General features: G+C 38.9%; 3 protein-coding genes across 8 annotated transcripts; 2 read left to right on the forward strand and 1 right to left on the reverse strand.

The window, feature by feature from the left end:
* The first annotated feature begins 752 nt into the window (after positions 1–752).
* cdhr5b (cadherin-related family member 5b) lies at positions 753–9,776 on the forward strand. 4 transcript variants are annotated; one of them, XM_060886630.1, is made up of 15 exons: positions 753–912; positions 1,502–1,671; positions 2,703–2,765; positions 2,874–2,963; positions 3,118–3,204; positions 3,353–3,454; positions 3,555–3,737; positions 4,003–4,093; positions 4,212–4,309; positions 4,839–5,045; positions 6,709–6,822; positions 6,930–6,996; positions 7,419–7,568; positions 7,975–8,150; positions 8,327–9,776. In XM_060886630.1, exons 1-15 carry the CDS (start codon positions 834–836, stop codon positions 8,816–8,818), a joined length of 2,169 nt encoding a protein of 722 aa, XP_060742613.1. In that variant the 5' UTR covers positions 753–833; the 3' UTR covers positions 8,819–9,776. The 4 variants fall into 4 exon arrangements, with proteins under 4 accessions (XP_060742613.1, XP_060742614.1, XP_060742615.1 ...); XM_060886631.1 differs by having other exon boundaries at positions 7,978–8,150; XM_060886632.1 differs by lacking the exon at positions 7,419–7,568.
* A 154-nt stretch (positions 9,777–9,930) lies between these two features.
* LOC132856826 (brain aromatase) lies at positions 9,931–15,340 on the forward strand. Of its 3 annotated transcripts, XM_060886636.1 has the most exons (10): positions 9,931–10,430; positions 10,943–11,110; positions 11,874–12,024; positions 12,131–12,285; positions 12,373–12,549; positions 12,652–12,766; positions 12,862–12,973; positions 13,699–13,861; positions 14,126–14,370; positions 14,626–15,340. In XM_060886636.1, the coding sequence occupies exons 2-10, from the start codon at positions 10,975–10,977 to the stop codon at positions 14,872–14,874; spliced, it is 1,503 nt and encodes a 500-aa protein (XP_060742619.1). In that variant the 5' UTR covers positions 9,931–10,430; positions 10,943–10,974; the 3' UTR covers positions 14,875–15,340. The 3 variants fall into 3 exon arrangements, with proteins under 3 accessions (XP_060742619.1, XP_060742618.1, XP_060742620.1); XM_060886635.1 differs by having other exon boundaries at positions 12,373–12,766; XM_060886637.1 differs by lacking the exon at positions 9,931–10,430 and having other exon boundaries at positions 11,001–11,110; positions 11,464–12,024.
* A 115-nt stretch (positions 15,341–15,455) lies between these two features.
* ap4e1 (adaptor related protein complex 4 subunit epsilon 1) lies at positions 15,456–30,526 on the reverse strand. The gene is made up of 21 exons (XM_060886629.1): positions 30,110–30,526; positions 29,920–29,991; positions 29,693–29,816; positions 29,526–29,599; positions 28,062–28,183; positions 27,815–27,974; positions 27,465–27,631; positions 26,563–26,636; positions 26,363–26,485; positions 25,381–25,490; positions 24,389–24,528; positions 23,729–23,841; positions 23,525–23,643; positions 21,502–21,798; positions 20,855–20,966; positions 20,489–20,627; positions 20,058–20,313; positions 18,445–18,996; positions 17,548–17,738; positions 16,229–16,389; positions 15,456–16,067 (listed from the first exon to the last, which is right to left on the reverse strand). Exons 1-21 carry the CDS (start codon positions 30,248–30,250, stop codon positions 15,907–15,909), a joined length of 3,408 nt encoding a protein of 1,135 aa, XP_060742612.1. The 5' UTR covers positions 30,251–30,526; the 3' UTR covers positions 15,456–15,906.
* Positions 30,527–72,089: the final 41,563 nt, after the last annotated feature.

A 72,089-nucleotide genomic window follows, 5' to 3' on the forward strand; every position in this document is an offset into this window, starting at 1 on the left:
GAAATTTATCCCTAATAAGCAAGTCAGAGGCAATGGTGGGAAGGACAAAACTCCCGTAGAACTTTAGAACCAGACTCAGAAAGGATCCTCATCTGGATAACATTTCAGGTACAACGATCTACAGTTTTCAATTAAAATAATTATGGAAATATTGCCCCTTGTATATAAAGTGTAATTGTGTAAACAGAAACTTATGAGCATATCAGTTATTTCTGAAGTGTTTTAATTTAGTCTGTTGTCTGTCTTCTTTGATGTAACTGCAGTATACTGTGTAACCCACAAATCATGGTAATCTACAATAAAATCATCCAATCTATTTGCTTATCATACATTGATACACAGAATAATTATCACAGATAATGACAAGATGAATTATTAAAGCTGAAGGCAGCCTGTAAGCACAGTTGCTGAAATATAACACAAATTGGTGGGTTCTAGCCAGTTTGTAAATATGTTATTTAATGCCTTCATCTCCCACTGAATTTGAAAAGTAGTGGATACTAGATGCGAGGATTTTCCTTCTTTATGACCATGACTAACCCCTCAGACAGTGGAAACAATAATCTAAACTGTATTACAGTAACCATGTAAACACTAAAAGCCTGAGGTAAACAACTGTGTCAGTGTCTGTAACACCATAAAAACCCTGTCCACATTGATGGGAGCTTATGTCGGGGCGAAAGTCCAATACAGTCGGCTTTTTATGACCAATAAAAAGATAGCAGATAACGTCCATCTCAAAGGTTGGGTCTGAAGCCTGCTTTCTCTCATCAGCTAACATGTTTAATGTGCTGTGTGAAAGGCAACCTGATCAAGCAGAAACCTCCTGAGCAATGGATCTAAAACATCTTATCTCACTCAAAATACTTTTCTTTCTCCTGGCAGTGCTCATCATCAACACTTCTGCTCAGAGTAAGTGTGGCTTTACAATAAGGCTTGACATTATAAATATGAAAATTGGGTTGAGGTTTTGTTGGTCTGGTTTGTTCAGACAACTAAACAACAAATTGACAACTAAGGCTCAGTCTAATGCGCACAGATAAATTAAAATAAAAGATATCCAATCAATAGATTAATCAGCAAATTGATCAGAAAATGATTTTTATAATGTAACTAAGCTTGTTTATATAGACTAGTAATAAATTAAAGGAAAACTGCTAGTTTTGTAATTCTCTGGAGGCATTTTGCTGGCTCCACTTTAAGGCCAAAATCAGTAATAAATCAGTACAAAACAATTCTGCAAAAGTATTTTAGTTCCTTATGAGAATGACAATTGAAATTTATTTCTCCCAATCATCAAAACAACCACTGCAGGAATATGTCATAAAAATAGTGCTAATCTCTTCAGTGCAGTTAAAGAGATTACTAGTATATGTACCAAGTTGAAATGAAGTTGCGCTGGTGTTTTTTTAAAATTTGTCAGATGTATGTTTATAGCAAGTTATATGTGTGTTCTATTGTATGTCAAGTTACATTGTACAGTATGTTGTGTCCTCCACAGTTTGTTCAGCCCCACCAGCAGTGGAATTTAAGGAGAACAACACTATTGGTGAAACAGTTACCACAATAAGCATTCAGGAAGGAGTCAGCCTTAATATTGCAGAAAATCCCCACAATGCCTTCGGAATAAATGGCTCTTTGCTCGTGGCAAACATAGTACTGGACTATGAGGTAATTATTCCTCTCAGAGGTGTTGATTTAGAGTGATTTTGTGTAATGTACAGCCCTTGATATCTTTCTTGCACTGGGATCTATATTATAAAAATATAAAAGCTTGTTTTAGATTTAGATAAAATTTAGATTTAGATTCAACTTTATTGAGATTACACATGTACAAGTACAAGGCATCAAAATGCAGTTTGGCAGAAGTGCAATAAGCAGCAAGTGAAAAATGTACAGTATTTACAGTATGGACAGGATAATATACAGATGAATATTCTATGGGAAAGATTTACAGGTTGAGTGCTATAGACAAAATATACAGGTGCTATTGACATAATATATAGGGGTTGTGGAGTGATCAGTGGGAGCTAGAGTTCAGCAAGGAGACAGCCCTTGGGAAAAAGCTGTTCCTCGGTTTTTGTTTTTTTGTCAGGAAGCACCTTCCAGAGGGAAGGGGAACAAACAGTCTATGGGCAGGGACAGTAAATACTACTTTGTTTTGCTGATGTTAAGGAGAAGGTTGTTGTTGGTGTACCATGCGGCCAGATACTGTACCTCTTTACTGTAGGCTGTCTCATCTTTGTTGGTGATGAACCAATCAGTGTGATATCAGCAAACCTGATTATGGAATTAGATCCATGCATAGGCCTGCAGTCGTAAGTGAAGAGGTAATAGAGAAATGGGCTCAGCACACAGCCCTGTGGTACACCTGTGTTAAGGGTGATGGTGGCAGAGTGGATGTGGCTTGGGAGGCGTTGATGCATAGAGCTGTACCTGTAGGCAGATCTAGGTTTGGTGATTCACTTGGAAGGGATGATGGACTTAAATGCATACATTTTATTATTGTCCAGATGTGTGACCACAGAGTGCAGCACTAAGGAGACTGCATCCTCTGTGCTCCTTTTGCGGTGGTAGGCCAATGTGGTTGGAAGGCAGTTCTTTAGGCATTTTTAATTCTAATCTTTATTAACTCATACCTTTATAACTGTTCATGGCAGTGCATTTTGGTGCATTTTTATTTTTAAATGTATTTGTCTTAGATTCTGCCAGTTGGTGGAGGCCTGACCATTGAAATAATCTGTATGAAGAATGGGTCAGATCCGGTAAGCTTGCTTTGTGTTGATTATAATGTGCCAAGCTTTTTAAATGTATAATTATTACTATGTCTGATGCATAATATTAATATTTCTACTGAAAATTATTCTTTGCAGTTGAATATACGGGTATTTGTGTTTGTGATAAACATCAACGACAACCCTCCAGTTTTTGCACAAAACTTGTACACTCTGAAAGTTGATGAGGTAGAAATGATATTATACTCACATTTCAGACTAAACCTCAAATACATTGAATTCAGTGACAGACCAATGTTTTTTTTTTGTTTGTTTGTTTTTTGTTTTTTAATATAAAATGTAGAAATGTCATTGGAACTAAAATTGTATCATGTTTCTTAAGCTTTCTAAAGTTGGTACACCAGTGGGCACAATTGTTGCTACAGACCTTGATAAAGACAGACTGTACTACCGTCTGGAATCTCCAATGGTATGTCCAAACCAAGTCTTAAATATTTTCTGGAAAGAGTCATAAATCCTTAAAATACTGCCACTGTTCAAAGTGCAGATGATCAGTGGCAATTTTGCCACAAGCAAATTCCTATTTATCATTATCATATTTTTATTCTCTCTCTCAGGGAGAATTTGGACTGCAGACAGATTTTAATCCAGAAATTCTGGTGAAGAAGGTTCTGGATTATGATACTGTTAAAGAAGTTACTCTGAACCTCATTGCTCAGGTAATACATCTTATAGATGCGAGCTCAGAAAATATATTTGATAACCATTGTATATATTCATTGTTATATTCATTACATCATGGATTTGATGACTTTACAGGACACAGCCTTATCTTCAACAGAAACAATATCTCATACCGCCAAAACCACCGTCATCGTCATTATCGTAGACATCAATAATCGACCACCATGGTTTCAGCCTTGCACAGAGTTCGATAATGGAGCAACCAGAATCTGCCTCAGCTCGGGATACACAGGGAATGTCAAATTAAATGAACAAACGGTGTGTTCTAATCCCCTGATTTCACCACTGACTCTGGTCATGCTATTAGCAGCAATACACAATGAAGAAGTGCTGGATAATCAAAAGATATAAGATGTAGTTATATAATATATACATATATTCATCTATAATGGCTAGGGAAGAATCAGGCTTACTGAGACGTATTTAAGGTTATCCACCCAATCAAAACCCACTGATAGACTACAGTTTGTATTGGCATTGTCTGTCCTCCTGATTACATGATAATAGTCTTTTTTAATCACAGGCAGGTGCGTTGACCTTGAAGCCTGGTCCAGTGTATGCCACTGATGGTGACAAAGGAAGGAATGAACCAATCAGATACACAATTATTGAAGGTTAGACAAGATTCTAGTGATATATTTGAATTAGCCACATTGTTTAGACAAATCATTTAATTTACATTAGCTTTAGGCCTACAGTAAGTACTTGCACTAATTTTGATTCTCTGAATAGGAAATATAAATGAGGCATTCATTATTAATCAACAAAGTGGAAATATTACAATGCAGAAGCCAGTGAGCGTAGCAGGAAACATCAAACTGACAGTCATGGTAAGTAAGTCACTAATAGTTTGTTGTTGTTGTTGCTTTATCCTTCGGCTGCTTCCTGTTTGGGGTCACCACAGTGGATCATCTGATCCACATATCTGATTTGGCTCAAGTTTTATGCTGGATGACGTTCTTGACGCAATCTTCCCATATTATTCGGGCTTGGGACTGGCACTGAGAGCTCCTCAGTGGCTTCAAACACTACAATTAGTAAAACATAAAATTAATAATAGATGTTTTATACATATAATACACCAAACTGCACTCATGGGACATCTTTCCATCACATACAAATGTGGTTCCTCCCCGAACTATTACAACAATAATGGAACACACAATTGTATAGAATGTCTTTTGTATGCTGTAGCTGTTTTCTTCACTGGAACTAAGAGGCCCAAAGAAGAGTGTATCAGGCTTTGCTGGTTTTTATTCAGTGCTAGGTTGAGAATATTTACAATGTGTGTGTATATTTATACATGTGTGTATACTATATGATATTATTATATATGTATTTCCATCATCCACTTTTTAGGCATACGAGTTGGAGAACCGTGACCAGTTTGTAACCACAACTGTTACACTACAAGTTGTAACAAGCAGCAAGCACCCACCACAGTTTGTCAAACCCAAATATGAGGGTTTCATCTCAGAGGATGTAGGTGTCGGCAGCCTAGTACTGGAAAGCATGTCCACAAACATTCCACTACAGCTTCAAGCCACAGATGCAGACTTCTCTGATGTAAGTAAGAATAATACACTTCTGATTTACAATTTTTCTGCTATGATGTTTATGCTGGTCCAATAAATGTCTTTGTAATACTGCAATTTACTGTCAGTAAGGATGCTTTGGAGAAAAATGTGCAGCTACTTTCTTAGTGGAGCTTTAAGAGAAACAAGTTACAGTGTATAGTATTTTCAAGTCACTATACGTAACCCAAATACAGGGTTCCTGTATAATATACATTATGTTTTAGTTGAATAGTTTGATAAATTTTGGAAGCAATTCAGGTCATCCACACTGAATATCAGGTTTGTTAAATATTCTTCATAATCATGTGAATGCAAGATGTGAATTCAGAGAGAGGTTGAAGACAGGTATAACAGGGATGATCTCTCACAGATGATGTTGTGTGAGATATTATCTCTGTTATATGTAGATGATGCTGCTTTCTTAGCACCATCTTTATGACTTCCAACTCACACAAATATTTGGCTGCTGAATGTGAAGCAGCTGGGATGAAAGCGGTCACCTCAGAGTCTGATACCTCAGAGAGACAGAATGTAGAGACTGAAATGCTCCATTCAGGTGTGGAGGCACAAAGAGATCAGGGCTGTGGTAGCAGAGTTACTCCATGTTGCAGCAGAGGTTGTCTGCATGAAAGGTTGAGGACCTTAACAGAGACAGCTATTGCTTTTTCAAATGTGTGGGAATCAGTTAAGGTGGTTCAGGCACCTTACAATCACTGATACTGATCCAGGTTTGTATCTCACAAAAAAATTATAATCTAAATAATCAAAATTCACAACTCTAGACACTCGAAATTTTGTTAAAATACTAGTGACCTCTTATGAGTGACTAATGATAATGCCACAAAAGAGATAAACGTCACTTACTCTTGGAAATTCTACTCTGTTCCAGCTGCTGTGTTGGTCACTGAACTCACTGAGCCCTATTTAGCTTTTCATTCATTTTCTACCGCTTATCCGAACTACCTCGGGTCACGGGGAACCTGTGCCTATCTCAGGCGTCATTGGGCATCAAGGCAGGATACACCCTGGACGGAGTCCTATTTAGCTTTCATACAGTTATTGTTGCACCTCTAGTGGCCAAAAATGTGAACTGCAAAGTCTGTGAAATGCAAAAAGTCTGTGAAAGAAATCATACGGCTTCCTGCAGCTTCATGAATTTTAAAAACGTTTCTTGTCACCATGCGCTTGTTTTATATGAAATAAATAATAATAATTATGATATAATAATAATAATAATAATAATAATAATATGAAGTCAATAATGACAAGCCAGTGACAAGACGGTGTCTGTAATGTACAGGTCTGTCACACACGGAAGAAACAATCTACTAAACTGTAATCTGGATGTCCATATGTCAACGTTCAACTGTCTATTATGGGAAAACTCTATAAATTTTAGAATTTTAGATTACTAGCATAGCCTCACATGCTACCACATGACAGCCAGGTAAGCTATTGTTGTTTGAAGCTGTGTTGTTATTAACACCATCTAAAATCTAAGAGAATTTCTTCGGAGGACCAGGATAAAGAAGTCTGGACTGACCTTCTCAGTCTGTTGATACTGCCACTCACACCAGGCAAAGAGGAATGAAAATAATGAACATATTTAATAGTATATTATACTAAATTGTTTTATGTTGTTTACATTTTAGGGAGTAAATCCTGATATTAAATTTGAGATTCCTGCAGACAGCGACTTTAACATCACTCCAGAAGGCTTTATAATCATGAGAAGAGCAGCTTCTCCTGGCAATGTGAATTTGCAAGTATGCATTTTACTTTTTTTTTTTTAACATATCAAATACTTTTTTCATTATTGCCTGTTGTAAAAGAGCAAAAAAGGATACACACAGGTACACAATTTTTGTTCTAGATAAGTGTAGTTGATGTCACAAATGGTGAATCCAGCACAGCATCTCTCTCAGTAGAAGTCACAGCAGGTAAGAAGAGATCAGCATATACTCCGTCAAGTGCTATTTATTATCACACATTTATTATGTCCTATCTAGGCTTTACAATCCCTGACATTATAGCTGTAATAGAAACTAAGGGAAATCATTTTGACACACTTGAGGAATGAGGAAAACTTTGGTGTCCTATTTATCTAGCTCAGCTTTCCCCTCTGTGGGACATTGCATAAGGTTATGGGATAATTTCTTGCTTGTGCTGAGTTTGATATGAACACATAAGTGCTGAGAGGTTTGCGAGTAGGTTTCTTTCTGTCTAGCCAATTTAAAGAATTCAGTCAATTCTATCTAGCTAATTCAAACAAATAATGGAAATGGAAATATCATTTTCAGAGCATTTTCTTGAATTGGCTGGATTGCAAAGGACTTAATAAGTGTTCCTGCTGTTTCTTTAGGAGTCACTACGGACATGCCTACCACAACCAATAGCCCTACTTCCACAGCCATGAATACAACCATGGCTACAAGTACTTCCAAAACCACTGACATGGCTATAGATATTACCACAGATATAGTTACACAGCTAACCTCCAGTCCTTACACAGGTACATGAACTCTGATACTACTCGCAGTCCTTACACATACATGAACATGCATTAACACTAATCCTAACCGATCCGTACACTGCTGCTCTGTAATCCTCGCTCTAGACTATTCTCAGATTTCTCTCCATCTTAAATTACTAGGTGATTGCTGCATGTTTGAGCTCTTATGCATCTATGTGTGTTTGTGAGTCATTGCGAAATGCATGCTAGCATGCCTGTAATGTAGGGCTTTAGTATGTATAAAAATCACTGATTGTATGATCATTACCAAAATAGCTATCATAATCCAGAATCTGGTGTTGGTAAAATAAATCACACTTATTCACCAGCTCTTGAGGTCTGTTATTCTTGTTGATGTCTTTTGTGAAAAGGCATTACATTGTGTCTGTCATGACGTTTGCTTCAGAAGGGGTGCCATTACCATCAGGAGACTTCAGGACAGAGGACATGATAGCTCTGGGGGTGAGTCTGGCTGTAGCGCTACTGCTCTGCTTTGTGGTTATTGGTTTTCTGGCCTACACTCTCAGACGCTTCAAGTCAGACTGGAAGAAGTTATCTGAAGCCAGCATTTTCCAGAGCTCGGTGAGTTGCATAAGCACTGAACAATTTAAATTAATTTAAATGTATTTACTGCATCCTTTTCAATCTTATTTATGATCAAATTACTTTTTTAAATGTGAATTTATGTCTGAATCTGAGGCTTTGGTATATAGATTAAGTATAAATGTGGTACTTTTGGGTCCTGTTGGGGTCTGCAGCTGAGCAGAGGTTCCGGTGGCCCTAAAGATGGAGTGCAGTACACCAATGAGGACTTTCAGGGTGATGAAGACATGGACAGTGTGACTTCGAAGGAGGCAGCAGAGTTGCCGTTGCCACGAGGCCCGGAGCTAAGCCGCAGCATTCCGGAGACGCAGCACAGTGTTCCAATCAAGAGCAGCGATGACATCTCCACTCTTCCTACAGACTCCAGCAGCCAAAATGCCTTAGACAACACAGATAATGAGAAAGAGGTGAAACCCATTCTCACCAAGGAGCGGCGCATGGAAGAGGGCTACAAAGCCGTGTGGTTTAAGGAAGACGTCAACCCTAATGACAAGGAGGAAGTGGTAATTTCTGAGAGAGACCAGAACTTTAACCATGACGATGATGATTCTGATTATGATTTCGATGAGGAGAATGTTGTTGTTGATGATGATGATGATGATGATGAGGAGGAGAAGGAAAATGATTCTAATTTTGCTAAATTATAGCAGGATATTAGTGTGAATATTTTCATATATTTTGAATTTATTACTACATTTTGTTAATTTTTGAAGCATGCCTTTCCATTTAAATTACATAAATCATTCTGCATCATGCAATATGTACTTTTTGCAAAAATAACTGTCTAACAAAATAATATAAGAGTTTGAAATAGAGACAGTGATTTAAGACATTCCTACATGCCATCAAACAGAAGAACGTGACTTACTGAATCTTTACTGAATGTATAATTGCTTAGCAGCATTTCATTGTGTTTATATGATAAGATACACTGATGTTGAGTTGTTTGGTACAGAAATTGAGTGCCCTTTAGCCACTAACCATAAAACTGATATCCAATAATAATAAATGACTTATCTAATAGAAAATGACCTTTAATCATTTTGCATGAGAAGCTTTATGGGTTTTTTTATTCCTTATTGATTTTAATCCACTCTGATGAGGTTACTTAAAGCGGTAAGTCGACATATTTTCATATACATGTAATATGTAATAATAACTGGCATTAAATCAGCTATTGATTAGGAGACAAAACCCTCTTTTTTCTCCTCAGACCCCAGCAGACCAGCACAGTTGTAGCTGATAGATTCACACTTTCTTTTTTAAGCTAATTAGAAAACAACAGACCGCCTGAGAATGCTCTGGGTGTTCTGTGTCATAATAATGAAGGCAAATGATGAGGGGAAAATGGAATCAATTACATTTACAAACAGCAGTTAATGAAACAGAAATTGTTCATTAGCCTGAACAGCACAAATCTAACATGTTATTGTTTGAATGTTTATCTATGAGCCTGCTAAATTATATATAATCTAATTTTACTTGTTTTGCTTTAAAAGAAATCTGTCTGAAAGTAACCTAGCCAATTCTGTATCCAAGTTGCGGTGACAAATCATGTTTATTTATTCTGGTAAATAAAGTGTTCAGAAATGCTCAACACCAAAATATGTGTCTATGAACAGTTTAAATTTGGTGAATTTGCTCAGGAAACATGTCTTGAGTGAAAAAACTTAGCTCTGCTGCACGCTCATATGCTGTCATATATAACCAATGTCAAAATAAGCAAAAATAGCTGCGCATATAATGTAATGACATAATGTAATGACAGTGTAACTTACAATGTGACAGATGGTGTCATAGGAAGTGTCACAAAAGCCACTGCAACAAGGATCAGTGCAGTAATTGGTTCCTGTCCTCTTGTCCTTTAAAAGATAAAAGCTCCATTCATGTTGTAGTGTGCGGTCAGGCTGACCTGCCTCCATAAAAGCCCTTTCAGATGATGGATTAGAGCGAGTATAGAAAAAAGACAAATGAGAAAGAAAACAAAACACAAAACAATCCAAAAAAATAAAAATACCAAGAAAGTGAAAAGTGCATCAAAAGCACGGCGCATGTGAACGCTCTTTCCCTTTCATGTGGATTTTGTTCAAATCTGGACAGGCAAAAAGAAAAAGGAAAAAAGAAAAGTTGAATTTACAATGGCTCTTCACAACTAAGACCTGTATCTAAGCAACAGACAGGTTTAAAAGCCATGCAAGAGTGAAGAGAAGCACAAGTCCATCTGCCGAGATCTCTGTAACTTTCATCTGATAGGATGATGTGAGTATAAATAACTTTATGTATATCATAGTCTTTATTTTGTACCATCTCACTAAACTGCAATTACTGAAGAACTGAATTATGGTGTAATGAGATATATACATAATTTCAGCTAAATGTTCTTCCTTGAAATGACACCCATGTAAAGGAGATTAAGACTTTATCATTTTGGTAACATCTGTCTTCTTATCAAACACTTTTACATGAAACCTACTCCACACAAACAAGGTACTCAACATATTGCACTTTTAGACAAAATCAGGATTGTTTTGACTATTCCAGTAACACAGTTCCTTTGATATGAAGGACTTTAGAAATTGGATGGTTGCCTGCTAAATTCCTTTGAATCCCCCATCTTTTCAAGGACCACCTCATGTGCTGTCAATGCAGTGTACATTAATATAAGCAGGAGGAGACAAAAAGAGAAAACAGGATTCTCCATATCTCATCAGAGGATTTGGATGTGATTCACAGTCTATCTTTTATTGAACTGTTTTTTTTCCTTGGCTCAGGTGGTTTAAGTGAATCTTCACAAAGTGTCAGGATGGAGTTACAGACCATGTCTGAAGTCATGGCTGCAGTGGAGGGTAACAGATTAGGTGTGATATTAGCATTACTGTTGCTTGTACTGCTGATTTCACTTACAGCCTACAATAGAGGAAACAAATCTACCTTACCAGGTGAGTTATAACCTGTCTTAATTCATGACTTTTCAGACACTGAATCTTTATATAATTATCATTTACATTTACAGCATTTGGCAGACACCCTTATCCAGAGCGACGTACATAAGTGCTTAAATCTCTAACATTGAATACATTAATGCTGGCTCACTAAGTTACATACTTAAGATACCATGAGTTTACATTTGTTCAAAGTTACAATGAAAAAGTGTCAAAGGTGTTTTTTTTTTTTTTTTTTTTTTAAATGCGAAAGATAAAGAAAAGAAGTGCTAGTTGAAGTGTTTCCTGAATAAGTAGGTCTTCAACCGCCACTTGAAAATATCCAGTGACTCAGCTGTCCGGACCTCTAGGGGAAGTTCATTCCACCACCTTGGTGCCAGTACAGAGAAGAGTCTTGTAGTATGCTTGCTTCTTACCCTGAGAGATGGTGGAACCAGTCAAGCAGTGCTGGTAGATCGGAGGGTGCGGGGTGCAGTGCGAAGAGTGATGAGGGCTTTGAGGTAAGAGGGTGCTGGTCCATTTTTGGCTTTGTGGGCCAGCATCAGTGTTTTGAATCTGATGCATGCAGCTACCGGAAGCCAGTGGAGGGATCGCAGCAGCGGGGTGGTATGCGAGAACTTTGGCAGGTTGAAAACAAGCCGGGCAGCTGCATTTTGGATCATTTGCAGAGGACGGATTGCGTTCATAGGTATCAGAGTGAGTTCTGGAAAAAAAACATAACTGATGTAATAAAACTTGCTAATTTCCCTTTTTCTCAAAGGTCCCTACTGGTTACTGGGTCTTGGCCCTATTCTAAGCTATTCTAGGTTTCTGTGGATGGGTATCGGAACCGCCAGCAATTACTACAACAATAAATATGGGTGTATGACTCGGGTTTGGATCCAGGGAGAGGAGACACTCATTCTAAGCAAGTGAGCTGCTCAAAACATCTGAAAAATATTTCAACTTATTAAGCTGTGTGTATCGATGTAATTCCACTCAGTTAGAACCCCAAATATATACTGACTGTGTTTTCAGGGCATCTGCTGTGTACCATGTCCTGAAGAGCAGTAATTACATTGCCAGATTTGCTAGTAGACATGGATTGAGGTGCATCGGTATGGATGAACAAGGCCTTATCTTTAACAGCAACATCCCGCTTTGGAAAAAACTACGAACTTATTTTGCCAAAGGTGAATCATTATTCTGTATAAATTGTTTTGGAGAAACTTTTCTGTAAATAGTGTTCACAGTTGTGTATGTGAATGCATGTGGTCCAGCCCTGTCAGGCCCTGGTCTGCAGAAGACAGTGGGTGTGTGCGTTAGTGCCACCAACAAGCACTTGGATGTCCTGTGGGATTTCACGGACTCCTCAGGTCATGTGGATGCTCTGAACTTCCTGCGCTGTGTAGTGGTCAACGTCTCCAACAGACTCTTCCTCCAAATTCCTATCAACGGTACTCCTGATAATTACAGAATACATAGGTGTAAATACCCAGAACTGATCGTAGACTTTAATATATACGTTTATATTTTAAATATATCCTTTCTTTTGGCAGAGAAAGATTTGCTACTGAAGATCCATAAATACTTTGACACTTGGCAAAAAGTGCTCATCCAGCCAGACATTTTTTTCTGCATAGACTGGGTGTATAAAAAACATCAACAAGCAGCGTCAGTTCACCACAAAAAAAAAAGACAACCCTTGTTTATTAAGTTCCTTTCCTTGTTTGGAGCGTTACATTCTGACCAGATCCATTGTTTTGTAGAAAGGAGCTGCAGGAGGAGATGGGGAGACTTGTGGAGCAGAAGCGTAAAGTCATCAATGCCAGTGAAAAACTGGATGAGACTGACTTTGCAACCGAGCTGATATTTGCTCAGGTTTGTTTGTGTTATAAAATGATTACTGTGTATCCTGATTAAAGACAGATTTATGCACAGCACTGTTCATTTCCCACATCTAATTGAAAGGTGTTGATTTAATTTTCTCTAACAGCAGCTCTGAAAGCTGTTGTAGCTATAAGACAAATTGCAGATTATAACATCAATGCACTCAATCTAACACATGATTCATTCTATAATTACAGTTAGATGCTTGTATGGGACACAACATCCCCAGATTAAAAATGGGTAGTATCATTGATATGGTGAAGCTTTCTGGAAGATGTTTATGTAACATCTACATTTATGAAGAATCTCCAGTTTCATTTTGGAACTTTAAGAAGTGAAGATGTCACATTAAAATTTCAGACACTGGAAAGCCATCTGAAGAGATTTATTTTTCACTGGTTACTCTGTAACTTGATAATCTGTTTTTTCTGTGCTTATCAACTTCAAGAGACAAAATAAAATGGAAGGCTGGTCACTGGTATGACTGTCTATAGCTGCTTTTAAGAAAGTGATAACAGTATTAGAATTGGGAAACTGTGGTTTAAAAAGGTAAAAAACAAAACAAAACAAAACAAAAAAAAAACACTTTATTATGTGCTGTTTTTTTAAAAATAAACTTGAGCTGAGAGAAACTGCTTAATATCTGGTCATATCACACCAGCCATTGTCCCCCTGTGAAAAATAAGGTGCTGATGTTGCTTGCGTACCTCCATCAGAATCATGGAGAGTTGTCAGAAGATGACGTGAGGCAGTGTGTGTTGGAGATGGTAATAGCGGCACCGGACACTCTGTCCGTCAGTCTGTTCTTCATGCTGGTGCTGTTGAAGCAGAAGCCAGCAGTGGAGCAGCATATACTGCAGGAGATGCATAATGTCCTAGGTAACTCTCTAACCTCACAGTATTCCCCTAGTTCGGAAGTACATAAGTTTTACAAGTAATTTAAATTCTCTAGCCCCATTGTCCTGTTTCCCACCAAAAAATTACTTCTAGCATGGGGTAGGTTTTGTTACAAAAATCATATGGCATTCATTCACACATCAAACGAATTCTATAGTAAATCAATGAAACTGTGCAGTGATACATTTTTGTATAAAATAATTTATAATAATAAAAAATAATCATCAATGGTACCGATGTTTCCAGGCATACGGGAGATGGAGCCGGCGGACCTGCAGAAGTTGTCAGTGATGGAGAGATTTATAAAGGAGTCACTGCGGTTCCATCCTGTGGTGGACTTCATCATGAGGAGAGCGCTAGAAGACGACCACATTGAAGGCTACAGAGTGGCCAAAGGGACAAACATCATTCTGAACATTGGACAGATGCACAAGAGCACTGAGTTCTTTCAGAAAGCCACTGAATTCACTTTGGAAAACTTTGAGAACAATGTAAGTAGGAAATGGGCTGCATTTTTGTGGGCAAATTAAAAGTAGAAGGGAAAACTGCATGATAGAAATTAGGTGTAAAATACTTTTCTTTTTGTTCTATTCTATTTTATATTCTATTTCTTTGTATATATTTATTAATAAATGTTAAACAATTTAAAAAAATACTTATTATCCCTTTTGTCCTTTTGGTAATCTCAGCATGCTGTCTTACTTTGTGTAAGAAAACAATCTGATGGGTCTGATCTACACTCACAGGTGCCGAGTCGTTTCTTCCAGCCGTTCGGCTGTGGGCCACGTGCCTGTGTGGGGAAGCACATAGCTATGGTGATGATGAAAGCCATACTGGTGACGGTTCTGTCACAGTATACAGTGTGTCCTCAGCCCGGCTGCACCGTCAGCACCATCAGACAAACCAACATCCTGTCACAGCAGCCCATAGAGGAGGACACACAAAGCCTGCTCATGAGGTTCATACCACGCAACCTGAACCCAGAAAAACAATAAGCAGCCTCCGGAATGCACATCATCTTTAAAATGCAGCAGGGGCTGAAATAATTATGATTACACAGCAGCCTCATTAATTCAATCTGACTAAATGTGTCTCAATAATTTGTAGATCAACAGAAATGGAAAACTGGAAAACTAAACAATTAAGGTGACATGATTATCACTCAGTAGCTTGAAACAAGAACATAAATAAGTGAACTAAATCAATTATTTAATTTCTGTTGGAAACACATTTGTGTTAAACACTTTCCAATTTTCTCACAGGTATAACCTTTTAGAACGTAAAAGTTTTTAGGTTTCTTAAATTCCAGACTAAGTGAAGTTACAAGTTACTGCACTTTTCTTCCTAGTGTTTCTTTTTAATGCAACACAAATATAAACTCTTTCAGATTATTATTAAATAAGTAGATCTGGAACTTATTATAGAAGTTATTCACAATATAAACTTTTTTTGCGTACCACACTCACCTGTACTCGTGTGTTTTCACTAATAATCCTCCATTGCAACAGTTATTATAAAAAATAATAATAAAAAAAAAAAATGGTAACATAAAAACATAACTCATTTGCATACTCAGTGTTTTATAAAATATATTTCCTCTACAGCTATAAAGGAAGATGTGGCTCCTGTATTAATGGTCTTTCATAACAAATACTGCAGGGATTTAAACAGTAACAAATTAAGCATGTACATTAAGTGTGTCTGTTCAAATATGGAAGAAAAGGGAAAAAAATAAAGTTTTAAAATATGAAAACCAATAAATATATATTTATATCTTCATTTGATATACACATTTTGTGTGACATGGCTTTAGCTCAGGAATTGGATTCAATTAGAAAAAAAAATTATAAGGCAGTTCGTTAAAGACAGACAGCTGACATATTGCTTTACAGACAGTCATTACTTCAAGGAAGATCTGATCACAGCCACAGTCAGGCTTCTTCATTCCTAATCGTCAGTCATACTCAAGTTAGCAGAAGGATTGTAAAACATTTCAGTAGATGATTGATGCATAGAGTTGCTAAAGCTCAGGGGTCTTGCAGGACTCTCTGGCAGTGGTAGAGGAGACAGTCAGGGAAAGCAGGTAGAGGAGAACGCAACCATACAGCCAGAGAGGCGCCATGTACACGACAGTGCATCAGGCACGGGGCGCCACTCAGCAGACGACAGGCCAAGATGCCCTCTGACCCTGAAGATACAAAGTCCAACAGAAAATTCTGTATATTATTTAAAAATGTATTAAAAGAAATAGACACAGTGTAGCATATGAAGATATGAGTCAATCCATTGTAATCAAGGTCAGAAAAAATATGTTAAAAATCATAAAACCTAGTTATGAACTCAGCTTACCAATAATGTGCACTGTGTGTAGTCGAAGGCTTTCCTTAAGAGCATTAAGAGAGGTTATGAGAGGACCTTTGGAACCTGTCAGTGGTTTCAGGTTCTGCTTCACATCATTAGAATATGACATCCATAGTTTCCCATATTCTTCTGTGCTCAGCATCAGTGGCCTTTTGGAAAAGCACTTTATTACTGAATTAGAATTATAAATAGTTTTTTTACAGAGTTTTCCATCAGACCATTCATATGAAAAACATTGTTCTAAAAATCAGGGGGCACAGGGTTCAGTCATACAGGGGGGCACGGTGTTCAGGCATACAGAGGGCACAGTGTTTATTCATAAAGGGGGCACAGTGTTTATTGGTGGTTAGCACACTTGTGTCACACCTGCAGGGCTGGAGTTTTGATTCCCACGTAGGCGTGGTGTGTATGTAGTTTGTATGTTCTCCCCATACTTTGGGGTTTTAGGTTCCAGGTTCCCCAAGTTTTAGAAATTAAATTTTTTTGTAGATTATCTTTAGACAGGGATGAAACTAGAGCACCCTGAGGAAACCCTCAAAGCATGGATTCGAACTTCATGCAATAAGGCTGAAATTGAATCTCAAACACTTGTGCGAGGCAAACATGCTCAACACTCCACTGGTTAATACTTCATTATATTCGAAAATGACTGGGCTTCATTTATCAACTGTTTAGTAAAGTTTTTTGTAAATAATTGTGCAAGTCAAAACAAACTGGAACTTTCTACTGGATTTACAAAAGTTCCAGAAATGCTGATTTTCTTTCTACGCACGTGAGTGTAAAGTGCATTCACCACACATTCGCATCTACTGACACCCACAAAATCCCATGAAATGGCAAAGTGCACTGACAGACTGGAACATAAAATGAACAATGAGGCCATACTCTGAAAGGCAGACTAACTTCTACGCCAGTAATAATAATTAATAATATTAATAATATAATAATATTGTTTTGATATTTCTTTCTTTTGGCTCAATTTCTTTAGTTTTCAGATTCTAACAAAATGTTCTTGACTTAGTCCCTGATCTAGTGACTGAACTAACATGAGACAAAACACTTCTGTAAGACATTCTGGACAATGACATCTGCTAAAATCGGAAAAACCTGAAATATATTCCAAATATAAAAGCTCATTAATTAATACAAAGTAATGATATATAATATAATGTATTATAATATACACTCTTATATCTTATTATTATATACTCTTTTTACCGATGACTCATATCCAGAATGATAAATGAGGCCCATTGAGAGAAAGCCATGATCATTTAAAGCCCCGATCTGGAGAGTGCAGGTTATACCTTATGAAGTCTGCAGTGGAGAGTTTGCCAGAGAACAGCAGCGTGTCTGAATGTCCAGACTGTGTTTGGTACAACGCAGATCCTCTGAAGGTCACCTGTATGTGAGGTTTCTCCATCAACAGAGTGTACCGACACACTGATGAATCCCTGCTGTCCAAACACTCCATCACATTTCCTCTTAGACTCGACATCTTCAGAGAGTTTGTAAAAAATGAATGTTTATTTTGATATGTGGTCAATTTGTCACAAATTTCATAAAATGCAAGAATCACTTATTTGAAGGTAAAAAAACCCTAATCTTATTGAATAATCTGATGAATCATTAAAAGTTACTGATGAAATAAGTATTCTTTTGGCATTTTTATATGCATGCATCTCGAAAAAAAACTAACCGCTGTATTAGTGTGTGCCAGTCTCTCATAAATCAATCACCAAAAATAATCACGAAGGTACAAAGTAAACAAAAGTTACCATCCTACGTGACCCGGTCAATGGGAGTGAAGAACAATGCACACGATGCGTGGAAGAGAGCAAGCACTGCTTCTCGTGTGAGAACATCTCTCTCCAGAACAATTCGTTTTAGCAACAAGAAAACTGATTTGGAATGCTAGTTGTGTCACCGCCCACATAAACGTTATTACTATGGCAACCAGTAGAAGGAACACCTACTGTAAACTTCATCAAGAAATTCTTAACATCTTATTTCCAGAAAATGGAAGCGAATCTAACAGGAGGGTGGAGCTACAGCTACAATATTTCCAAACACATTGTCTGATTTAATGCACTGATGTAAATATACACTGAATATCTTTATATGATTTGAGTCAAACGATTACTGAATGTCTTTTTTTTTACTCTGTATATTAAACTTCCTCATAAGTCACTATCACAGCTTACCTTCAGTTCCTCACAGCTCAGTTCGACAGTGACATTGTGAAGCCGCATCTCCGTGGTGTTGCAGATGAACAGCACAAGCAGCAGAGCATCTTCTCTGTAAATGCGGCAGCAAGAGATGGACAGGTAGGGGTCAGAGGTCAAGCTGATAATGTCAGAGTGAGGCAGGTCTTCCAGTTCAGATGGTAACTGTAGAACAGTGATGTCAGAACAACCGTTTTGAGGCAATACTGATGCTTCCTCTGCTAGAGTTTTAGGGCTGATCAGCACATCAGCTTCGTTTTCATCCAAAATGCTGGGCGAAACGGTTGCACACGATTGCGTTGTATCACAGCTGCCGTTAAGTGTAGTGGACTTCAGGGTGTGATTCAAGTTCTGTACAAACTGTGTAACTGGCTCCTCTTCCAGCAAGCCATCGTACAAGTTGTCTGTCCTGCGCCAGGAAGTATGGGAGGAGTTTGTAGATGTCTCGCTGGTGCTTGATGATGATGATCCTGACTCGTGCTGCCGGTGTTTTCGTCTGAATCGAGGAGCTGGAGCTTCAGTTTTCTCCAACTGACTCAGAGAAACACAAGGATATGTGCTGTTATTGGAAAATAATTAACACCAGGGTGATTTAATGTGTTGTACTATCAAAAGTTTTTTTTTTTCAGTATTTTTTCTAATAATAGCACATTCTAAAATCTTGTATTTCTCTAATTTAGTTAGTTAGTTAAAAACATTTATTTAAACAGAATTAAAACATACTAAGATTTATTTTATGGAGTGACTGATCAAGAAGGCAGCAAAAGTCACTAGAATAATTAACATATTAAAACCAGCCAGAGAGAGGAGGGAAAACTATGAAAACATATCAAATAAACTGAAAAATGCTTCTGGGCCCCTGAGCAAGGCCCTTAACCCTTCAATTGCTCAGTTGTATAATTGAGATAAATTTGTCACACTGGATAAGGGTGTCAGAAAATGAAAATCTGTAAGTATTTGTTATTTTCATTTTCTGGCATTTAGCAGACACCCTTATTCTGAGTGACACATTTATCTCAATTATATGTTTAAACTTACTTTTATACTTATTTTCATTTAGATTAATGTATAAGTGAAAATAAATATGAAAGTATGTTTAAAGTGTTTCTGTAAGTTGTTCCTCATTGATGAGGCATTAAAGTTAAAAATGATCCTTCCCAACTTGAAGTCGATTAAAATCCATTTGAAGAGATTTTTTTTAATAATGGATGACAAAAAAGTAGGTAACAAACTTGATGTATAAATAAAACTTTACCAGTGTGAGTGCTGACATAAGTCCAGAGTTCAGCCTCACCACAGATTATTATTCAAGTATGGCTTATTCAAATTACAGCTTTGTATCTGAGTAAACTTCACTATAAAAACAGCTGCACATTTATTAGTACAGAAATGATTAAATATTAATATAATATTAATACAAACCTGCCTTGCACTGCCTGGCACTCAGGTCAGAGCAATACTTTTCAACTTGGACAATTAATCACCAGCTTCCAACGAACCAGAATTTAACACTGTAGTAATGATACAAATCATTTGGCAGCCGAAATATCAACAAATTTAAGAAAAGCTGTATAGATTTACAGTAAACCCACCAGAGATGTAGAGTTTTGAGAGCCCAGTCCAACAAACAGAGATGATGCCAGCTGCTGCTTCTCCTGGTCCACATGTGAAGGCTCGAGTTCAGGCTCGGGTTCGAGCACAAGCTGGGGAACGTGTGTAGCCACTTCCTTGTTGGATGACTGAAATACACTCTCTACTACTGCAGAGGATTCTGTAACCTCTTTCTGAGGCAGATAACCCTCCTTCCCCCACACTCTCTTCACTCCCTCCAACACAAGTGTGCTCGCTCTGGAAACAAACAACACTTCCATTACAAACAACCCAAGATTTTCCCTCATCTTTATGCCTAATTAGGCGTGATGGGACAATGAACATGATTTACACTAAAAGTCTGACAATAAGAACACTAGAGAAATATAAAATAAACCACAAGCACGAGTTGAATGTCGCTAATCATGCTAACCCTGTCTTGAAGGACGGTTCAGTGCTGTTACCAGAGAAGCCAGAGCTTGTAGACAGGAGGGTCGGGGACTGTCTGTCTGTGAGCGTACAGGAGGACATGTTCACAGGCAGAGACAGTGCATATGGCTGCAAACTCAGAGCTAATAGAAAAACAGGAAAAAAACATCTTGTTGTCCATCAACAAATTCTTTAGGAAATTCACACACATCATATTCATACCGGTTTTAGTACTTCTGTAATTTGCTTTAAAGCTTCTATACAGTTCTCATACAGCAACATTAGATTTCTTCACACTTTTTATAGTGCTATAATGCAAACTTGGGTGAGACAGTAATCATGAAGAATAGGGTTCAGGACATGGCAGTACCTCTCTGCTGACAAAGCTCTTCCTGTCTCTGATGAGAGGGTTTATAGGGAGCAGCACCTGCAGCTAGAGCCTCAGATACAAACCCATCCAAAAACGAGAGAGAGGAGTCCACCTGTGTCCACACACACACACACACACACACACACACACACACACACACACACACACACACACACACACACACACACACACACACACACACACACAAAACACACGGAGTTTCACCTTTGATGAACAGGTTAATGAGAATGAATATTCATGTAGCACTTTTCTAAAATGTAAGCAAAAAGAATAAAACAATTAAAATAAACTGGACAAAAAAAGACAAAAGAAAAAACATTATAAAGAATGTAACAAACATTAAAAAAAACGATGCTACCTTGCATCAAGGATTGTAATAATAATATAATAATAGTAATATAACAATAGTAATATAACAATAGAAATTTAACAAAATATGCATTTGGTGTGAAATATAAAGCTGAGCAAAAGCAAAATAAAGAAAAAATAAAGCAAGTATGAATTTAAACAAACAAATTAGTTAAGCGTTAACTAAATAAAAAAAACTGATTAAATGCTGAAGTGAAAAATCGATCTGAAGCTGCTTTTAAAAAGCTGGTAATTGAATTTTAATAGCTGTTCCTCACCTGCGTGCTGTCCCTGGATTGGAGCAGTACCCGAGCGTGAAGCTGTGAGTCTCGACTGAGACTCTGCAGCTCATGAGCCTGCTGCCGCAGCACCGTGTCCAGGGACGAGGCCAAGCTCTCTGTCAGCTCCACTACCAGCTCTGCAGACCCAGAGCTCTGGCACAGCTTAGTGAGGGCACATAGCACCCAGCTCCTGGTCTCGGAACTCACTCCTCTCTGCTCCAACAGCTTCTTCAGGAGGTTCATGACCTCATGCTGGTCCAAGCCTTCTCTCATGCACGAGTACTCGCCAAGCACCTGATAAGGGAACAGGAAAAAATCTAAATCTTCCTATGAGTCAAAATTCTTCACTATACATAGTATGAAGGTGGTCCACTGTTTGTAATATAAACGGTGTTCCTCAAAGGCTCTTTGGTTGGAGAAGGTTGCCACTCTGTTTTTTTTTTTAGCCAAAAGTATGTGGACACCAGACTATCACACCCATATGTGTTTGTTGAACATCTCAGTTTGGTTGAAGGTTTCAGATTTAATCTCCTTTTGCTGTTGAAATAACCTCCACCCTTCTGGGAAGGCTTTCCACTACATGTTGGAGCAATGACTGTGTGGATTTGTGTTCATTCAGCTACGAGAGCATTAGTGAGATCAGACGCTGATGTAAGAGTGAGAAGGTCTGGGGTTCAGTCAGTGTTCCAGTTCATCCAGTTCAGTGTGGATGAGTCAGAGTCATGGCTCTGTGCAGGACACTCGAATTCATACCTTAACACAGAATTGTCTTCATGGAGCTTTGTGCTTTGTGCACCAGCACGTTGTTACACTGAAACATTGTTTGGGTCTCTTGGATAACTGTAATGTTACAGTATACAAAAGACCCTCAGGATTGCTTTAAGGCCAATAGCAGAAAACTACAGGCCAAAAAAGTTTGATTAAATTCAAATGTAACACACAGCAGATTAAGGTGGTTAATGTGAGGACTGATCAAGCAGGAATGTTTTTTATTCTATTTATACTCAAAAATTCTTTTTAAAAATATATTTAATTGAATTCAAAATGCTTCAGGTTTGTGACAGTCATGTTTTTAGCTTCCCTTTTTCCTTTGGTTAAAACAACTGTAAGTATGTTTGGTATTTTTTATTTTATGAAAATAATATTAATAAGCCAATGATATCAGCTGATATTCAAGGTTTCTGTATCGGTATTAGAAAATAAAAAGTAGCATCAGGACATTTCTAATGTCAGTACAAGCAGTGTGTGTGTGTGTGTGTGTGTGTGTGTGTGTGTGTCAGGGTTCCCACTCTTTTTCAGAGATCATTTTCCAGGACTTTTCCAGGACATTTCAAATTTAGCAAAAAAAGACAAGGCTCACAGATTCATGGCCTAAAGTAATATGTTCTTCTCTCCAGAAGTCTTAAAAACAACGTACACTTTATGGCTATTACTTAACTATACTTTTAAAGACAATTTGTCATGTGAATGAAATTTCAACATTTATAAAATAATAAGACCACACATATTAATACCCTTTCCTTTCTCAGGCCAATGCTGTCATGCATGCTTTAGTTTGCTGTGCATTCCCCTTGCACATGATATTCAGATTAACAAGGTTAATATAACCTGCTTACCCGTCACCATTTGCTGAAAACATTCGAGCACTTAAACCATTCCTAGCGCCTGAAACCGCCAACACAAGACAGCGTCATCAGTCACAGCGAGATTAAACAGCATAACAAAAAAAACGTCAAAACTCAGCGTCCCTGAACAGAGCGCTTTCTGTTACTAACGTTAATTGTTTTGACCAGTTGTAAACTGTTCTTTAAATGATCAAGAATATTTAAAAATAATAATTTTCCAGAACAACAAGATTTTTTCCAGGACAATTTATGTTTTCTCTCATTTTCCATGTGTTTTCCAGGACTGGAACATTGGTCATCAATTTTCCAGGATTTCCAGGTTTTCCAGGATGCGTGGGAACCCTGGTGTGTGTGTGTGTGTGTGTGTGTGTGTGTGTGTGTGTGTGTATTCTCACCCAGCTGATGACTTGGAGGAAGCACTGGGGCAGGTGAGAACAGTCACCCTTCAGCATTGCCATATACGAGTCCACTGCATAGAGTTTGAGATGTCTGTCGTCCTCCTCAGCATCTGAACCTGAAACACACACCTACCAAAGTCAAATCCGATTGCTTTTCATCCTATTTCACCCCCAAAGCAACAGAAATGTGTGCAGTTTTACCCTCTGTGAGTAGCCTGAGGAAGTTGTTGGGAATATCCGGCTGCATGTGGTCACCACCCAGAGTGAGCACTGCATTCATTGTCTGAATGAACCACTCATTGTCTGGAGCATACGTATAACACATTTATAGGAACATACACACTGTAACCTACAAATATTAATGTTGAAAAAAAAATGTAAAAAAAAATCGAAAAGAAATACATTTTTATACTCAAGCAATAGGAGAAATGATTTATCACTGTTAAACATTCTCTTATACTGTTTTTGTAAAAAAATAAATAAATAGAAAGAAATTCTCATACTTGAAAAAAGAATGTTATTTTTCGTGTGCTCTGTCCTGAGGAGCTTTATATTTGTGTCTGTGTAAATATGGGGCAGTACATCCATAAAATCCTTTTGTCATCTATTACAAAGCATCTCCAACCTTAGACATTACCTGAAGAAATATTCAAATATTAATTGTGAGAGTGCTAATAAATTTGAAATCAGAGTTTATACACAACATCCCTCTATTTTTGACTTAAAAATCTTAGATATTACATATATTCTCATTTTACATATTCATTTTTGCTCATTTGATGAAGATAATTCAGGATGCAGTACATGTGTACTACACAATCTACTTGTGCAAGGGTACTTCTTGCAATGATAAAAGGATATTTTTCAGCTAGCTCAGCCACTTTTCCCACAAGATCAATGATTGTGTAGTTATCATTACAAAGCTGGAGGAATCCCAACATTTTCTCCACGATCACAGTGACGTTCTGAGCGTTAGTGATCCTGAAGAGCAGCTCTAATGTCTGAGAGAAGAGGAAGAGTAAAGAGTAAATGGGATTGAATCAGCTGTTATAACATCATAAAAAGAATCGTTTCTGGCTACTTTGTATATAGCTACAAAGACAAAAAATCGTTGCATGTGAGATTTCTTATCTAATACTTAAATAATCCTGGCTGTGCATTAATATCAACTCAAATCCTCTTAGATTCCCATGAGTGAATATCGGGGAAAGGTCCACCAAATTTTTTATTTTATTTACCTGTTCTGGTCTGAACTTACAAAACAACAAAACTTTAGTCTCCACCCATCCATTCTCTACACCGCTTATCCTACTGAGTCGTAAGAGAACCTGGAGCCTATGACAGGAAACTCAGAGCACACACACACACTCTGAACTATTTAGAGATGCCAATCAGCCTACAACAGATGTCTTTGTACTGAGGGTGGAAACTGGAGTACCCAGAGGCATACTGGGTACCGAAGCATGGGGAGAACATGCAAAGTCCACACACAAGGCAGAAGCAGGAATCAAACCTGCAACCCTGGAGATGTGAGGCAACCGTACTAAACACCAACATCATTTGGAAAAATGGAATTGTGTTATTTCTAGCCATAATCTATTCACTAAGAATTAAAAGATAATTCAAACAAAGACGTCTCAATCTGTGACATACAAATTCTGCAGATGTGCATGTGACACATCAAACATAACATCTTAATAAAGCCACATTGGTGGACAAAACTAATTCTTTGACTGTGAGCATGTTTGCGTGTAACAAATGAATTCTTCATTCTTTTTGTTTTGTTTTACCATAACAGCAAAAGTGAGTTTTTAATTCAAGGTTTATATGAGAAACAGATTTGCTTCCATCACCTCTCTCTTGATGATGAGATCTGTGTGATCCAAACACTCTATAATAGTCATCTGGTGCTGCAGAGCGAGGTTGGCATCATACTGAACAACGTATGTTAAAGCTTTCAACCCTGTAGAATTAAACCAGAGAGAGTGAGAGTGAGAGAGAGAGAGAAAGAGAGAGAGAGAGACAGAGAGAGAGAGAGACAGAGAGAGAGAGAGAGAGAGAGAGACAGAGAGAGAGAGAGACAGAGAGACAGAGAGAGAGAGAGAAAGAGAGACAGAGAGAGAGAGAGAAAGAGAGACAGAGAGAGAGACACACAGAGAGAGAGACACACAGAGAGAGAGACAGAGACAGAGAGACAGAGAGAGAGAGCGCGACAGAGAGAGAGAGCGACAGAGAGAGAGCGCGACAGAGAGAGAGCGCGACAGAGAGAGAGAGAGCAAGAGAGAGAGAGAGAGAGAGCAAGAGAGAGAGAGAGAGAGAGCAAGAGAGAGAGAGCAACAGAGAGAGAGCAAGAGAGAGAGAGCCAGAGAGAGAGAGACGAAATGTAAATTATTTGTCTTGACTACAAAAAGCTGGAGAATGACAACTTTTTTTTGCATGGAGGAAAAAAGAGACTGCATTTCAAAAAGCAGCTTGCAACATTAATACCTGAGGAAGAAGTCAACCAATCAGTGATGCGCTCATGCACACACACAGTCATGCACGAACACACACATACACACCCACACACACACACGTGCACACCTATACACAAGCAAGGCAAACCTATAAACTCTAATGATTGTCTTTTTTCTTGACTTTTTTATCTGATCATTTGTTCTCTGTTCAGGTTTTCTTCCTTGTTCTTATAAATGCTTTGGCAAAACATTGTACAACTTGTCAACGCCAACAAAGCTCTTTTTAACCGAACTGAACTGAGACAACAAGAAGTATGTGGAGTGAAAGCTTCTAAAAGCTCTTGAGTGAATGAGAAAGGAAAAATGGTATGTACTTTACCCAGGAACTTCAGGTTAATCTTCGGAGACAGCACAAAGTTCCCAATGCATCGAGCTGCTTTTTCCAGCAGCTCAGCTTTAGGGTAAACAGTATAGATTGCCTTAACACACTCGTACAGAATTGCTGGAAAAGATATGAGCAGTCAAAGCACGGCAGGTCAATAATAATTTACAACACAGTTTGGTCAGACAAAAACTCACCATAAGTAATGTTGTGGTTCATTTCTGCTCGGCGCAGAGACTCATCTAAGACCTCGTACATCAGCTCACTTGTGCTGTGTGGAGTGTGAAAAGCGTCATTAAGCGTCGAGCTCAATTACATAAACAGCTGCAAAGCATCACTAAAAAATTCAGTGTGTAAGAAATAAAACATATTACTGTATTACTGGGAATTACACCACAGCATGGCTGAATCCTCTGAACTGACACACAAGGTGTTTCTATAGTAACAGGTTATACACAGGGGCTGATTTACAGCAGAAATTCCACATCTAATAGAGATTTTAAAATTGTTTCAAAATTGTTGCTTAACAAAGTAAAACATAGAAGTGTTAATGTGATGAAGGGTTTATAATTATATAGACAGAATCTGAAGAATAACGTTTAGTGAGACTATAACGTAAGCAGGATCTTGTCTCTCAGATGGTCCATAACATTAAATTATACCTCGTTATAAATTCTTGACGATTCCTTCATTAATAAATTTAACATTGTAGTCGTTGGTAAATGATAGTTTGCTGTGATAAAGGGTGGAATAACACACTTCTGAAGTGCGATTATATGGAAATAAGGGAAATTTCTCACGTCTGAAGGCTTTATCATGTCTGAAAGATTACATTTCTGCACAGCACTGACACTGGAAACTCACAGCACACAATTACACACAGTCTGATGTGGACATATGTGCAGTTTTCACCACGACTCTTTACTGCTAGTAAAATGATCACATACTAGAATGAGCGCATTAATAAACCCTTTCACCTGGGAACATTTCTGGCCAATCGGAATCAAGATTGCAACAGCGCTGTGGTATAAAACACATTTATCTTTAATAGAGATGAGTACTGTGTATAGACTGTGTCTGTTTCAGCTGCAGTGAGCACCTCTGATCCTCTTTCCCCAGCAGAGACAGAATACGGAGCAGTTGGATCTGCAGCCATGGAGCAGGTACACTGTGGTAATTAAAGTCCAGAGGCAGTTTCCCTCCAACCACCTGCCTCAAGATGGTTACAAAGCTGCTGGTCAGCTCCTTGTAATTGTCTGGGTTCTCCTGATAGTAAGATAAATCAAATCTGTCACGCTTAGAGCAGAACACAGGACACAAGACACAGCTGACAGACTGCTGCCTGATCTACACAAGTGACTTCTTCATAAAAATGTATATCACATGTAACTGAGTGTTTTCATTCATGTGTAGGAAGGAAGGAACCTCTGTAAAGTGTGTAGTGCAGACCTTTATCATCTGCAGGTAGATGTGTAAAGAAGACATCATGACCCCAGGATCTTTATCACACAAGGCTTTCCGAAACTTGCTGTGAATATGCTGCACTTGATTCGGAGCAATCAGATAGAACTTGTACAAAGCAAGCACCGCTTTCCTTCTAATGATTTCCCTAAAAGGAGTCGAGCACATGGAGAACATGAGCAAGGAAATACACTTCTCAATAGATCAAGCAGATTTGATGATTTCTGGATCTTACTTTTGATGAGACAGCTTTTCTTCTACCAGGGGCAGAATGGACGGTATCATGTCTTTGGGAAATATCTGACTTACAACAGTCAGAGCCATGCAGACCTCAATGAGGTTGGTGCTTTGAAGATCCTGTAAATGACAAGTTATGCTTCAAGAAGCCTGATTTATTTCTGTATTCAAACAGATAAGTAAAAAGATCAATTGCATCACAATGCATTTTGTTCAGTCTTGTCAAGCTATTTTCAGCACTGGTTCAGTATTTCAGCCAATTAAATGATAACATTCTGCAATTTGTAAATCGTAAAAAGTATTCTTATACTGTATTTACTGATAGTGAATTATTTTGCTCTTTTGAAGACATTAACTCTTCTTACCAGAGACAAAAAAATGGCTTTTCCACCTGTTTAGGGATGATGCCTGTGTTCATCATTGAATTTCTTTGTAATTAACACGCAGGGCTTTAAAATATGACGCATTTCAGATGTCTGTTGTTATATAGCCTAATAAGAGCAATATTTTACAAAAATGTTCCAAAATACACAATCTTTTTTTTTTCCATACAAATGATTTCAAACCCATTTCTCCTCTCGGGTTCATAAAGATCTGGTTCATAAAGTCACAAAATAAGTAAGTAAATAATAAATAAATAATAAAAATATAAATAAAAATAATAAGTAAATAATAAAAAAAAAGTATATTTTTTTTAAAAATAAGGTTCTCAACAGAGAGAAAATCTGAAAGCCACTGAAAGGCAACTGAGTCCTGACTCATTTTATATAAAAAGAATTATAAAATAATCTAAATTATAAAATAAAAATGTGTGTGTATATGAATGAAAATGTCCGATAAGTTGATTTCTATTCCTCAAGCAGAATGAAACGCTAAAGTACTTTTATGAAGCTAAAGATTGTAACGTGTCATATATTAGGTGATACTCCTGTGATGATGTGTTCTACAGACACCTGACCAGCTAACAATTAAATTGAGCTCCTCATTAGCTTTCATTAGTGTTAAACAACACCATAGGTGAAAACTGGTCATTTTAGCTGCCCGTGAAGCTTTATTTCTGCTAAACAGCTTATTATGTTTCAGTCAATCATTTTTCCAGGTCCCCAAGAGAGCATTTTTTATTCAAATAATGTTTGGCATAATTTATACCTTTATTCATTAATAAGACAAGATGAACCTGCAGTACACTTTGTTTACAGTATTATAGAATAAAAAAATTTTGACTTTTTATACAGATAAACGTGCACATTATTTTGTTTATGAGTCTTTTCTGTCATTTTTCTCACTTAAATTTAGTTCTAATTATCCTGAATTAAAACTGTCAAGCTAGTATCATGAATCGAATCCTGACTGTAGATTGATGTTCGTGCTTTAAACCTAATTCAAACCATTTTTTGTGTCGCTCGACTTCAATTTTAACCCCATGTGTGAATCAGCTGTTATGTGTAAAGAAAATACAGACCTTTAATACAGTATTGACCAGCAGTAACAGCAGTTCATGACTCTCATTAAGAAACAGTGACACTGCAAGGTAACCTGCGATCACATGAAAACAAGGACACGTTGTGGAATATGATCGAATATGAATCTGATGGAGCATCTTGTCCGATATTAATGTATGTAACTTACCGACTCTCTTCTCCAGTACTGTGCCTTGCTGAGCCAGTTTGATGGCATGAATGTAAGCGAAAGAAGCTTCATATCCGAGCATCTCACAATACATGGCTCTCACCATCAGCTCCCTCATTTGTCTCTGAACAGACAGAAAACAGAAATATTTTAATATCTTCTAGTGCAAAAATTGGCTCCAATAGCAAAGACCCAGACAGTGCAGCAGATCTCTAAAGCAGGTTCACCATTGTAGTGTTAGGGGATGATATCTGCTCTTTAACAGCAGCCAGCTCTTTAAAGATGAGCTTCTCTTCTTCCTGAAAATAAAAAAAAAGATGAGTTTGCACTTTACTGCTACATGAATATGACAGAACAACACACACATCCCAAGGCACTGGCAGTGACACAGAAGCAGATCTGATAATATACACTCACATTTTTGGATGTCAGTTCAGTGATGCTTCTGACTAAATGTCCTAATTTTGATGTGGGTGAAAGTTTGTTGGCTCCAGACTGAGACTCCAGAGAGAGCAGACTCGGGAGGGCACTGAGGGTTTTCTCAACAACATCACTCATTGCAGCTCGGAAAGGCACAGATTACAAGTCAGCCCTGTTCTTTAGGGCCTTTCCTTCTTTCTGACACGTTCAGCACAAACGTCCCTCTACAACACACAGCTTAAAGACGCTCATAAAGTAACAGGACACTGGAAAAGGAGAAATGTTTACACCAGTGAAACTAACCGCTGGTTTAATCCCAAACGCATCCTTGTTCCCTATTAAAGTGCACTACATAGTGTATAACCCAATGACCTCCAGCGTCCTTATCTAGTAAACTAGAAACATATTTGGGACTCATCCCAGGTTTGACAGAGGAGTGCACTGTCATATCCTGTTCCTTCTTCTTCTAGTAAATTTAACCAAAACGGTTTCTACTGCCACCTACTGGATTAAGCCATTAAACACAGCATGTACTTTTTCTTCTTGTGGTGTTTTATGGCGGTTTGGTAGACCAACGAAAAGGTGCATTACCGCCACCTACTGATCTGGAGCAACACAGAAAAAAAATTAAACCTAAATTCTATCTATCGTTCCTGTATCTTTTAGATATTTAAGTAACAATTCTTACCATTAGATAAATATTGTCCACTCCTATCCACACTAATTCCTGAAATAACTGAAATCTGTCCCTTTCATATGCAGGACACTTATCTAGTATGTGCCTCACTGTTTCCAATTCCCCACACTTCTCACATTCACCCGATTCATGCTTTCCTATTCTAAAGAGATTATGGTTTAGTGCAATATGTCCAATTCTTAATCTTGTGATGACGACATCCTTCTTTCTATTTCCCAATCTTTTCCTCTCAATTCCAACATTCTCCTGTATCTAGAGTAGTGATGGGAAGTTCGGTTCTTTTCCTCGAACCGGTTCTTTCGGACAGTTCGATTTAATGAACCAGTTCAAAAATCCAGTTCACCAGTTCTTTTACGTCCTGACGTAATGACGTCATTCACAATTACGTAATGACGCAAATTCCATCACCCCGCTGCCGGCAGATATTAATACAATCAATTTGACACATTTGAAAAGTTCTTTCCTGCCTTGATGCCCAATGATGCCTGAGATAGGCACAGGCTCCCCGTGACCCGAGGTAGATCGGATAAGCGGTAGAAGATGAATGAATGAATGAATGAAAAGTTCTTTGTAATCATAACTTTAGTTGAATACGTTTCTTACATTTAAGTTTTGCAACTAAAACACCCAGTACAGGCACTGATGTGCAAACGTGGATGTTTTACGTGTCTTAAAGATATAAAGTTAATAAACTAATTTTCATCAACTTACAAAAAGCGGCATATAAAAATACAGACTAACCTGCACAACAGTCAATAGTAAAATTAACTGACATATATTGAATGAACAGTTGTATGATTTTTTTTTTTTTTTTTTTTTATAAAAATTATTAATAGCCTATGACTAGTTACTATGCATATCCCAATATGTATAATTTGCGCTGAAGGTTCACGCATGCGCAGTATCAACAGCTAATCGGTTCTCAGTATGTCGGACGCGTCCGAAAGAAACATTTCTCAGTTCTGTACTGATGATTCGCTGTATCGGTTCAGTAATTCACGCATGCGCAGTATCAACAGCTCGAGCTCACTGTTCTCTCAGCACAACATGTCTCAGTTCAGTGTACAGGAGTTACATATACAGTACTCCGGAATATTAGTTTATTTAGAGTTGGAGGGGCTGTCAGGCATGACCGAAAGTGAGTAACTTTAGTAACTTGTGGATCAGCGCTGACTCAAGACGTGAACTGTTTAGAACGAATCAGTCCGATTTGGTGAACCGGTTCATCCAGTTCACTAAAAAGAACCGGTTCAAAAGAACGATTCGTTCACAAACTGGCCATCATTAATTTTAACTAATTTGCGGGCATCAGGGAGCCGCTATCAATATGCGCGAGACTCCCGGAACATCCGGGATACTTGGGATGTCTGGAAATGTGACAATATTTAGTAATGTATTTTTGTTCAGTAAACATTTCTGTGCTGCTGTTTCTAATTTACAGAAAGATAATTATAGGTAATAAATAGTGTATGATGAGACATAAATTTGGACATAAAAACAATATTATTCATCACTCTTTTAAACTGGTCTGTTGTCTATTATACTGCATTTCCTGGTAATGTAATGGTGAATTTGTGCAATAAATAAATGTACAATCAAAATGGGTCTTGCAGACTTTTTATTACTGATCACATGATAATGTCACCAACATAATGTAGGATTTCAGCTTCAAAGCTAGAATTCAAAAATACTTTATTATTTACTCTAGACATTACTTTATGACAACTTTTATGGGATGTCCTAATTTTGTCAAATGACTGTATAATATATGCAATTTATTCACCTTAATCATATAAATCATAAATCAAATCATATCATATCAAAATTCGGGAATTTTCCCGAATCTTCTGCTCACTGGGAGCTTTTTTTTGTGTCACGTGACACGTCGACCTAGTAATGGCATTTGTTTGTGTTTAAATCTTGGAATGTTTTTAAATCAGAAGTGTCGCGGTGGTGAAGCTCGCAAGACGTAGATTACCGACTGCAGTATTTCTACACCGCTATTTTACTTGTTCTCCGCCTCCATTTGTGGATTTTCATCCCTACACCGACTCTACACCGGCAGCGATGATGAACTTCGGAGGAGACGCGACGCAGCACCAGGATGTGGATCCCGAGCCCGGATGGAGTGGACTGTACGACCCCTGGAACGGTAACTTACTGACTTTTCTCTTTTTTTAGCTTAAGTATCAAGTGTTTAAAGCGCTTTTATATATCACTAAACAGGCGGAAACGCAATCAGGAATCTGGTTTTATGTGGTTTTGAGAAACGCGACCTGTTCGGCTAATCGTTATTAGGCTAATCGTTATTAGGCTAATCGTTATTAGGCTAATCGTTATTAGGCTAATCGTTATTAGGCTAATCGTTATTAGGCTAATCGTTATTAGGCTAATCGATTTACATACACGATCGTTATGCTAAAGTTAGCGGACATAAAGTTACAACACTACAGTCAATAATGACAGTATCAAGGCCAACAGACTCGATTACAAGTGTCTCTAAATGTATTAAATTATCATTTTAACTTGTTCTTAAAGTTTACTTGGAGTTTATTAAAGTCAAGCCGATTAGGAATGTTAGCGAAGATTAGCTAGACGGCTAGTTAGCATAGCTAATTATTTTTGTGTTGTCAGTTTTGCGTTACAGAAATTGATTCATAAACAGTATAACAACAGTCTAAAACGTTAAACCATTTGGCAAAACGTTTTAATAAATGTTCACTGTATGATAACTAAGCCTATGGTTTTTAAAAACACAAGCTGGCGTCTTAAGTAAAGTTGGCCGCATATTCACAGATTCGAGTTTCCCGAGTCAATAACTCCTGAGCTAAACGCTCTTATTACACAAATAACACCTCTTTTCTATCGTAGTAATGTAGAGAGGCAGCTGCAAACCAATTTTCCCCAAAATCAGCTTTTCTCTGCGGTGGACAAAACACACAAGTCTCTATGTGCAGTCTCCTTTTATGAGATGGTATTAGATGTGTCACATTGATTGTTCATCTCTTTTGACACAGGGAGACGGAGGGAGACGGCAGAAACTTTCCCGGAGGACGAGCTCTACTACAGCAGAGAGCTCAGCGATCACGAGGACGACGACAACAGGACCGGGCGACCAAATGAAGCTCGTGATGGTGGTGAGCATGAGGTGTCAAGCCCATCCCCTATCCCCTGCCCATCCCCACCTATGAGGGGTCTATCCCCTATATGGGGCTCATCACCTTTGAGGAGCCCATCCCCTCTATGGGTCCCATTCCCTCTAAGAAGTCCATCCCCTTTGAGGGGGCCACCCCCTTCACAGAGTTCACGCCATTCTACAGTTCCTCTGTCCCGACCGCACTATCACGTTAACATCGAAGACATAGTGCCTGGTCAGCCTTTTGCTACTGCCATCATGGTTGTTCCATTCCCACGGCAGGGCAGGAGGAGGAGGGACGAGGACTTCAATCAGGAAGCTCCTCCTAGTAGTAGGCGGCGTGTGGATCCTGATGGGGAGGTGGAATTTATCAGTAGGCCCGTCCAAATCTCTGTTAGGATGATTTCGGCTTTAATGAGAGAGATGTAAATTTAGTACATAGTCTTCACCTCATATTCATCACCTCATGTTCTTCACTAGAGGTATAATATCTGTATTTAGTATATTTTATTGTTGTAGATATGTAAATATGTATATATTATTTTATATTATTAGGATTTTAAGATTGTTGTAAATGTAGTGCACCCCTAACTTCCTGAACCACCACTAACCCCCCTCTCAGCCTCTTCTAAACCCCCCTCTAATCATCCACACCACTAATGTACAGTTTGTTAATGCATTTATACCACAGCACTTTCCCAATGATAGCATTACTCTGTGAGTAATTATTCTGGAATAATAAATATTAACAATAAAATTAACCTTCATTAAATTACAGCTAGTTGTGTTCATGCTACTAAAATAATACTAATAAAATAGTCTTGAAATAGTTAAAAATAAAGCACAACTTATTCCAATTACATTTGAGCATTCGTTTTGGTATGAATGTATTAATATCTGTACTGTTTACCGTTTATAAATAGCTTTAAATAAATAAGCTTTTATATTATAATATTTATATTTATTTAATTTATAATTATAATATATAATTATATAATATACAATTATAAATAATATTTAAGCTTTTTAAATAATAAATAATTAAAAATAAATTAAAATTATTTTTTCTTCAACACTCATGTCTCAAGTGTCTCTTGTTCACTTCATATTCTTCACAAGAGGTATAATATATGTAGTAAGTTTCTTGTGTTGTAGATATGCAAATATGTATATATTTATATTTTTGGGATTTTAAGACGAGACTCGTAAGTTTAAAATAATTTTAAGATGAATATCATACAGTTTAAATATATATTTTTAGGATTTTAAGAAGAAAATGTCATTTATAAACATCTGTACAAATGTCTCAGGTGTCTTTTTCTTGTAAAACATCATGAGCATTTCTCATCGGTTTCTCCTTTAATTACACTGTAGAAATTGTCCATCAGCTGAAACCTGTGTTCAGAAGTAATTACACTTTTTTCTCTAACAAGCAAATACTGTACATTTCTGCCAGCAGTCTGAAACTGTTAAATCTGTAATAATCTGGTGTTGTACAGACACCAAACTGATAACAAGTGAATCTCAAGATGCAATTTTACTATTACATGTTACTATTACTATTACATGTTAAGTTATTTAAGTTAATTAAGTGTTTACAGCATGTTGGTCAAATAATTAATTTACAGATGAGACCTTGGAGCTAACGCACCATGAGGAAGTCATTTCTACGGCCTTCTATGTTTCATGCTAAGTTCTATATCAGCTCTGAATGTAGAAGAAATGCTATCAGATGGATGCTGTGGTCAGACAGATGAAGGGTTTTATGTACCATTCATTCATTCATTCATCTTCTACCGCTTATCCGAACTAACTCGGGTCACAGGGAGCCTGTGCCTATCTCAGGCGTCATCAGGCATCAAGGCAGGATACACCCTGGACGGAGTGCCAACCCATCGCAGGGCACACACACACTCATTCACTCACACAATCACACACTACGGACAATTTTTCCAGAGATGCCAATCAACCTACCATGCATGTCTTTGGACCGGGGGAGGAAACCCCAAGGCACGGGGAGAACATGCAAACTCCACACACACAAGGCGGAGGCGGGAATCGAACCCCGACCCTGTAGGTGTGAGGCGAACGTGCTAACCACTAAACCACCGTGCCCCCCCAGTTTTATGTACCAGTGTAGTGGAATTTTTTTTATATAACGTTATGTGCTTTTACAGTATTCTGTGTGAAAGACTCGTGAGAAAGAACAAGAGGTCCTTATTCCAACTGTTATGGGCAACATTAAGGGAGTTTGTGTGCAGGCGTTTGATAACTGAAAATGGTGTGTGGCCTTGTTGAGGTGATTACTCAAAGGGATACATCTTCATTAACCAGGGAGGGTGTATGAAAACACACACACCTGGGGTACAAAAGGGAGAGCTAAGACAGTAGTTTTTGCCTCTTCACCGTGTATAACTTTGCACTGTATGGAAGATGCCTTTTGCTGAAGCAAAATAAAATTAATTATTATTATATTAATAAAATTAATTATAAATTATATTTAATAAAATATAATTATCTTTACTTCTTTTGCTTTTACTGTCACCTCTGAGTCTGAGTGTATTTTATACATACAGATCAAAACTGCCACCACAGTATATTAAACCAATTTCTATTTATAAAATGTGTAGTATATTAGTGCTGAATTATATTGTTGCACATATTTATGCTTGTTGTAAATATGTATAGGATTTGTATAGGATTCTTAAGCCTTATTATACACAGAATACAAATATTAAACATCTATGGTAAATACATAAAGACATTTTGAAGATCATTGGCTGCAATACCTAAAGCGACCATTTGGTGGCACTAACATCACTGGAAAATAAATCAGATTACTGACAAATATTATTACACACATTTCGACAACTTAAAACAACTTTTGCATAACAGAACACTCCCCACCTGCCATGATTAAACACCATAAATTAACTCAAAGATAACAAACCCTTGTTATAAAGGAACTAATACAGCAACCTCTGTGATTGGCTTAGTTAGGACTTTGGTACCATCTGATTTGGCAACCTTAATCTCCACTGTGCATTCTTTACCAATATTAGATGGAAACACCTGTGTTATGAGTCCAAGAGGCCATTCGTTTCTGGGTATTTGACTGTCCTTGAGTACAGCCATACTCCCTGGGGTTACATTTGGTTGGTTTAACTGCCACTTGCGCCATGGTTGTAGTGTGGGCAAGAACTCTTTCCTCCACCTGTCCCAGAAGGTGTTTGACAGGTGCTGGACCTGGCGCCACTGATGATTGTAAAGGTTCGAAACTGAGAAATTGCCTGCTGGCCCTTGAGGTGAGGTCCCTTTTTGAGTGAGCAGAGTTGCTGGGGTCAAAATTAGTGGGTCAATGGACTATGAAACAGGTACAGGAGGCCTAGCCTTAATAATAGCTGACATCTCCATGGGTGAGTTTAGTTGTCTTAAGCTGGTAAAACATAGTGTCCAATATTTTGCGGGCAAGACTGATCATTCTTTCCCACGACCCGCCAAAGTGGAAAGCATGCAGTGAGTTGACGGTCCACGTACATCCTTGTTCTTTCAAGTAGGTCTGTACAGATTTAGTGTCCACGTTCGAGGGGATTTTGAGTTCTTTACATGCACTGACATAGTTCATGCCTCTGTCAGAGTGAATGGTTTTCACAGGTTCACTGATAGCCTGAAACTGGATATGTCGAGTGACTCTATCACTTCAATATGAACTGCTCTTCTACTTAAACATGCGAAAATGACAGCCCATCTTTTGTTTTGGATAACATGTCATCTGGTGACAACACAAACCAAGTGACAACACAAACCAAGGGCCAAATACATCTTTGCCCACATTTGTGAATGGGGGACTGTGGGTGGTGGTCTGGTGGGAGATTGGACATTTTCTGTGTGCTGAGAGCGGCTCTGAGCCTTCTGCAAGTTACACTGTGATAAATGATTGTGCTAACCTTTCTTTTGTGCCTTTCTTTTGCCTTTGGAGGGTGAGATGTATTTGTCAAGTCTGGTTTGTTTGAACACATTACACCCTAAGTGGTCGGGCTCACATGTGGTGCTGTCACTGGGCTCAGTGCTGAGGTTGAAAGGGACTTGTATGTCACAGTTTTTTTCTTTTATGCTGTAAACATTGGGACATGGCTCAAATATGGTGGTATGGCCTTTCTCTGTTGCATTAGTGAAGAAAGTTTTTACTGCAAGTGTCTTGTGGATATCACCTAAGCACACGTCCCCTACTTTGACCCACCCCAGGTTCAATTTTTGTGTGTGGGGTACGTCATGAGGGCCACTTATCTGCTTGAGGACTTTGTGAACTCTCACTAGCATGAGTATTTGAGCGTTTGAGTCCAACTTTGAAATGAGATAAGGCACAGAATTGAGGTGATTGTGATGGGTAGCTACACTAGGTGTGGGTATTTTATTTCTGTCTTTAGGGATATTTTTAAATTGAGTGAGGCTATTTAGTGGGATGTGCTGTACCATCTAAAGCTTCTAGTAAGTTACCAGTGGCTCTCCTTCCAATAGTCTCTTTCATACCTGCACGTGTTCTTATTGAGTAGGGAGAGCTGAGACCACAGTCATTAAACAACTCTGGGCGGACTATTGACCTGTTACTCTGTTCATCATGAATGGCACAGAGTCGTTCTGCTTTGTCTGGACAGCCTGCAGGGTATAGTTTCACGAAAAACATTTTAGAGCATGATGCCTCACTTTCACCACAAACCTGAGTGCATTTGGAGTTGATCTTTTCTGGCTCAGCTGTGTCTGGCTCTCAGTTCAGGGTCTTTTTGCCATAGGGCTGGACCACTGTGGAGAGCTGAACAATGTTTTTCATTGCCACACTCAGAACATTGGACATTGACTTTGCAATTCTTCCCCATGTGCGTAGATGAGGCACAGCATTTGAAGCAAATGTTGTTCTCTTTTACCAACGCTTTTCTCTCATCCAGTGATTTCATGCAAAACATTTTACATTTTGGGAGATAATGTGGTTTTGATGTGAAGTGTCGCAGAGTTTGTCACTGTTTACTGTTTTGTTAACTTGTGTTCGTATATCTGGATTGGAGCTAGAAACCACCTCGGTTTTGTGCACTGATATTTCTCTCTGACTCTGTTAAGTTTGACATAACTTAAGTTAGGATTTGGCAGACACACATTTGGAGTTGAATGTACTGTATGTTGTCATTTTCTCTGTTGCGGTGTAATGTCTTATTACTAGTGTGCTCCTGTTTACACTGTGTTGTAGTTTCATTATTTTGTGGTGTCTCTGAAGGGCTACTTTCTCCGTTGTTCACGAATGTGGCTTGGGTTGTAACGTATTGTTTTGTTTGCTCAGCTGATTTAAAAGGAGATGGGTCACTATCCGAATCTAACTGCAAGGGGGCAGCTGAATCTAATGCCTCTGCTTCTGCAATGGCTAAAGCTACATCTTTTTCTTGTTGTAGGTGCTCGATGGATATCTCAAGGTTAGCTTTCTCTACCTACAAGCTCATATCTTTTTCTGCAAAGCTTAAACAGGCCTTTGCTGCTTCAGCTTTTGCTCTTGCCTTGGGTGCTGCAGAACCAGTGGACCCAGCCTCTGACCAGGTCTTGTAGGATGGCGACTTTGTGGATGGTGCCTTGATGTCCATAGCTGCATTGACAAGATGACGACTCCTGGGACACTGCTGTATGCCGTGTGTGTGCATGTCTGTGTTTGTGTGTGTGTGTGCCCAGTGAGCTAAAATAAATGAAAAGGGAGTTGAAAAAAGAAAAATGAAGAGACCATTTTAAGTTGTGTGATACCTGTCTCCTATCTGCAAAATAATCAAAACACATGTTACTTAGAGCTGTTGTAAACAATCTTCCTAATTTAACTCATACAACTCAAACACTCATTAAACATAGATGTGAATGTAGATTTTAATTTCTTTAAAAAACATGGCATATACAAAAAACTACACAGGCAACATGTTTATAACAAATATAATAGAAATCAAGAAGAAACTGAAGATGTCCCTGATGAGAGTATGAGGAGTCTTTGCTGATTTAATGGTAGAGGTAAGTGTGTTCTGATAATACATTCAACACAAAAGCTCTGCTGTAAACACATGCAGACAAATCAAACATGCAAAGTAAAACCCAGCTCAGGTAAAGTGAGAAACAAACAGTATCAACTAGGACTAGGCAAGAGCAAAAATGAGAAACCAGGATCAACATTACTGCATGGGCATTCTCATCTCCAGTGTGCTTTCTATTTCTCGAGGCTGTAGGAGACTGTGGTAGAATGCATTTGTTGGATGTTCCTCTGAGACAAGTTGGATGTATAGGGGAGAGTCAGCTTTGGTGGACTTCGATCCTGGTCTATATGAAATGGGAAAGTTGGAGAAAAATAATGTTGGAGAATTCAAGTCTATTGGCTAAACTAATATACTGTGATCCAACTGAAGTGCTCGTGTTCACTACAAACACTTCATACATTGATTTTTGTTTTTTATTGCAGAGGTACTTTAGAACATACAAAGCTGGCAAATTTATACTGGACGTGGCAAATTGGTAAGAGTCACACATTTAGATTTACAGTCTGAGATTATTTGACTAACGTTTTCAAGGACATGGCCACATGGGATGGCGCTGGGAGGCAGGTTCCACTCCAATCTTTACAAGCCCAATTCTGATCTCAACTCTGAAAGCTCTGTTACTTTACTACTACATATTTAATGGATTATACAGTATGTAGCTCATTCATGTTGTGTGACAGAAGAGTGTCAGCAAGAATCAGAGGAAAGGTGTAAAAGACTGTAGTGAGACCAGCTTTACACTAAATTATCTACTCTTCCCACTAACCCATTGTTATTCCATATTCAAAACGTACTTGTTAATTTTTTTTTCAAACCTACTCCCTAATTTTTCAGTGTATGCATTGCATTTGTTTCTTTGTTTGTCTCAGTTATGTCTCTGGCTCTCCTCAGCTTTGTTCCTGTGTGGTTTTGCTATGTGTATGTATACACTGTACAGCTGCATGCCTGTGGTGATCAACATGTCCAACGTTACAGCAGTCAACCTCTCTCTGCTCACGGCTTCAGCCCCTTCTGTGGCCTTTTCCTTTTCCAGTACATGGTGAGTATTAACAATTCCACCATGAGCATATGCAAAGACACACTCAAGCATTGCAGGAAACATTGCAACCGCTTTGAATCTTACTTATTATAAAATGTAATCTTATGCACTCTGTTCTGCTCGAACAGTCTTAGATATCTTATTGCTGGGTCACAGTTACCTACTAACTGTTGATGACTTTGTTAACCTATAATCTTGCTTTTGGATGTCCATTTGATCGTTTTCAGAATGACCAGTAGTCTAACTTTTTAACATGAAGTCACATGGAGTGATGTAGTTCTTTTTACTCAGTTCTCAGGGCTCTATGTTGTGTCTTTAATGGTGATCGTGCTGGGTTTCATAATGTTAAACACCGTCCCTGCACCAAACCAAACTCCTGAACCAGCGCCTGAGGAGGAAGGACGTGACAAACAGGCAGCTGAGACCGATGATGAGAGGCAAGTGGGTTGTGAAGTTGAGAATCAAGAGAAAAGCCAGACTGATTCAGGTGGAAAGAGTCTTCCAGCTATAAATGGACACGGATGGGTTTTAAGCAGTGTTAAAATGTAAGCTCAGAAACTTCAGGTCAACATTGTGTGTAGATTTATTGTAGACTGATGAAGACATTATGCTGACTGTAACTTACTTTTCAAAATATAAAATTTATTGCCTATACTTGAATGACAGTTGGATTTAGGTCACAGTTGGGAATCAAATTTGTGTTTTATTTTATATCTAAAAATGTCAGTTGTCACTCTCTATGTTTTGGATATTGAACAAGATGAACTAGAAATGTGGCAATATATATTATAGACATATTATTTTTTATATATAAAAAAATCTAATGCTGTAAATAAATTTAGTTCAAGTTCAAGTTCACTTTATTTATATAGCACATTTAAAACAGTCATTGGACTGACCAAAGTGGTGTACAATAAAAGTGTTAGTAAAAATACACAGAAAAAATGATACTAAGACAAGAGATAATGAAAGCAAAATATAATTAAACAATATAATAATACACACTGGGGGCACGGTGGCTTAGTGGTTAGCACGTTCGCCTCACACCTCCAGGGTCGGGGTTCGATTCCCGCCTCCACCTTGTGTGTGTGGAGTTTGCATGTTCTCCCCGTGCCTCGGGGGTTTCCTCCGGGTACTCCGGTTTCCTCCCCCGGTCCAAAGACATGCATGGTAGGTTGATTGGCATCTCTGGAAAATTGTCTCTAGTGTGTGATTGCGTGAGTGAATGAGAGTGTGTGCCCTGCGATGGGTTGGCATTCCGTCCAGGGTGTATCCTGCCTTGATGCCCGATGACGCCTGAGATAGGCACAGGCTCCCCGTGACCCGAGGTAGTTCGGATAAGCGGTAGAAGATGAATGAATGAATGAATGATTTTCTTGAAAAGAAACATACACCACAAGGCACATATGCAAAGTACAGTTTAGATGCCTATAAGCACATGCCAGTGCACACATTAAACGTAGAAGGTTAAGACATTGTGTTTTTAGTAGATTCTGGTGCAGGAAACTCTGTGATCAAATTACATGAGTTGAGTGAGATGCCAAAACTGAGTGGTAGATCCCTGAATTCAGTTGGAGCGTCTGGGATTATCGTTAAATAAAAATTTACAGCACCCTTACGGTGTGTTGGGAATAACCAGTGTTAGTCATTCAAATGTTTATTTCTGCTATCTGAATGCTGCCCGATTAATCTGCTGGGCAGAGATATGATTTGCAAATTGGGAATAAACCTAATTAGCACCCAAACGGACTGAAAGTGTGTACAAGTCAAACAGTTGAATTTCAGGGCGTTAAGTGGGACCCCAGACCTCTGTTGTATGTGTATTTGTGGGAACTCGGCACCTCTTCTGTGAATTCAGTGAATCAAGCTCTCATAGATAAGGCCAGTGCTGCTACTAACACTACACTACACACACAATACATGAACACACATGATCTGCACTGCACAGCTCACACACACATAAGGGACTAGATGCACATTATGAATAAAAAAGGGTTTGAGAACCGCAAACAAAGCAGATGTGTTATTGTTGAAGAATTTGTATTAGGATAATTACAGATGTACTATAGAAGTGAGTCTTTGTAGAATACATGTAAGGCCAGGGAAGACACACACATTCACTATGGAACATTTATGTGTCTCTATCAAAAGGTGAAAAAGAAGTGGGACAATTTAGGAAAGTGGACACTAAAATGTGTGAAAACTGGTGATTGGAAACCCAGTTCAGATCCCACGGTGTTGTACAGTGAATAAACTAAAGCCTATTGTAATGTCTTCGAGCTGTATAGCCTCGGCTGTCAGAACATTTGAGATAACGCCAGAAGCAAACACAGTTTACGTTATATATTAATGGAAAATCACATTGTGAATCTACAACCATTTATAATAAAGCTTGAAAGTTGCAAATTGTAAAATAGCAGGTGAAATTCCTGCGACAGCTGATATCAGAACAAGGTAAAAGTATAGAAGAAAACAGAGTCCAAAACAATCCAAAGCTTAAAATAAAGAAACAACTCATGTCATTTAGGCATGTGTTCTTATTGCAGAACCTTTATACATAATTATGCAATCCTCGAGGCTTCCTTGAGTGCAATGCAGCAGCAAAGGCAGTTGAAAAAAAATCTTCAGGCATGTCGCACAGCAGAAGAAAAAGCAGCATGGAGAAAAGCAGTATGTATGGTAAGAAATAGGGTTTGGTACAGCCCCAATGACAAACCATTCTTGCCAAATAAATTGTTTCCTTACTATAATAAGTAAGACCATGCATCAAAAGGAGGGAGGTACAACAGATATCAGTGCACCAAATATTTTGTGAGCGATGCTGTGTTATTATGCAGTTTGTCCTCTATTCGTTCACAAATTCATAAGCAGGTGAAGGAAACACTGCCTACGGTGACTGGGTGGTGGTGAAGGATTTCGAGAGGAAAAGCTGGAGAAGCAGGAGGTGGCTTGGACCATTTCAGGTATGAAATGCGGGTCCCTGAGCCAGAGGAAAAAACAGGAATCGACAACTGCTAAGAGGAACAAAAAGGAGCATCAGGGCACACGGGTGACGTGCTAGTAACCTCTCCTGTGAGCTCCAACTGACTCTCCACAACGCATAAAGTGTCTGAGTCAGAAGAAAACAGAAGAAACACCGGTATAGCACCTGCTTGCCAACACTGAGAAGAAGCAGCATCATCTGAAAGAGTAACATAATGTTACTGTTATGTAACACAAATATGAACACAAATGTTAATGAAATTAATAAATTAAGTGAGAGAGGTAAATGTGACACTTACGATAGTAGATGGCAGTAGACGATTATACAGTATTACATACTGACTACGACCCCAGACTGTCATATTCACACACGCACACACAAAGATCTGACTTCAAAGGACGATCAAAGTAGGCAAGGTAGAAGCTCCTGTTAAGATGAGAAGCCTTGTTAAATATCACACTAGAAAACACTTACTGGCTACTCGCCAACTACACTGCCAAAATGATCAGAAATGAGTCCTGTTATGTGTGCATGATGGTCCCCACGTCTGCAAGCAAACACACAATGATTCCCATGAAAAGTAATGGTAGTGAACTGAAGGCCATAGCCCATAGCCTAAATTCACCAGCCTCCCTATGGTGTGTAGATGGAGGACCTGGGAGGACTGATTTAACTAATGCCACTATACAGTATGTCTACGAACTCTAATGCGTGTGTTGAAACGAACACCCAAGGTAAATCAAAGAAGAATTAACACATTCATTGCACAGCCTCCTCCTAAATTAAACTACACACACTGTTTTGTAGGAACAGGAAACATACCATTAGGTAATATCGCCAGCCAGAGATGCACTCACTTACTCACGAATATTACCCATAGTCGGATGACAGGACCTGCCCACAGGCAGAGTGTTCCCTTATTCATCCATCTGACACCAGCACATTACTCAGGGCTGACGATTGGTACTGGGTCTGTGATAAAAACGTGTATTTGGCCTAACCCCGTAACTGGATAGGAGTACCCGTGACCCAAGGTAGTAAATGAGTGAGTGAGTGAGTGAGTGAGTGGAAAGGAGTATGTACTTTAGCAAGGTTTAAGTACCCTGGTGTGGTCATACTTCACTCACACTCACCAATAAAGCGACCCAAAAGAGACGTTTCCAATGATGATTTTCCCCCCATCAGAGCATAGACTAAAAAGTAAACAGTAAATTCTTTGATTGCTTCTTCCCACAATATGGGATGACTCAGGTATGGAATCAACTAGAAGTCCCACATTATCGGCTTGCCACTTATATTAACTCCACTAATCGGGCAGCCGAAGGTATCAAACAAGAACTCGCCGCCCTTAGATTGACTACAACACAAAATAGAATAGCCTTAAATATTCTATTAGCTAAAGAGGGAGGTGTATGTGCCATGATAGGAGATCAATGTTGCACCTTCATTCCCTCTTATGATGACGACCATGGGTCTATCTCTGATGCACTGCATGATATGCACAAAGTAGCAAACCAAATGAAACGAGATGAACACGGAGATCATAGTTGGGGATATGGCATATGGCATATAAATGCATTCATTAGATCATAATGTCCAATCTAACGACCAAACAACTTGTAAAACTGGACGATATTGACGACGACACTGAATGGATTCCTCCATTTGACAATGACTATTTCTCTGAATTTGCCTAGACTGATCCAGAAACAGGGGCACGGTGGCTTAGTGGTTAGCACGTTCGCCTCACACCTCCAGGGTTGGGGGTTCGATTCCCGCCTCCGCCTTGTGTGTGTGGAGTTTGCATGTTCTCCCCGTGCCTCGGGTACTCTGGTTTCCCCCGGTCCAAAAACATGCATGGTTGATTGGCATCTCTGGAAAATTGTCCATAGTGTGTGAGTGAATGAGTGTGTATGCCCGGCGATGGGTTGGCACTCCTTCCAGGGTGTATCCTGCCTTGATGCCCAATGACGCCTGAGATAGGCACAGGTTCCCCGTGACCCGAGAAGATCGGATAAGCGGTAGAAAATGAATGAATGAATGAATGATCCAGAAACAGACAAAGGTGAATACAGACAGTAGAGACTGTGACTTGTAGTGAATTTACAACAAGATTAATGCTTAATGCTTTGCCTTTAACTGCATTTTTTATGTACTGGTCTTGTCCCCACAAAAACAGAATATTGTCCACTGAAGATCATGTATTTTATGAAGCATTCATGGGAAATGATACACTGATGTGAGATTGTACATGATTAAGCGTAGCTTAAGGCACACGTGATTATATTCTAGCTGATTAATTGATACTGATTAAGCAATTGACTAACAATGTATTGGATTAAGTAGTTGATTAACAATACTGGTTTATATCATTTAAAGTTTAGATTTTGTTACAGATTAATGATTAGTAAAAATTTTGTGTATTGTCCCAGAGACAAAAGGGGGGAATTGTAGTGGAAATTTTAACTTTAGAGATGTACACAAGAACCTGTCCTTCTATGTTTCTATATTTCTCATGGCTGGTAGTTATTGTGACTAGAGATTGCGGTTGTTTTCCTAAAACAGCTTCCAGCAGACCTTTCCCGTGGGACCTTGGTAGGTACAGATTAGCTTGGTCAGAAGATGAGCAGGCTTCTAAGCCAATGGTTGGTGATGTTTTGCTTTTACATGTCCTGTTTCATTTATTTCCTGTCTATAAAATCCTGTTGTAAACAATGATCGTTGCCCTTCCTCTCTCATGTTACGCGTGGAGTGTTGGGTCCTGCTGCACAGCTGAACACAATTAAAACGTGAAACCTTTTTTACTCTTGCCCGTGTCTACCAGTGTGATATTTTATGCTTTAATTCTCGCAAACCTCAAAACTTCCACGACAGTTTACAGCAGAGCTTTTGTGTTAAATGTTTTATCAGAACACACTTACCTCTACCATTAAATCAGCAAAGACTCCTCATACTCTCATCATGGACATCTTCAGTTTCTTCTTGATTTCTATTATATTTGTTATAAACATGTTGCCTGTGTAGTTTTTTGTATATGTCATGGTTTTTAAAGAAATTAAAACCTCCGTTCACATCTCTGTTTAATGAGTGTTTGAGTTGTATGAGTTAAATAGGAAGATTAAGACACATGCCCTTTCTCCACACCAATATTTACTAAACTGTACAAAGCTGGATTTTTATTGTTTATTTGCAGAAAACACTTTTACTTTGTTTGTCAGTATTTCACAGTAAGTGCGATAGCTGTAGTTATAGAAAAATACTGATATAGAGCACAGCAATACTGTTAGAAAATACCACAGCTGCCAGCTTTTTACCAAAAATTAATAAAAAAGGCTCATTTATACAGTAATGTCACATATGTAACTGTTCTGTTATGCAAAAGTTGTTTTATGTTGTCAACAAGTGTGTAATATTATCTGTCAGTAATCTGAATTATTTCTGAGTGTTTATAGTGTGTCGCTTTAGGTATTGCGGCCGTAATTTCGAACACAATCTTATTGAATGAAAGTGACAATCGGTGAAGCGTACAGCTTACAATGGCAGCACGCATCTCATGCTGCATTTGAGATCAAATTACTGCAAATTTCTTTACTTTAATGTTCCATCACCTGTATGTATTTACCATAGATGTTTAATATTTGTTTTCTGTGTATAATAAGGCTTAGGAATGTGTTATTTGTCCATAATACAATTCAATGTGTCATGCTAATTACCCACAATTTACGGGATCGTTAAAATGAGCGTCTATGAGCGCACTTCATCATGTCCGAACATATTATAGTGTGTTTAACAACATTTACTGCAGTACAGATATCATATTTATGCAGCAAATAAGCATATTTTGATTATATTGTTTGTCTACTTTCAAGTTTTACCCTTTTAAATTTCAATAAACCTGCTGAAGACATACTCCAGCATGCAGATTCGTTGATATGAGAAAGGAGTTAATCAAATAGAGCCACTTAGCACCAGATGTGCGCTCAGTACAGCACAGTGAAAGGGCCGCATCCACGCAGAGAGATCCTATGGTCATCCTCCACAACTACAGTGAGTCTAAGCTGACCACTACTACGCGTCCAGCAGCACGTTATCTAGTCAATGCAGCTATGGACATCAAGGCACCATCCACAAAGTCATCATCCTACAAGACCTGGTCAGAGGCTGGGTCCACTGGTTCTGCAGCACCCAAGGCAAGAGCAAAAGCTGAAGCAGCAAAGGCCTGTTTAAGCTTTGCAGAAAAAGAAATGAGCTTGTAGGTAGAGAAAGCTAACCTTGAGTCATCCATCGAGCGCCTACAACAAGAAAAAGATGTAGTTTTAGCCATTGCAGAAGCAGAGGCATTAGATTCGGCTGCCCCCTTGCAGTTAGATTCGGATAGTGACCCATCTCCTTTTAAATCAGCTGAGCTAACAAAACAATATGTTACAACCCAAGCCACATTTGTGAACAACGGAGAAAGTAGCCCTTCAAAGACACCACAAAATAATGAAACTACAATACAGTGTAAACAGGAGCACACTAGTAATAAGACATTACACCGCAACAGAGAAAATGACAACATACAGTACATTCAACTCCAAATGTGTGTCTGCCAAATCCTAACCACTCCCAGTATGTCTCAGCCAGTAACTTCTCACATTCCATTAGACATAACAATGCCATGCCCTATTACAGAGAGCCCAGAGACAATAATGTGAATGACTTTGTTACTGTAGGTACTTTGCTTGTAGGAAAATCGGAGCAACAGGGCTACTCCAGTTTAATGACAAGCCCCAAAACGTCAGAGCATGGAAGTGCTCTTTCAATAACGCAATCAGAGATTTAGACTTGTCAGCAAGTGAGGAGATGGATTTAATGTTAAAGTTCCCTGGTAAAGAATCTGCTGTGCACGCTGAGCAAATCAGAGCCATACACATTAATAACCATGGCCTTGAGATGATTGGGGATAGACTTGAACAATGTTACAGCTCAGCTGAAGCGATTGAGGATGCACTTTTTAAAAGAGTAGACTCATTCCCAAAAATCACATCCAAAGACTATGTCAAACTTAACAGAGTCAGAGAGAAATATCAGTGCACAAAACCGAGGTGGTTTCTAGCTCCAATCCAAATATACGAACACAAGTTAACAAAACAGTAGACAGTGACAAACTCTGCGACACTTCACATCAAAAGCTCATTATCTCCCAAAATGTAGAACGTTTTGCATGAAATCACTGGATGAGAGAAAAGCGTTGGTAAAAGAGAACAACATTTGCTTCAAATGTAAGAATTGCAAAGTCAAAGTCCAATGTTCTGAGTGTGGCAATGAAAAACATTGTTCAGCTCTCCACAGTGGTCCAGCCCTATGGCAAAAAGACCCTGAACTGAGAGCCAGACACAGCTGAGCCAGAAAAGATCAACTCCAAATGCACTCAGGTTTGTGGTGAAAGTGAGGCAAGTAGATCATGCTCTAAAATGTGTCTTGTGAAAGTATACCCTGCAGGCTGTCCAGACAAAGCAGAACGACTCTGTGCCATTCATAATGAACAGAGTAACAGGTCAATAGTCCGCCCAGAATTGTTTAATGACTGTGGTCTCAGCTCTCCCTACTCAATAAGAACACGTGCAGGTATGAAAGAGACTATTGGTAGGAGAGCCACTGGTAACTTACTAGAAGCTTTAGATGGTACAGCACATCCCACTAACTAGCCTCACTGAATGTAAAAATATCCCTAATGACACAGATGAAATACCCACACCTAGTGTAGCTACCCATCACAATCACCTCAATTCTGTGCCTTATCTCATTCCAGAGTTGGACTCTAATGCTCAAATATTCATGCTCCGCAGACGGGACATAGTGAGAGTTCACAAAGTTCGCAAGCAGATAAGTGGCCCTCATGACATACCCCACACACAAAAATTGGACCTGGGGTGGGTCAAAGTAGGGGACGTGTGCTTAGGTGATATCCACAAGACACTTGCAGTAAAAACTTTCTTCACTAATGCAACAGAGAAAGGCCATACCACCATATTTGAGCCATGTCCCAATGTTTACAGCATAAAAAAAAAAAACTGTGACATACAAGTCCCTTTCAACCTCAGCACTGAGCCCAGTGACAGCACCACATGTGAGCCCGACCACTCAGGGTGTAATGTGTTCAAACAAACCAGACTTGACAATTACATCTCACTAGGGATGAGCGAGTACAGCATTATCTGTATCTGTATCTGTTAACCATATGAATTATCCGTATCTGTATCTGTACTCGGAGTGGGTGGGGCCTAACCTGGAAGTAGGCGGGGCTTGTACTGGTAATAATTAATTTGTAATATTTACAACACTAGCTTACTACCTTTATGTTTTTATGAAATACAGCAAAAACGTGTCAGACACTCAGTGTCTGGTTACTGGTTAGAGACAGCTGAAGGTTTAAAAAAGAAAAAAAATCTCCGACAGGCAGAGACGCAATGCGAGTCGCATTCTAACAAGCAAGCACCACGTCTGAACGAACCCACGTTTACCAGAACTCTACTGGTTAGTAAGTACGTATTATTAACGTTACAACCCGAAGTAAAAAGCTGAAGAAACCCTAAACGTTAACGGAAAAGACCCACGAACCCGAGTGACTGAGGGAGAGACAGAGAGCTGTTCTGTGTGTGACTGTGAGTGAGCAGAGCGAGACACAGCAACACAATACATCTGTATGTGTGTAGGGGAGGGGCGCTGTGACTAGCCTATCACAGAACGCTGACACAATCAGCTACCCAATGATGATTTTCATTCAATCCGAGCACAGATATTGACTCGTATTACTCGTATAATACTCGTACTCGGCAGAAGTGCTTTATCCGTACCGGATACTCGTTTCAGCCGAGTATCCGGCTCATCTCTACATCTCACCCTCCAAAAACAAAAGAAAGGCACAAAAGAAAGGTTAGCACAATCATTTATCACAGTGTAACTTGCAAAAGGCTCAGAGCCGCTCTCAGCACACAAAAAATGTCCAATCTCCCACCAGACCACCACCCACAGACTCCCATTCTCGAATGTGGGCAAAGATGTATTTGGCCCTTGGTTTGTGTTGTCACAGAGAACCAGAGGACATGTTATCCAAAACCAAAGATGGGCTGTCATTTTCGGATGTTTAAGTAGAAGAGCAGTTCATATTGAAGTGATAGAGTCACTCGACATATCCAGTTTCAGGCTATCAGGGGACCTGTGAAAACCATTCACTCTGACAGAGGCATGAACTATGTCAGTGCATCTAAAGAACTCAAAATCCCCTCGAACATGGACACTAAAGCTGTACAGACCTACTTGAAAGAACAAGGATGTACGTGGACCGTCAACTCACTGCATGCTTTCCACTTTGGCGGGTCGTGGGAAAGAATGATCAGTCTTGCCAGCAAAATAACGGACACTATGTTTTACCAGCTTAAGACAACTAAACTCACCCATGAAGTTCTTGTCACCATAATGGCAGAGGTGTCAGCTATTATTAAGGCTAGGCCTCCTGTACCTGTTTCAATGGACTATGACCAAGACAATGAATAAGACTATGACCCACTAATTTTGACCCCAGCAACTCTGCTCACTCAAAAAATGGACCTCACTTCAAGGGCCAGCAGGCAATTTCTCAGCATCAGACCTTTACAATCATCAGTGGCGCCAGGTCCAGCACCTGTCAATCACCTTCTGGGACAGGTGGAGGTAAGAGTTCTTGCCCACACTACAACTACAGTATGGCGCAAGTGGCAGTTAAACCAACCAAATGTAACCCCAGGGAGTATGGCTGTACTCAAGATCAGTCAAATACCCAGAAACGAATGGCCTCTTGGACTCATAACACAGGTGTTTCCATCTAATAATGGTAAAGAATACACAGTGGAGATTAAGGTTGCCAAATCAGATGGTACCAAAGTCCTAACTAAGCCAATCACAGAGGTTGTTGTATTAGTTCCTTTATAACAAGGGTTTGTTATCTTTGAGTTAATTTATGGCGTTTAATCATGGCAGGTGGAAGTGTTCTGTTATGCAAAAGTTGTTTTAAGTTGTCGAAATGTGTGTAATATTCTCTCACTCACTCATTTTCTACCGCTTATCCGAACTACCTCGGGTCACAGGGAGCCTGTGCCTATCTCAGGCGTCATCGGGCATCAAGGCAGGATACACCCTGGACGGAGTGCCAACCCATCGCAGGGCACACACACACACTACGGACAATTTTCCAGAGATGCCAATCAACCTACCATGCATGTCTTTAGACCGGGGAGGAAACCAGAGTACCCGGAGGAAACCCCCGAGGCACAGGGAGAACATACAAACTCCACACACACAAGGCGGAGGCGGGAATCGAACCCCCAACCCTGGAGGTGTGAGGCGAACGTGCTAACCAATAAGCCACCGTGCCCCCCTGTGTGTAATATTATTTGTCAGTAATCTGATTTATTTTCCAGTGGTGTTAGTGCCGGGGGCACGGTGGCTTAGTGGTTAGCACGTTTGCCTCACACCTCCAGGGTCGGGGTTCGATTCCCGCCTCCACCTTGTGTGTGTGGAGTTTGCATGTTCTCCCTGTGCCTCGGGGGTTTCCTCTGGGTACTCCGGTTTCCTCCCCCGGTCCAAAGACATGCATGGTAGGTTGATTGGCATCTCTGGAAAATTGTCCCTAGTGTGTGATTGCGTGAGTGAATGAGAGTGTGTGTGTGCCCTGTGATGGGTTGGCACTCTATCCAGGGTGTATCCTGCCTTGATGCCCAATGACGCCTGAGATAGGCACAGGCTCCCCGTGACCCGAGGTAGTTCGGATAAGCGGTAGAAGATGAATGAATGAATGAATGAATGGTGTTAGTGCCGCCAAATGGTCTCTTTAGGTATTGCAGCCAATCATCATAGATGTTTAATATTTGTATTCTGTGTATAATAAGGCTTAAGAAACCTATACAAATCCTATACATATTTACAACAATGCATAAATATGTGCAACAATATAATTTAGCACTAATATACTACACATTTTATAAATAGAATTTTTTTTAATATACTGTGGTGGCAGTTTTGATCTGTATGTATAAAATACACTCAGACTCAGAGGTGACAGTAAAAGCAAAAGAAGTAAAGATAGAATTTTATTTTGCTTCAACGAAAGGCGTCTTCCATACAGTGCAAAGTTATACACAGTGAAGAGGCAAAAACTACTGTCTTAGCTCTCCCATTTGTACCACAGGTGTGTGTGTGTGTGTGTGTGTGTGTGTGTGTGTGTGTGTGTTTTCATACACCATCCCTGGTTACTGAAGATGTATCCCTTTGAGTAATCACCTCAACAAGGCCACACACCATTTTCAGTTCTTATCAAACACCTGCACACAAACTCCCTTAATGTTCCCATAACAGTTGGAATAAGGACCTCTTATTCTTTCTCAGGAGTCTTTCACACAGAATACTGTAAAAGCACATAACGTTATATATAAAAAAATTTCCACTACACTGGTACATAAAACCCTTCATCTGTCTGACCACAGCATCCATCTGATAGCATTTCTTCTATATTCAGAGATGATAGAGAACTTAGCATGAAACATAGAAGACCGTAGAAATGACTTCCTCATGGTGCGTTAGCTCCAAGGTCTCATCTGTAAATTAATTATTTGACCAACATGCTGTAAACACTTGTGAGAATTAACTTCACATGTAATAGTAAAATTGCATCTTGAGATTCACTTGTTATCAGTTTGGTGTCTGTACAACACCAGATTACCGCAGATTTAACAGTTTCAGACTGCTGGCAGAAATGTATTTGCTTGTTAGAGGAAAAAAGTGTAATTACTTCTGAACACAGAGGTTTCAGCTGATGGACAATTTCTACAGTGTAATTATAGGAGAAACCGATGAGAAATGCTTATGATGTTTTACAAGAAAGAGACACTTGAGACATGAGTGTTAACCAAAAAATTATAATTTATTATTTAAAAAGCTATTTATAAACTGTAAAATTTGTACAGATGTTTATAAATTACATTTTCTTCTTAAAATCCTAAAAATATATATTAAACTGTATGATATTCATCTTAAAATTATTTGAAACTTATGATTCTAATCTTAAAATCCTAAAAATATAAAATAATATATACATATTTATATATCTACAACAGTACAAGAAACGTACTACATATATTATACCTCGTGAAGAAGATGAGGTGAACATAAGAGACACTTGAGACATGAGTATTGAAGAAAAATTATTAATTTATTGATTATTTAAAAAGCTTAAATATTATTTATAAATATGAATATTATATATTATAATTATATATTAAATAAAAATATAAATATTATAATATAAAAGCTTATTGATTATTTAAAAAGCTATTTATAAACTGTAAACTTAGTACAGATATTAATACATTTATACCAAAACGAATGCTCAAATGTAATTAGAATAAGTTGTGCTTTATTTTTAATTATTTCAAGACTATTTTATTAGTATTATTTTAGTAGCATGGGCAGTTAAAGCTGTAATTTAATGATGGTTAATTTTATTGTTAATATTTATTATTCCAGAATAATTACTCACAGAGTAACGCTATCATTGGCAAAGTGCTGTGGTATAAATGCATTAACAAACTGTACATTAGTGGTGTGGATGATGGTTAGAGGGGGTTTAGAAGACGCTGAGAGGGGGGTTAGTGGTGGTTCGGGGAGTTAGGGGTGCACTACATTTACAACAATCTTAAAATCCTAATAATATAAAATAATATATACATATTTACATATCTACAACAATAAAATATACTAACTACAGATATTATACCTCTAGTGAAGAACATGAGGTGATGAATATGAGGTGAAAACTATGTACTAAATTTACATCTCTCTCATTAAAGCCAAAATCATCCTAACAGAGATTTGGACGGGCCTACTGATAAATTCCACCTCCCCATCAGGATCCACACGCCGCCTACTACTAGGAGGAGCTTCCTGATTGAAGTCCTCTTCGTCCCTCCCCCTCCTGCCCTGCTGTGGAACTGGAAGAACCATGATGGCATGGGCATAAGGCTGACCAGGCACTATGTCTTCGCTGTTAACATGATAGTGAGGTCGGGGAAGAGGAACTGTAGAGTGGCGTGGACTCTGTGAAGGGGGTGGCCTCCTCAAAGGGGATGGACTTCTTAGAGGGAATGGGACCCATAGAGGGGATGGGCTCCTCAAAGGAGATGAGCCCCATATAGGGGATAGACCCCGCATAGGTGGGGATGGGCAGGGGATAGGGGATGGGCTTGACACCTCATGCTCACCACCATCACGTGCTTCATTTGGTTGCCCGGTCCTGTCGTCGTCGTCCTCATAATCGCTGAGCTCTCTGCTGTAATAGAGCTCGTCCTCCGGAAAAGTTTCTGCCGTCTCCCTCCGTCTCCCTGTGTCAAAAGAGATGAACAATCAATGCGACACATCTAATACCATCTGATATAAGGAAGCAGAAAACTTTAGTTTAATAGCACAGTGTCGGTTTTGTACAGCAGGAAAATCTCCCTCTAAACCGGCTTTACACAAAAAGCATTTATTATACACTACAGTGATAAACAAAGCCTCGCTGTCCAGAATTTAAACAGCAACTTTATACTTTTGGTTAATCTGCACCATACATTGCCACACGAGCTCTATTTATTTGTACTGATTGAGCTTTGCTCAGCTCGCTGCCTTTCCTAACAGCACCCTTCAAACTCAGCTTTCACAACAAATGACACTGAAAAAAATCGCTCTTTGAAATATCTTCCAAACATAAACAATTAAGGAAATTCATCCTTTTTATTTCTTCTTGTGAGATATACATAAATATGTACAAAGACAGATTCGAGTTTCCCAAGTCAATAACTCCTGAGCTAAACGATCTTATTACACAAATAACACCTCTTTTTTTTATCGTAGTAATGTAGAGAAACAGCTACAACCCAATTTTCCCCAAAATCAGTTTTCCTCTGCGGTGGACAAAATACACAAGTCTCTATGTGCAGACGACTAAGAGACAGATGAACAATATACAACAATATACATTTCACTGTGATGTAAACTTCAATGTGTAAATCAGGTTTTGTCAAACATATGTAATCCTGCTGCTGATCTTGTTGTATATTGTTCATAATGCAAACAATAAAAATTCCCAAAATAATTGTTGTAATATTACTATCAGGACATCAGTGATGTGTGAGCTGAGTTTGGTGACAGTAAAGTGTATTACAGTGAAGTTATTGACTGTTTTTTAGTATTCGCTTTTCGGGTTTTGCATTTTGCAGACGGTCCCTTGGAATCTGTCTCTTAGTCGTCTGCACATAGAGACTTGTGTATTTTGTATAGCTGATTTTGAGGAAAATTGGGCTGTAGCTGCCTCTCTACATTACTACGATAGAAAAGAGGTGTTATTTGTGTAATAAGAGCGTTTAGCTCAGGAGTTATTGACTCGGGAAACTCGAATCTGTAAATATGCGGCCAATTTTACTTGTCCATGACAATTCGGTACGAGAATAAATATTGGTTTCAATTTTCACCACCAGCTTGTGTTTTTAAAAACCATAGGCTTATTTATCATACAGTGAACATTTATTAAAACGTTTTGCCAAATGGTTTAACGTTTTAGACTGTTGTTATACTGTTTATGAATCAATTTCTGTAACGCAAAACTGACAACACAAAATAATTAGCTATGCTAACTAGCCGTCTAGCTAATCTTCGCTAACATTCCTAATCGGCTTGACTTTAATAAACTCCAAGTAAACTTTAAGAACAAGTTAAAATGATAATTTAATACATTTAGAGACACTTGTAATCGAGTCTGTTGGCCTTGATACTGTCATTATTGACTGTAGTGTTGTAACTTTATGTCCGCTAACTTTAGCATAACGATCGTGTATGTAAATCGATTAGCCTAATAACGATTAGCCGAACAGGTCGCGTTTCTCAAAACCACATAAAACCAGATTCCTGATTGCGTTTCCGCCTGTTTAGTGATATATAAAAGCGCTTTAAACACTTGATACTTAAGTGGAAAAAAAAGAGAAAAGTCAGTAAGTTACCGTTCCAGGGGTCGTACAGTCCACTCCATCCGGGCTCGGGATCCACATCCTGGTGCTGCGTCGCGTCTCCTCCGAAGTTCATCATCGCTGCCGGTGTAGAGTCGGTGTAGGGATGAAAATCCACAAATGGAGGCGGAGAACAAGTAAAATAGCGGTGTAGAAATACTGCAGTCGGTAATCTACGTCTTGCGAGCTTCACCACCGCGACACTTCTGATTTAAAAACATTCCAAGATTTAAACACAAACAAATGCCATTACTAGGTCGACGTGTCACGTGACACCAAAAAAGCTCCCAGTGAGGCCTTCCTTAAAAATATTTTAGTTTGCAGTAACAGTAAAAAAAGGTCGGTAGGTAGGTCTATATTTTTTTTTCAAGTTTCAATGTAAAAAAAAAAAAAAGTACAATTTTGGTGATGGTGATTACGTAGGTATGACTTTAAACAAATTAGCATATCGTGACGTCACTGACTGGGTCTTCAACCCGTGCCTTCGGGCGCATCTTTGCAAAACTTATTTTAATGCTTATTTTAGATGTATTATGGTGAACGAACCCGTTAATATTATTTTATTGCTTTTGTATTAGTTGTTTGAAGAGTAAAAAAAAAGGTCGGTCTTAACGCAAATTTACAACCGGCAAGTCGGTCGGACTTAAAGCAAAAAAATAAAAAATACAAATTGAGTCGGTCCTAAATTGACAGGGTCGGTCGGGTTGCGGCAAACAAGAATATTTTTAAGGATGGCCTGAGCAGAGGATTCGGGAAAATTCTTACTGATGGTGTCTATAATATATAAATGATTAAGGTGAAATGATTTATATGATTAAGCTGAATAAATTGCATATATTATACAGTCATTTGACAAAATTAGGACATCCCATGAAAGTTGTCATAAAGTAATGTCTAGAGTAAATAATAAAGTATTTTTGAATTCTAGCTTTGAAGCTGAAATCCTACATTATGTTGGTGACATTATCATGTGATCAGTAATAAAAAGTCTGCAAGACCCATTTTGATTGTACATTTATTTATTGCACAAATTCACTATTACATTACCAGGAAATGCAGTATAATAGACAACAGACCAGTTTAAAAGAGTGATGAATAATATTGTTTTTTATGTCCAAATTCATGTCTCATCATACACTATTTATTACCTATAATTATCTTTCTGTAAATTAGAAACAACAGCACAGAAATGTTTAATGAACAAAAATACATTACTTCTATAATAAATAAATACATTTAGAGATTTTATGCTGAATTATTATTCGTTTGACTTTTTTTCATATGACTTTGAATTAGATTTATTTACAGCATTAGATTTTTTTATATAGTCTATAATATATATTGTCACATTTCCAGACATCCCAAGTGTCCCGGATGTTCCGGGAGTCTCGCGCATATTGATAGCGGCTCCCTGATGCCCGCAAATTAGTTCAAATCTCCCGGAATCTAGAGCGAGCGAGCAAGAGCGCGCATGCGCGACAGAGACTGCGCTCCAAACCTTGTAGTGTACGCACGGCAGAGAGGGAGGGGGAGCGAGAGAACTTGCGTGTGTGTGCGCGTGTGCGTCATTAAGCGCATGTAACACAGAGAGCATCCTGATTGGCCTGTTTCGGTAAGTCAACCAATCAATTGTCAGTGTGGGCGGGCTTTTATCTCTCCTTCCGAACCGAATTAATCAGTGTATCTAGAAACAGGAGCGCCATCATGGCCCATGGCAGAGGGAGAGAGCCCCAAAAAACCACTGTATAAGACACATTTTACACCATCATGGCCCATGGCAGAGGGAGAGAGCCCCAAAAAAAACACTGTATAAGACACATTTTACACCATCATGGCCCATGGCAGAGGGAGAGAGCCCCAAAAAACCACTGTATAAGACACATTTTACACCATCATGGCCCATGGCAGAGGGAGAGAGCCCCACACAACACAGTATAAGACACATTTACGCCAGACTACATGAAAGTGACCCCTGTCTTACAAGCGTTAAACATAATGACAATGTTGCACGCTGTACAGTTTGTAACAGTGACTTCAGCATTGCCCATGGTGGGGTAAATGATTGTAAAATACATGACGTGACTTCAACACGTTTCATTTCATCTTCAGCTTATATAAATAGTAAAAGTGATCTTCATATTTTAATATAATTAACAAATAATTGAGTAACACTTTACAATAAGGTTCATTAGTTAACATTAGTTTACTACATTAGTTAACATGAACTAATAATGAACTGCATTTATAAAGCATCTATCTTTGTTAATGTTAATTTGAACATTTACTAATACATTATTCAAATCTTGTTAACATTAGTTAATGCACTGTGAACTAACATGAACATAAACAGCTGTGTTTTTATTAACTAACTTATCCTCCTTTCTTTTAATTTTTTGTGTAAATATAAATATAAATTTTTTATTTTGAAAAGTAAGTTACAGTCAGCATAATGTCTTCATCAGTCTACAATAAATCTACACACAATGTTGACCTGAAGTTTCTGAGCTTACATTTTAACACTGCTTAAAACCCATCCGTGTCCATTTTCAGCTGGAAGACTCTTTCCACCTGAATCAGTCTGGCTTTTCTCTTGATTCTCAACTTCACAACCCACTTGCCTCTCATCATCGGTCTCAGCTGCCTGTTTGTCACGTCCTTCCTCCTCAGGCGCTGGTTCAGGAGTTTGGTTTGGTGCAGGGACGGTGTTAAACATTATGAAACCCAGCATAATCACCATTAAAGACACAACATAGAGCCCTGAGAACTGAGTAAAAAGAACTACATCACTCCATGTGACTTCATGTTATAAAGTTAGACTACTGGTCATTCTGAAAACGATCAAATGGACATCCAAAAGCAAGATTATAGGTTAACAAAGTCATCAACAGTTAGTAGGTACCCGTGACCCAGCAATAAGATATCTAAGACTGTTTGAGCAAAACAGAGTGCATAAGATTACATTTTATAATAAGATTCAAAGCCGTTGCAATGTGTCCTGCAATGCTTGAGTGTGTCTTTGCATATGCTCATGGTGGAATTGTTAATAATCACAGTGTACTGGAAAAGGAAAAGGCCACAGAAGGGGCTGAAGAGATCAGCCGTGAGCAGAGAGAGGTTGACTGCTGTAACGTTGGACATGTTGATCACCACAGGCATGCAGCTGTACAGTGTATACATACACATAGCAAAACCACACAGGAGCAAAGCTGAGGAGAGAGCCAGAGACATAACTGAGACAAACGAAGAAACAAATGCAATGCGTACACTGGAAAAGTAGGGTGTAGGTTTGAAAAAAAAATTGTCCAGTATGTTTTGAATATGGAATAACAATGGGTTAGTGGGAAGAGTAGATAATTTAGTGTAACATACTGGCCTGATTTTGACCTAATCTTGTTTTGTCCCCTAAGAATTTCTGGCTCAGCCCTGAACTTTGATTACTGTCTGTGTACAGATGTGTGTTCTCCTAGTGCTTCTGTGGGGTTTCTCCAGTTTAACCGGTTTGTCCCAAATCAAACTAGCTAATGGACTGACTGTACTAAATTACCCATCCAGGGTATATCTGAACCAACCAACTAAAGATGAATGAGCTAAATCTTCTTCTGCTTTTGGTTTTTCCCGTTAGGGGTCACCACAGCAAATCATCTGTTTCCACCTAACTCTATACTCTGCATCCTCTACTCTCGCACCAGTTACCTTCATGTCCTCATGTAACACATCCATATATCTCCTCTTTGGCCTTCCTCTTGACCTCCTTCAATCTCCAACATCCGTCTACCAATATAACCATCTCCATCCTCTGCACATGTCTAAACCATCTCAATCTAGCCTCTCTGTCCTTGTTCCCCAAAACAGCCAACCTGATCTATCTCTCTGACGTGCTCGTTCCTAATCCTGTCCATCCTCGTCACTGCTAAAGAGAACCTCAACATCCTCATGTCTGCTACCTCCATCTCTGCCTCGTGTCTTTTCCTCACTGCTACAGTCTCTAACCCATATAGCAGAGCTGGTCTCACTACAGTCTTCTACACCTTTCCTCTGATTCTTGCTGACACTCTTCTGTCACACAACATGAATGAGCTACATATAATCCATTAAATATGTAGTAGTAAAGTAACAGAGCTTTCAGAGTTGAGATCAGAATTGGGGTTGTAAAGATTTGGAGTGGAACCTGCCTCCCAGCGCCATCCCATGTGGCCATGTCCTTGAAAAAGTTAGTCAAATAATCTCAGACTGTAAATCTAAATGTGTGACTCTTACCAATTTGCCACGTCCAGTATATATTTGCCAGCTTTGTATGTTCTAAAATACCTCTGCAATAAAAAACAAAAATCAATAAATGAAGTGTTTGTAGTGAACAGGAGCACTTCAATTAGATCACAGTATATTAGTTTAGCCAAAAGACTTGAATTCTCATCAACCCTGCTGAGCATTATTTTTCTCCAACTTTCCCATTTCATATACAGTAGACCAGGGTCGAAGACCACCAAAGCTCACTCTCTCGTCTCAGAGGAACATCTAACAAATGGATTCTACCACAGTCTCCTACAGCCTCGAGAAATAGAAAGCACACTGGAGATGAGAATGCCCATGCAGTAATGTTGTCCCTGATTTCTCATTTTTGCTCTTGCCTAGTCCTAGTTGATACTGTTTGTTTCTCACTTTACCTGAGCTGGGTTTTATTTTGCATGTTTGATTTGTCTGCATGTGTTTACAGCAGAGCTTTTGTGTTGAATGTATTATCAGAACACACTTACCTCTACCATTAAATCAGCAAAGACTCCTCATACTCTCATCAGGGACATCTTCAGTTTCTTCTTGATTTCTATTATATTTGTTATAAACATGTTGCCTGTGTAGTTTTTTTGTATATGTCATGGTTTTTAAAGAAATTAAAACCTCCATTCACATCTCTGTTTAATGAGTGTTTGAGTTGTATGAGTTAAATTAGGAAGATTGTTTACAACAGCTCTAAGTAACATGTGTTTTGATTATTTTGCAGATAGGAGACAGGTATCACACAACTTAAAATGGTCTCTTCATTTTTCTTTTTTTCAACTCCCTTTGCATTTATTTTAGCTCACTGGTCACACACACACACACACACACACACACACACACACACACACACACACACACACACACACACACACAGACACACACACACACACTCACTCACACGCCCTCTCCTACATACCTATATTTACTAAACTGTACAAAGCTGGATTTTTATTGTTTATTGGCAGAAAACACTTTTACTTTTTTTCAGTATTTCACAGTATGATTGCTGTAGTTATAGAAAAATACTGATATAGAGCACAGCAATACTGTTAGAAAGTACCAAAGCTGCCAGCTTTTTTACCAAAAAATCAATAAAAAAGGCTCATTTGTACAGTAATGTCACATGTGTAACTGTTCTGTTATGCAAAAGTTGTTTTATGTTGTCGACAAGTGTGTAATATTATCTGTCAGTAATCTGAATTATTTCTGAGTGTTTATAGTGTGTCGCTTTAGGTATTGCGGCCGTAATTTCGAACACAATCTTACTGAACCAAAGTGACAATCGGTGAAGCGTACAGCTTGCAATGGCAGCACGCATCTCATGCTGCATTTGAGATCAAATTACTGCAAATTTCTTTACTTTAATGTTCCATCACCTGTATGTATTTACCATAGATGTTTAATATTTGTTTTCTGTGTATAATAAGGCTTAGGAATGTGTTATTTGTCCATAATACAATTCAATGTGTCATGCTAATTACACACGATTTACGGGATCGTTAAAATGAGCGTCTATGAGCGCACTTCATCATGTCCGAACATATTATACTGTGTTTAACAACATTTACTGCAGTACAGACGTCATATTTATGCAGCAAAAAAGCATATTTTGATTATATTCTTTGTCTACATTCAAGTTTTACCCTTTTAAATTTCAATAAACCTGCTGAAGACATACTCCAGCCTGCAGGTTCATTGATATGAGAAAGGAGTTAATCAAATAGAGCCACTTAGCACCAGATGTGCACCCAGTACAGCACAGTGAAAGGGCCGCATCCACGCAGAGAGATCCTGTGGTCATCCTCCACAACTACAGTGAGTCTAAGCTGACCACTACTACGCGTCCATCAGCACGTCATACAGCAGTGTCCCAGGAGTCCTGATCTAGTCAATGCAGCTATGGACATCAAGGCACCATCCACAAAGTCGTCATCCTACAAGACCTGGTCAGAGGCTAGATCCACTGGTTCTGCAGCACCCAAGGCAAGAGCAAAAGCTAAAGCAGCAAAGGCCTGTTTAAGCTTTGCAGAAAAAGAAATGAGCTTGTAGGTAGAGAAAGCTAACCTTGATTCATCCATCGAGCACCTACAACAAGAAAAAGATGTAGCTTTAGCCATTGCAGAAGCAGAGGCATTAGATTCGGCTGCCGCCTCGCAGTTAGATTCGGATAGTGACCCATCTCCTTTTAAATCAGCTGAGCAAACAAAACAATATGTTACAACCCAAGCCACATTTGTGAACAACGGAGAAAGTAGCCCTTCAGAGACACCACAAAATAATGAAACTACAACACAGTGTAAACAGGAGCACACTAGTAATAAGACATTACACCGCAACAGAGAAAATGACAACATACAGTACATTCAACTCCAAATGTGTGTCTGCCAAATCCTAACTTAAGTTACGTCAAACTTAACAGAGTCAGAGAGAAATATCAGTGCACAAAAGCGAGGTGGTTTCTAGCTCCAATCCAGATATACGAACACATGTTAACGAAAACAGTAGACAGTGACAAACTCTGCGACACTTCACATCAAAAACTCATTATCTCCCAAAATGTAGAACATTTTGCATGAAATCACTGGATGAGAGAAAAGCGTTGGTAAAAGAGAACAACATTTGCTTCAAATGCTGTGCCTCATCTACGCACATGGTGAAGAATTGCAATGTTCAGTATTCTGAGTCCAATGTTCTGAGTGTGGCAATGAAAAACATTGTTCAGCTCTCCACAGTGGTCCAGCCCTATGGCAGACACTATGGCAGCCCAGAGCCAGACACAGCTGAGCCAGGAAAGATCAACTCCAAATGCACTCAGGTTTGTGGTGAAAGTGAGGCATCATGCTCTAAAACAGGGGTCACCAACGCGGTGCCCGCAGGCACCTGGTCGCCCGCAAGGAGCACTTAAGGCGCCCGCGAGGCATGTTCTAAAAATAGCACTGGTCAAAATATAGTTCCGTTCTAAAAAATTTTCTTGCTGTAGTTTGTGAATAAAAAATGCTTGCCTTAATGTAGATTTTAAAATGACTATATTTAATTTCATTTTATTTAATTAAAAAAAAAATGTAAACAAAAATGTTTTATGTATATAACAAACTCTGGCCTTTTCTGAAGTCACGTCACGTCCGACTCCTGAGTCAGTTGTGATTTACCCCCAAAAACATGGCAGAAAAGCGACAGAAAACATACCTTTTTCACGGTGTTTGGGAGGAAGAGTTCTTTTCAGTTCAATTCAATTCAAGTTTATTTGTATAGCGCTTTTTACAATGGACATTGTCACAAAGCAGCTTTACAGAACATAAACATAAAACAAAAGATAAACATAAGGAGAAGTATAAAGAATTAATATAATAAAAATTCAAGATATAAACAGTTCACAGTGTTTATGTATGTATGTATGTGTGTATGTGTATTTGTCCCCAATGAGCAAGTCTGAGGGCTCAGGCAACAGTGGCAAGGAAAAACTCCCTTAGATTGGTAAAGGAAGAAACCTTGAGAGGAACCAGACTCAAGGGGAACCCATCCTCATATGGGTGACACTAGATGGTGTGGTTACAAATATACAAGTATCACAGAGTCCAACTGGAGCCGGTAGATCTGTAGATGTCTCAGGGTTCTCACAGAGTCAGCACCCTTTTTTACGCCAGTCAAAGAAAAGTGTGTGTCTCATTTGTGGGACGATAGTTGCGACGGCAAAGCGGCAAGACACTTCAGTACGTGTCACGAAAGTTTCAATGCTAACTACCGGCGGCGCATTAAGGACAGAAAAAGATGTTAAAAATCCTTTCATGCAAGTGGACATGACATGCACTGCTGAGCAACTAAGTGCTCTGTTCAACTTGGATGCTGGACAGGTAAAGATCCTAACATTGCAAAATGACCTTCACCTCAAAGCCCATCAGTCTGCATCAAACTTTTTGTGCCTTGTGGACACAGAAAAATACAGTGGTGTATGCACAGCAGCTATGAAAGTTGCCTGCCTTTTTGGTTCAACCTATCTCTGTGAATCAGCCTTTTCTAACATGAACTTTATCAAGAACAAACACAGAACACGCCTTACTGATGCACATTTACAAGACTCACTCAGACTTGCAGTGTCAAATTATTCACCAGATTACAGTACAATGGTGAGCAGAATGCAGTGCCAGGCTTCCCACTAACAGACATTTACAGACAAAGAAGAGATAACGTGTTCATTGAAAACACCATAACATTAAACTAAAAATGATGCACAGAAATGTGAAAAATTGTTCAAAAAAGACTAGATAACTTGATTTCCTTGACATTACTTCCTGACTTTCAAATGTTGGAACAGATAAACATAAATAAATGTTGAATGTTTAAATATTCCTACCGTCATTGTTGTATAAATCATTGTTAATAATTGTGGGGAATAATTAACATTGACATGTGAGCAGTCTCTTCACCATATTATTATTATTATTATTATTATTATTATTAAAAAGTGATCTGTGCAATTTCGCTATTGAGGAAGTTTGTATCAAACAGGTAGCCCTTCATACTACTCAGTTCCCTTGAAGTAGCCCTCAGTCTTAAAAAGGTTGGTGACCCCTGCTTTAGATGGTACAACACATCCCACTAACTAGCCTCACTGAATGTAAAAATATCCCTAATGACACAGATGAAATACCCACACCTAGTGTAGCTACCCATCACAATCACCTCAATTCTGTGGCTCGTCTCATTCCAGAGTTGGACTCTAACACTCAAATACTCATGCTCCACAGACGGGACATAGTGAGAGTTCACAAAGTGCGCAAGCAGATAAGTGGCCCTCATGACGTAGCCCACACACAAAAAATGGTCCTGGGGTGGGTCAAAGTAGGGGACGTGTGCTTAGACGTGTGCTTTCTTCACTAATGCAACAGAGAAAGGCCATACCACTATATTTGAGCCATGTCCCAATGTTGACAGCATAAAAGAAAAAAAAAACTGTGACATACAAGTCCCTTTCAACCTCAGCACTGAGCCCAGTGACAGCACCACATGTGAGCCCAACCACTTAGGGTGTAATGTGTTCAAACAAACCAGACTTGTTAATAAAGGCTTGTTTGAGAATTATGAAGCTAGAATATGGTTCAACAATAAGTGTCCATCTTCATACTATTACATTCTCTCTCCCACACTCTCACTGTCTTCCACTTCAAACTTGTCAGCTGACTGTTGGGGTTTTACTTCTTAAACCAATCATATTTTCATCTCAACCCTCTTGAACCAAACTTGTCATAGTTGATAAAGTTTAAAGCTGTTCCTTAGCTGCTGTCAGTTGTCATTTCAGGCAAATCGACGTGACCCTCTTCCACCCCATTCACCTCCAGTCGTCATTGCATTCAGCTCCCATGGATTCTTCCACTGAGCTCCACATTCATCCAGATCTCAGCATTGCTATTCAGCCCTGCATCACCACCATTGTCTAGACTCCATGCCAGAGAATATTGGTTTCAAATTATGCATCTTGTCAGTAAATTGTTATGATGACTCTTTAAGCCTTTAGTGAATGAATAGGCATTTGGTGTATTTTCATTTGTATTTTTGTCAAAGACCACAAATGCACTACAATAAACACTTGTAAAATATTATAATTTTTATTTTTGATGGTGTTAACTGTGTCTTATACTGTGGTTTTTTGGGGCTCTCTCACTCTGCCATGGGCCATGATGGCTCTCCTGGGGAAACTCTTGCATACAGAAAAGTGTTGCATTGGTTGAGAGGTCAGTTTTACCACTCGAGCAAAACAAATCTGTAAATTCGTCAATTGAGTCAACTTTTGTACCATTCATTTACGATGGTGTAGTTTCACTGTCTGAAACCAGTTCTGAGACAAAGCGTATTCACATTCTCAGGGATACTGGCTCCGCTCAGTCCTTTATCTTGCAAAGTGTGTTGCCATTTTCTGAACAGTCTAGCTGTGGTTCTAGTGTATTAATTCGAGCAATTGAGCTCACTGTAATTAAAGCTCCTTTGCATCAAGTTTTCCTGCGTTCAGGAATTATTTCAGGCAATGTTAAACTGGCACTTCGTACACAATTACCTGTTAATGACTTGTCGCTCATTCTTGGGAATGATTTGGCAGTTAACAAAGTTTTCTGTCTGCCCGAGGTAATTGATGTCCCTGTTGCGTCTGATGGCGATGTTTTGTGTAAGGAATTTCCTGATGTGTTTGGCACATGTGTTGTTACTCGATCTCAAGCATGTAAATTTAGAGACACTGTAGATCTCTTAGATTCTTTTCTGTATGCTGAAAATTCAGATAGTGTAAAGGAAAATAAGGATACATGTGATGTAGAAGTGTGTGAACTGCCAAATGTCGATTTACCGATTAGTAAACCAAGGTTGATTGAAGCTCAACGTACTGATCAAACTTTGAGTCGTTGCATAAAAGCTGCCGTCAAGTTGTCTGATTTGCCCGAGCACTCAGTCGCGTATTATTTTGCGGATGATGTTTTGATGCGTAAATGGTCTCCATGTCATGGAAAGAATGACTGGAACATTGTTTCTCAAGTAGTTGTTCCGAAATCTTACAGACAGCAAGTGCAGAGCGTAGCACATGATCACGAACTGTCTGGTCATTTGGGTGTTCGTAAAACTTACAATCAGCTGTTGAAATGTTTCTTTTGGCCTTCCATGAAGTCAGATGGGGCTAAATATTATAAATCTTGTCACGCATGTCAAATTGCTGGTAAGCCAAACCAAGTACTTCCTCCTGCACCGTTGAGGCCAATACCCGTGTTAGGAGAACCATCTGAGTGAATCTTGATTGACTGTGTAGGGTCATTACCAAAAACCAAGTCTGGTAATTCTTATCTTTTGACACTAATGTGTGCATCTACTAGGTTTCCTGAGGCAATACCCTTACGTACTATCAAAGCTCATGCAATTTCCAAGGCAGTTGTCAGGTTTTGCACTACTTTTGGAATGCCCAAGTACATTCAGTTTGACCAAGGTACTAATTTTATGTCTAATGTGTTTGCCAAAGTGATGAAACAGTTGGCTATTAAACACAAAGTGTCCAGTGCATACATCCTCAATCACAAGGTGCCATTGAGCGAGTCCATCAAACTTTGTAGTCGATGCTCAGAACCTTTTGTGTAGAACATGAGAGGGAATGGGATGAGCACGTCCCACTCTTGTTATTCGCAGTTCGAAACACGACACAAGCTTCTCTGGGATTTAGTTCTTCTGAATCGGTTTTTGGACACACTGTTCGGGGTCCCTTTAAAATCCTATCATCTAGTCATCCGTCACCCACTAGTAATGTTTTGGATTACGTCAGTGCATTTCGTGAACGCTTGCATTCAGTTTGGAAATTGGCACAAAAATCGCTCGGTTCTGTACAAAGCCAAATGAAAACTCACTACGATCAGAAAACAGCCACTCGATCATTTTTGTATGGAGATAAAGTTCTCGTGTTAATTCCAACGGCAGGTTCAGCGCTCCAAGCTAAATTCGCTGGTCCCTATGAGATCAAAGATAAACTTGGAGATACGGATTATGTTGTTGAAACCCCCAATCGTAAGAAAAAGACACGTATCTGTCACATTAATATGCTTAAAGCTTATGTGTCTCGTTCTGGGTTTTCACTTAACCTGCTTTCTGAAACAGGCCCCTGGAGTCTCGCGCATATTGATAGCGGATCCCTGATGCCCGCAAATTAGTTAAAATCTAGTGAAAATGAGTAGTGCTTCCTTTTTATCAGCTCGTTTGCACAATTCCGAAACATTGGCATATTTGTCAGAAATGTTGTCACACTCTGTATCTGCTCAATCAGATATTTCCACTCTTATTAAAAAGTACCCAACCTTGTATAATGACTTCCCTTCGATTACTCACATGATAACTCACGATATAGATGTTGGTTCATCTGCCCCAGTTAAGCAAAACGCTTATTGTGTAAACCCAATAAAGAGACAGTTAAAGAAGAAAGAAACACAGTATCTGTTAGAGCACAATCTAGCTATTCCTAGTGCTAGTCCATGGTGTTCTCCATGTCTACTAATCCCTAAGACGGATCTTCCAGATTCTGTACTGATTATCGCAAGGTCAACTCTTTAACAAAAGCTGATTCTTTTCCACTTCCCCGCATGGAAGATTGTGTAGATCGAGTAGGGACTGCAAAGTTTGTGACTAAATTAGATCGGCTAAAAGGATATTGGCAGGTACCCCTGACTGATCGTGCATCAGAAATCTCTGCTTTTGCCACTCCTGATGTATTGTTTTTCAAGTCAGGAAGCTTTTATTGTCATTTCAACCATATATAGCTGTTGCAGTACATACTGTAGTGAAATGAGACAACGTTTCTCCAGGATCATGGAGAAACAAAGACAGGGCTAGGACTTAGTAAGTAGTCCTAGCCACATAAAGTGCAACTGTGCAACCTGGTGCAAACAGTGCAGGACAAGACAGACAAGACAGTGCAGGACAAGACAGTGCAGGACAAAAGACAGTGCAGACAAAAGGTTACAAGACAATACAAAAAAGACAATACACAAAAGACAGTAAACAAAACAGCGCCGACCGACCAGTGTCAATACTGTATGGAAATACTGTAAGTTCAGACAATATTGCGTGCAGTAATACTAGAATGAACACAGTTTCTTAGCAGCAGGTCCCTGAGATAGTGTATAAGATTGTGCAAAAACAGCAACAACTGAAATATTGTACAGCATGAGCAAAATGACTGAAATGTTAGACAGTGTGTGCAAAGAGCAAAAAAGTGTGCAAAACAGCATGTAACCAGTTTGTAAACAGTAAGCATGTAAAAAGTCTGATGAATGTAAGCAGCATGTAAACAAGTTGATAGATGTATATTAGAAGTGTGTGTATGTGGTGTAGGTCTGTGCAGTCAATACAAATCATGTGCGTGTGTATGTTGTGCTCAGTACAGTTCAGTTCAGTTATTAAGGAGTCTTATGGCTTGTGGGAAGAAACTGTTACACAGTCTGGTTGTGAGAGCCCGATGCTCTGTCGATGTTCAGCGGAGAGTGGTCGCTCTGTGCTCTTCTGAAGTCAACAACCATCTCTTTAGTTTTATCAACATTCAGAGACAGGTTGTTGGTTCTACACCAGGTAGTTAGCTGTTGCACCTCCTCTCTGTATGCTGACTCGTCGTTCTTGCTGATGAGACCCACCACAGTCGTGTCACAGTCGGCGAACTTGATGATATGGTTTGATCTGTGCATTGCTGCACAGTCGTGAGTCAGCAGAGTGAACAGCAGTGGAGGGTGGTAACTGGGTCTTGATGTGCCTCATGACGAGCTTCTCGAAGCACTTCATAACTATGGGTGTGAGTGCGACGGGACGATAGTCATTGAGGCAGGACACTTATGCAATATCGTGTTATGGCTTTTGGACTTCGTAATGCTGGAGCGACCTTTCAGAGATTAATGTCCAGTGTACTATCTAACGTGTTCATTTGCGAAGCTTATTTAGATGATGTGGTACTGTACAGTATGTTACAATGATTCGTGGGAGGATCATCTTAAAACTTTGGATGAGGTTTTCAAACGTTTGAGAGATGCAAATGTAGCAAAATGCGAGTTTGGTTGTGCATCAGTCACGCATTTGGGGAAAAGAGGTGGGAAATGGTGAAGTCTGTCCACTTAACTCAAAAATACAAGCCATTCATGATTTTCCTGTTCTAACCACCAAGAAGGAACTTCGTCATTTCCTTGGCATGATTGGTTATTATAGATGTTTTTGTAGAAATTTCTCAGTGGTAGCCAGTCCCCTAACTAGAATTTTGAGTAAAGCAGTTTCATTTAAGTGGTCTTCAGAATGTCAATCTGCCTATGAAGCTTTGAAAACTTTACTTTGTAGTGCCCCTGTACGTGCAGCACCTTCTTTTAAAAAAACATTCTTACTTGAAGTTGATGCTAGTGGTTCTGGCGTAGGTGCCGTTCTACTTCAGACTGCTGCAGATGGTTTGACTCACCCAGTTAGTTTCTTTTCAAAGAAATTTCACAAACACCAAGTTAAACTACAGTACACTAGAGAAAGAGGCTCTCGCTTTAATTCTTGCCTTACAACATTTTGAGGTATATGTCAGTTCCAGCGCACAATCTGTTACCGTATATACCGACCACAATCCTCTAGTGTTTTTGCAGCGGATGTCAAATGCAAATCATCACCTTATGCGTTGGTCTCTAACCTGTCAAAGTTACAATCTAGTGATCTGTCAAAAGAAAGGTATTGACAGTGTAATTGCTGACACCCTATCCCGCATTCATCAGTAAAACAAGGATGTTTTATTTTAAGTGTGGGGGTGTTATGACCAGTCTTTTGTTTTATTTCTGTGCTTCCCTCTGGTGTTTTCTTGTACCTGTCATGTGTTTTCAGGAAGGCGGTTCCTGGAGATAAGAGGAAAAATGCTCCGATTGGTTGTCATCTCCACCTGTTCCATATAAAAGGACTGCCTGGATCCCTGATTGAGGTCTCTTTCCTCTTTGTGCAATTGTGGTTGCTTTGTTTGCATTGCATAGTGTATTTGTATGCTATATTCTCTGAATGTGAACCCATTTCAGTCATTTTTTTTATTGTCCCGTCTTAGAGAGATAGTTTGTGTTCATAGTGTGTTGAGCCTGTGAGTCTTGTTTGTTTTGGTCTATGTTTATTATTTCAACTGGTAGATTTGTTTGTGCTTGACCCATGTCTGATATAGACCACGATTGCGGACTCTGTTTTTGACATGTTAGCCAGCTGATTTCATTCAAGGTATGTAG

Source organism: Tachysurus vachellii, chromosome 14 (genome assembly GCF_030014155.1).
Source record: "Tachysurus vachellii isolate PV-2020 chromosome 14, HZAU_Pvac_v1, whole genome shotgun sequence".
NCBI classification, from domain to species: domain Eukaryota; kingdom Metazoa; phylum Chordata; class Actinopteri; order Siluriformes; family Bagridae; genus Tachysurus; species Tachysurus vachellii.

Excerpts from the sequence above, each read along its gene's own strand:
- ap4e1 (XM_060886629.1), bottom strand. The coding sequence starts at position 30,250 with ATGAGTGATGTTGTTGAGAAAACCCTCAGTGCCCTCCCGAGTCTGCTC. Across the intron at positions 26,637-27,464 it reads CTGGGGAAAGAGGATCAGAG|CACAAGTGAGCTGATGTACG; the intron begins GTGCTCACTGCA and ends CACTCCACACAG. Across the intron at positions 16,390-17,547 it reads TCCACTGCAGACTTCATAAG|GCCACTGATGCTGAGCACAG; the intron begins GTATAACCTGCA and ends CTTTTCCAAAAG.
- LOC132856826 (XM_060886635.1), top strand. The coding sequence starts at position 10,975 with ATGGAGTTACAGACCATGTCTGAAGTCATGGCTGCAGTGGAGGGTAAC. Across the intron at positions 12,025-12,130 it reads GAGACACTCATTCTAAGCAA|GGCATCTGCTGTGTACCATG; the intron begins GTGAGCTGCTCA and ends CTGTGTTTTCAG. Across the intron at positions 12,974-13,698 it reads CCGAGCTGATATTTGCTCAG|AATCATGGAGAGTTGTCAGA; the intron begins GTTTGTTTGTGT and ends TACCTCCATCAG.
- cdhr5b (XM_060886630.1), top strand. The coding sequence starts at position 834 with ATGGATCTAAAACATCTTATCTCACTCAAAATACTTTTCTTTCTCCTG. Across the intron at positions 2,964-3,117 it reads ACACTCTGAAAGTTGATGAG|CTTTCTAAAGTTGGTACACC; the intron begins GTAGAAATGATA and ends ATGTTTCTTAAG. Across the intron at positions 3,455-3,554 it reads CTCTGAACCTCATTGCTCAG|GACACAGCCTTATCTTCAAC; the intron begins GTAATACATCTT and ends ATGACTTTACAG.